Source organism: Coturnix japonica, chromosome 2 (genome assembly GCF_054131305.1).
Source record: "Coturnix japonica strain WE chromosome 2, WE-NBRP24, whole genome shotgun sequence".
In the NCBI taxonomy this organism is placed as follows: Eukaryota; Metazoa; Chordata; class Aves; order Galliformes; family Phasianidae; genus Coturnix; species Coturnix japonica.
Window position 1 is genome coordinate 79,321,225 of NC_140664.1, and position 72,089 is coordinate 79,393,313.

A 72,089-nucleotide genomic window follows, 5' to 3' on the forward strand; every position below is an offset into this window, starting at 1 on the left:
GGAATGGGATATACAGTTGCTTCCAAAACCTTTAATGAATGGGATTTGAGTTGACAACAAACAAACAAACAAACAAACAAACAAACAAACAAATAAATAAATAAATAACCTGAGTTCTATTTGTATTTTCCTACTGGTTTTCTGTTTTTACCTAGTTAACATTAATAACAGCAAACTTAGTGGGAAAACAACAACAACAGCAACAGAAACAGGAGATGATATTCCTGTGAGTCAAATCAACCTCTACCAAAGCAGTAACTATTACCTCCCCCAGTCCCTGGCACAATATCAGTTCAAGTAGATGACCAGTCCAGGGTATGTTGCATATCCAAAAGTTTAGGCTCCTCTGTTGCTGAAGCATGAGTAACACCCTAGGCTCAGAGCAACTTTCATAAACATGAGTTCTATTATTTTTGAGTTTCTTTCCTTAGAGGTTGTCTTCAACCCAATCTTTGGACGTTAGAGCTTTTAAAATAACTGAAGAGTTCTCAAAATCCTTTCAAACAAAAGAATCATAACACCCTCAACAGTTCAATCAGTTTCTTCAGTGATTCCTGTGGAGCAAAAGTCCCCTGTGGTTTTCATTTGAAATCTGGTATAATAGGTATCAGTTTTGGAATATGAGATTGGTGGTAAATTTGAGGTTTTATCAAGCAGAGAAAGAACAAAAGAAAAAATAAAAAAACTGTCATTTATCATTTTAACACAGAGAACAGTTTATCATTTTACCTTTGTGTTAACAGTAACAAGGAGAAAATGTATCATTTCCTAGCAAAATTCCAAGCAGGTGCAGAAAAGGAGAGGAAAATAAATAAATAAATAAATAATTAGAATTACAGGGACAAGAAGTGCATACACAAAACACTGGTAAGTGAGGGTGACTAAAGATCTTGGGAGGATACATTTTCTCTTCCCTGGAGAAATGAAGTCTTGGCAAGGATAAACTGAGCTAGCATTTGCTAAACATCCTCTTTTGTTTAGACTACAAGATCCAAAGAGAAAGATTCTTTTCTCTCACATGCACAAGTGAATCATAGAATCATAGAATTACCCAGGTTGGAAAAGACCTTAAAGATCAAGTCCAACTGCAGCTTAACCATAGTACCCTAACTCTAACAACCCTCTGCAAAATTATATCCCTGAGTAACACATCCAAACAGCTCTTAAACACAGCCAGGGATGGCGATTCAACCACTTCTTCCAGTACTTGACTACCCTTTCTGTAAAGAAGTGTTTCCTAACATCCAACCTAAACTTACCCTGGCGCAACTTGAGGCCATTTCCCCTCGTCCTGTCACTTGTCACCACTGAGAAGAGACTTGCCCCACTCTAACTGTAAGCACCTTTCAGATACTGGAAGAAGGTGATAAGGTCTCCCCTCAGCCTCCTTTTCCCTGGACTGAACAGCCCCAGCTTCCTTAGCCTCTCCTCATAGGGTTGATTCTCCAAGCCCCTCAAGAGCCTCGTTGCCCTTCTTGGACCTGCTCCACATCTTTCCTGTGCTGAGGTGACCAAAACTGAACACAGTACTCAAGGTGAGGACTCACCCATGCTGAGTACAGGGGCAGGATGACTTCCCTAGTCCTGCTCACCACACCATTCCTGATACAAGCCAGGATGCCATTGGCCCTCTTGGCCATCTGGGCACACTGCTGGCTCACATTCAGCTTACTGTCCATCAGCACAGCAAGGTCCCTTTCTGTCAGGCAGCTTTCCAGCCACACCTCCCCAAGCCTGTAGAGTTGCCTGGGGTTGTTGTGACCAAAATGCAGGACCCGACATTTGGTCCTATTGAAACTCATGCCATTAACCTTGGCCCATCAATCCAGTCTATCCGGGTCCCTCTGTAGTGCCCTTCTCCCCTCAGACAGATCAACACTCCCTCCCAACATAGTGCCATCTGCAAACTTACTGAGGGTGCTCTCAATCCCCTCATCCAGATCATTAATGAAGATGTTAAACAGAAGCGGCCCAAGCACCAACCCCTGGGGGATGCTGCTCGTGACCGGTCGCCAACTGGATTCCACTCCATTGACCACAACTCTCTGGGCTCAGCCATCCAGCCAGCACTTCACCCAGCGGAGCATACACCCATCCAAACCACGGGCAGCCAACTTCTCCACCAGAATGTTATGGGGGACAGTATCAAAGGCCTTAAAGTACAAACAAGTATGGATTTTATGGAATTTAGAATTGAATTCTGCATCTGAATTCAGATTAATATATTTAGATACAAGGAAAAAAAGGAAGAAATCTTATATATTGTGTGGAACTGCTAATCAACAATAGCAATAAGTTATTATCTGACTGCTTCTTTCTTTAATTCCGTTTATTTTTATTTATTTATTTATTTATTTCCCCTTATAAAATGGCATGATTTATTGATCTTATTTGGATGTTCAGAAAGGATATTTGAGCTAAAGCCACTATTGATTTGAATCTAACTTTTGAAAACTGCATGGAGCTAATGAGTGCAGCTTCTTAGAGAAAAACACCTAAAGAAGAAACCAGGAATTCTCCATATATCCATGACTAGGACCCCGCAGCAAATTATCAGTAGATAACATTAATGACGTTAAATAAGATGACTAGATATTGACTCATCCTCGCTAAAACAATCTTCTTACTTCTGGTTGGTTTGATCCTGTTAGACACTACTTATTGCATTACCTTCGGCTTCTATAGTGAAGTTAATTATGGCGTCAATATCTTCATTTCTCCCTCCAATAAACTTATCTAGCCTGCTATTTGTCCTTTAAATGGGATCCACTAGATAACATCCGCATCCAGTTTCAGCTGCTTTTTAGTAATGCTTCCACTGCTTTGGTGAAGTCTTCCATGTTGGTAATGTACTTCAGACAAGGTATTTTAAGAAACTTAAGCCAAAAAATAGTCGTGCCTAAAAATGTGGTTATAACTACTTCTTTCTCATTTAGAATGAAAAAGTCTGTTAAAGAGTGCAGCTAATAGCCTTAAGCACCTCTGCACATCTGTGAAAAAGAAATAAAAATCTATTCACTGGAAAAATAAAAAGAATGCAACAACACTAGCTTGCATATTATTGTAGATTGTATCATAATGTATACACATAATAGGAGAGAATTATGGTTATGTGCATAACATAACATCACTTTTTAAAATTTGCTGGCCTTTTACTTCTTGACTTAGCAACATTACTGTTGTTTTCCAAACTGTTTATTTCTGGTAATTACCCTTCACTACGAAAACATTACGTTTCTGGGTTGGCTCCATGTGGACTAGAAATGTGGGTTGCCGGGGGGGGGGGGGGGGGGGGGGAAGTAATACATCAGCAGGGCTATTCTCAGAATAATTCATTTATTTATGGACACACAGCCAAAGTCTCATTTCTCTCGACAGCTATATAAGCATGCAGAACAAATATGCTCACAAGGCTCCTATGCCAGTCTTTTTCTGCTTCAACTTAGAATGCAGTTTGTCCCTTTGTCCCTATTTCTTTAAAGTAAATTTAAAACCCTGTAACATGAAGTGGCTGTTCTTTGGTCACTTTATGCTACATATACACCAAATCCCTGAAACTTGGAACACAGAATTTGAAGTTATTGCTTTATGAAAACAATTTTAAAACTATCTGATAATTCTAATCCATTTTTCACAAATAAGAAATCCCCATTTGAAAAAAATCAGGTCTTCTAAGATGCCTCAGTCTGAGCCTTTAAATTTATCTGAGATTTGAAGGGGTGTTGGAGGGAGGGAACTTCATATTTTGAAGTCTGTTACAGTCCTAAAGTTAACACCGCTTCAGAAATTTAGAATGAGGTGAGTAGGAGCAGTTAAAGACCCAGAAATACTCATTATGAAGACAAAAAATTTCTCATGCAGCAGGTGCTTCCATTTTGTGGGAAGCATATATGAAAATTAGCAAGAAAAGATTATTTTCCATCTCAGACAGCTGCAGGGAGCAGAATAATGGTGAAAGTGAGCCTCAGATGCATTTTTGAAAGGAAAGATGAGAACTGATTGGGTACTTCAAGAAGAAAAAGCAAGAGATTTACAGACTAGTTAGAGTTTCTCAAATTCTGTTCATTCCCCTGCCCAAAGAATAAAATGAGAAATAACATTTAAGCTATTTGAAAAATTCTATCTTCCCTGATAAATCACATGTGGACAAATGCCCAATTAAACAATTCATTGAAATAAAGTATGTTCCTCTCTTCTTTCATATTGCTCTAATTTTTCATTTTATAGTCTTGGTAACATTTTCAGGTGTGTAGTTACTGAAGAAGAATTACACATTTCATCTAAAAGCAATCATGAATACTCATCATTGGTAACCAAGGCTGGGAGCTGCCAGGGAGCAGGACAGAAATTGGATACCTGGGAGCCTCCAACAGCACGTACAGAAGAGTGATACCTCTGTAAAGGGGGTAGTGGATGAAAGCTTACAACTAGCACCATCTCAGCAATGAACTTCTCAGTTCATACTTTCTTCTATCTTTCTGAATTACATAAATCACACAAGTTATACACTTGATATCACTTTTCTCTGTTCACCTCAGTGATAAAGCCAAAACAGTTAAATAGACTAAAAGCATGGAAGGTTCAAAAATAGTTTGATAGGTACCAGCTCATACCTGCATTTATGTACCTAAATTACCCAGGTTTCACTGGTGCATTACATGCAGTTATGCAGGCAGCTGGAACTTAAGCACCACTGGTACCCTTGCTGTTGCTGCTCATGATGTCAGTCCCTTTAAAAGGACTTGTCTGAACTGCACAACTATCTGTACAAGACACGGTGCCTGTCACTGCAGATACACCCGTACATCTAAGCCAGTTGCAAAGTGATCCAAAGCTACACTGTGGCACAAAACAAACTCAGGCTTTCTCCTCAGCTTGTTTCTTGCATTCAAACCAATGGATGCAGGCTGAATGCCATATGAGGTTCAGCCAATGTGCAAGTTGTACTGGAAATCAGCATAGTGAAAACAAGAGAAGGGAGAGATGGAAGTAAATATATGTATCTTCAGATATTCAGGAATAGAAAATAATGAATTGTTCAGAATACACCTTTGAGTTATAACTAGACTAAGGGTAATAGTGTGTAGAACTTAAAGTGACTATTTGCACAGAACTGAGGTAGAACAGAAGTCTGTAGTTAGATTTTAGCACCAGTCATCTGCTCTGTTAAGGTTAGTTAAAGAAACCAACATGTTTGCAGGAGGGAGCATTTGACAAGAGGAGAACATTAAATCCATGCTGAAATGATCATATATACAGATCTCTGTCAAATACTTCAAAGGCTTCTGCAGCACTACACAAATAAGCCTTGCCAAGGAACCACTACCCTAACTTGAGTGGAACAGCTGTGTTTTTGTTGTTACAGACAGATGTGAGTGAAAGCCTAGAAGCAGATTACCCATGTTACCTATCAATCAGTCACTTTCCATGAGTTTCAACAAAAGCTCCTGATCTTGTTGTTGTCACAGCATTATTCCACACTGTCAAACTGTGCTCTCATGGCTTCTTTCAGAGCTATGCAACAAGACAATATGGAACTGCAAGGATGAGACTATACTTTGCCAAAATTATTTGTGTGATGTAAACAAATCTGTAACTCAATTTATATACTGCTGTAGCTATTTCTTTCTCCTCCTCCCCTTCTGAATATATAAAACTTTACTGGATTTTTAAATTACAGAAATACAAAAATTAAGTATCATTCCACACACACTCAGTATGGGATATTAGGATCATGGAGAGGTTTTCTGAACTTCTAAAATAAATAAAAAAATAAAAAATCCAAATTCAATTCCTTTATGTTATGACTATTTTAATTATGAACTACTTATTTTCCACAAGATCACTGTTTAAATGAGAAACTCAGAATGGATAACAATTGCTTCTTGGTTGACTACTCAATATCTTGTTTCTTATTCATTGCTCATTTTATGACCTCAAACTTTATTTATTACCTCTTGTTCATGCTTTGCTACAAAGAGAATTATTAATTCCCTTAATACTTCTTTCTATAGCTCTCATTATTTAAGCATGCAAGTATTTTACAAACAATAATGGCTACAAAAATCTCAAGAGAAGTAGTATTAATGTCCTTTTATGAACATGAAAAAAGAGAAGAAAAAGATAAGTAGGATTTTGGAAACCCAGAACCGGATTTATTAGAGTAAAAAAATTCATTTAAATACTCATCTTTAGAGAGCACTGCTCTTTGTGCCTCCTAACAGCTACTTTAAACAGTATTTCCTCTAGCCCTTGCAACTGTCCTGCCATTACATGAAGATCAGTTTTATTATTCCAACAGACTTCTTGTACAACGAAGTAATCAAACTGGAACTATTCCTGCATGATTCTTAAAGCTATCTTTTCTGTGGGCTTTCAAATGATTAATAAATTTTTGAGCTTATAGAAAAGCTTCTTACTGGATGCACTGGTTTATGATTCTGAACCTGAACTGCACTAGCCACTTATCTCCCCACACGCTGCAAGCATTGTTTCCTAATTACAGCACATTTTACTAGTGCTAAACCTTTTCCAAAATGCTTTAAAAAATCAGTTTTTAAAACTGACTTAAGTGTCGTAAGAAAGAAAAAGAAACTAATTTGGTTGATTTGAAGTATTTCCCCTTTCTCTCAACCCCATAGAGAAAGACATACAAGATGGTAGATGAACAAACATAATCACAGCTCAGGACAAACCAATCTCTTCTACAAAGCAACAGGAAAAAATAAATGCATGAATCATTCACTTATTGATGTTACTGAAGGAGCCCTTTTAGTCTCTCAAAAGAATAGCCAAATACAATTCTGTATTTTTTTTTCAAATTATTATTATTTATTTATTAAAAAAAATATATCTGAAGGACGAGGAGTTAAATCAAGCATGTTACTACTTTACTGAAAAGACAGATGCTATCCACTGTGCTCTTTCACCAGCTAGAAGCACTATTCCTTCTCTCATTTGTTTTTATATCCAGTAGTTGTTCTCCAGTTTCCGGTTGCATGTAGATTCCTTACTCCAGGCTCACCAGACCTCCCTATCTACAGATAAAGTATCTCTCTTCATTTTGCATCTAGCTCTTATCTATCCAACTCAAATACTTTAATCAAGTCTGGAAAAGTCAAAAACTAGAGTGAACATTCATTGACTACTTAGCTTAAACACCCTGGCTAAAAACCATGACATCCGCTAAAAAAAAAGTGAATCCTTTTTTTTAGTGAAATATGCCTACTTGCTTGAAAAGCACAAACAGATCACAAGCAAGCCTAAATTATTAGGCAACTCTATTCCAAGCCAAAGCACAACTGAAAACTGCAGGTCCATTCTGTACTATAGAATGAAACTGTCCTCTTTAATCTAGGCAACATAAAAAAATAATAATAAATAAAAATAAAATCCTATTTAAGCTACTGTAAAACCTCTGTAAGAGTTACTTATTTTAAAATGAATGGCTGTTCTTGAACATTAACCCCATGACAAGCAACTCACTTCTACTTTATTAGTTCAACAACAATTTTCACATATTCATCAGGTTCAACCCCTTTAGTCTCTTTTACTAAAGTATCAACAGTAACAGAGAAAACCTTCAGCCATCACAGCAAAAACAAATACAGTGCTTTCCAGAAAGCTGAGCAAAGGCCTGTTAAACACCATAGAACAGCACAGGTGTGCCAGTAGCAGAGCTAATGAGCAGCACATGTTCTCACTTAAAACCCTTAATTTAAAGAGTTTCCTAAGCCAAAAAAATCTTTGGAAAGGAGATAATGAGAGACTGGTGATTCTATCAACCTAAAAAATTAAGACTTGAGTTCAGTATTATTGTCAGTATAATACCAAGTCAGTACTTACTGGATGTTTTTTGTGAATTCTGTAAAGGGAGGAAAAAAAAAAAAAAAAAAAAAAAGGGATACTTTTATAGCTGCATCATCTAGTAATGGGTTCTGAGAATAATATCAGAAAGAAGAAAGGCTTTGAACAGTTGCATACAGTCACACTGTTTATCTTATACTTGTCTCATTACTTTGCTTTACCTAGAGACTGAGATGGAAGGAAGGAATCAAGGCTGAATAAAGTTACTCTTTCATGTATTCATTAATTGCCACATCTTGAACTTGAATTATGTTACTAAGTTCCATTCCAAGGAATTTACAAGCGTGTTTAGGTGATCAGAAAAGATCTGATTTTGTCTCAGTAGCATGCAGAGAACTAGAGGTCTGGCAGTACTCTTCACTTTTAGCTCCTCACTCAGCATCTATGATGCAACTTCTGATATGGAAGGGAAATCATGATGACAGCCTGTGACGGGACACCTCAAAAAGTAATTTACAGGTAACAGCCTCCAGCCCTCTCCTCAGCTTTGTCATTTTAGAGCTGAGGAGAAAAAGATGGAAAACAGATGATGAAGAAACAGGAAAACATGGAGACACAACAAAATAAAAACAACAAATAATAGCTGAGAGGTCTCACAATGCAGGAGGAAGAAGTATCCATCCACATCATTTCTGCTCCCTTTTCTGGAAAAAGTTTTCAAATATGTTAAGCAACTCTGACTTTCCTTAAGAGCTTTGACAGGTTAGAGTTAAAGCCCCTTTCAAAAGACAGACTTACTTCCATCAAGAAACAAAAAATTTGGAAAGACAACATCCACACAGTAGAAGGCACACTGCAGTTCTGGAAGCACCTGTATGCTTTCTTACTCTTTGCATTCCTCTCCATTGCCAAACAGAAAGAAGTGTAATAGCTCTCTTACAACAAAAAGCAGTCTCCTGGGTGCACATACAACCTTTACCTGATTTGAAGAGAGGCCTCTAGAAAATTCAATTAAATTGCCCATTGCAGGGGTTTCTCGCTAGTAACAAACATGGAGTTGCAGGCATTTGCTGCCTCCTTCTGGTCAATGTTTGGGATGGCTTGCTAATTGACAAGGGCGGCTGACTTCCAAGGAATGCAAGAATGAATTTAGCATCTAAGGTCAAAGAGAACAACAAATTCCAGGAATTAACGCTGATTCCAAGTGTATGGAAAATTGGTAATCACAGCCTGAACTTCTGATTAATCAGCTGAGGCAAATGTTGAGTCAGCTGTGGGAGCACAGGTGAGAGTAATTTAGCTGTGCTCCCAGAAAGGGTGGAGCTTGACTCCACCTCCTCTAAACCTCATTTAAAGGCTTACCACCACTAAGGCAGCATCTCTTGGAGATTGCTCCTCTGTGGAGATTGCCTCAGCATTTCTCAGCAGACTGAAGGCTTCCATATGGGTGAGTTTTTCCTGTAAATAACCTTTGGATATTTACTACCATCTTTTCATTATTGTCATTCTATGACAGAAAGTAACATATTAATACCATGTGCTCAAATATTTAATATAAAAGATGAGGAGGTCAAATTGCTGCCTGAATAGATTTCTGGAACCCAAACTCCTCAAGGGTAGAGTCTGTAAATGAAGTTTATGAGAAAGTGTGTGGTTGGTAGATACTCAAGAAATTCTGTGATGTGCTTTGGTGCTTCTCTGATCGTGTTAAGTTTCTAAAAAGCATGGTGCTCTAACTGGGCAGAGATGTTGCCATCGGTACAGTTATTTCACCAGTATTATCTTTCTTCTTTGCCTAAAGTGAACAACAACAAAAATATTCCTTCTATCCTTGTGCCACAGAAATGCAGATAGAATGCTGTTAATAAACTTATATGCCTCACAGAAATATCTGTCCACTGTTCTGAACAGTCTAGTAGATTTTAAAGGTCCTCGTTAAGTGAAGACTTAATTCACTAACTACAATTAATGAATATGTTGTTCCTTAATTGCTGCTTGAATTCTTTTTCTCTTTTGCTAATATTCTTATTAGATAAACACTTCTGAGTTTCCCTTGAAGCCCTTTCCTAAAAAAACCAAACAAATAAACAAAACACAACATCAAAAAACACATACTAACTCTAGCAAAAGCAATTCATCTGAACTTGTTTATTTTTATCCATAGAAACAGATTGCTTTCATAAAATGCGGCAGCTATGGCTGTGGATTGAAAATTTGGCAAATTCTTTGTCTAAAATTAATTTTTACATAAACATTTATGTAGAAAGATGGATTACTCTCTACAGAATTTATTGAAAATATATTAAATGCCATAGATCTTTGACTGTAGAGATTATATTAAGAAGAGATAGATTCTAAATGAATAGGTTTTGTTAGTATTAGGAAGTTTAAATAATGAAGAAGAGTGTAATGGAAGTTGCTGTAAATGAAATATTTTTCATAACCCCATTTCCGATATTCCTCCAATTAAATCAAAACTGAAAGAAGGTTTACCTTATTCAAACCAGAGTATTTTCAGGTATTAAACATTCTTGTAGAGTAGTAGATTTCTTGTTATCTCATCTGGAGATTTATCAGAATGTTTAGCACACATGTTGCTCTAGATAGATAAATGAATAATGACTAATGACCTTAGACCTCAGTGTGAATATCAGCGACTTAAAAATAAAACCAAAATAAAAAAAAAAAAACCTTCAGATGAAGGAAGAAACTTGCTGCTGGAAAACACAAGCAAATGTCTTCAGGAAAATGGGACTCTGACATTAATCACCTGTGCAAAATAAATAAATGAATCAGATGACTTTCCTTATTCTAATGATTAAAGATAGTTCAACACATCTCTGACCTATTTCTTTTGTCCTCTTACAGTTTACCTTACTCAAACGATGTTCTTCTACTCTCATTCCTTGAGGAACTGTCATAGAGAAATAATGTGCAGTTCTGTTTGCTGCAATGCCCGACTCACAATATAGCAAAATAATGTTTGTGGCTTCAGATAGAAGTAGCGTTTGAAAAAAGTATTCCCTTGATTTTCTGGCATAATAATATTCAAAGAACTACAAAATTATTAAGATTGGAAGTCATCTGGCCCAATCCCAGGCTCAAGCAAGGCCATCTAGAGCAGGTTTCTCAGGACTATATCCATACAGATTTCAAAAGTTGTCTTCAAATAGATAAATAATGTGCACAGTGTACACAAGAAAAGTTACATACATATAGGTTATAGTAAAAATAAAATCCATCTGTCACGAATAGTAAGCTATTGTCTTCTTGGTTGAATAAACCCTAAAGGATTTAAAGTCTTCTTTGAACAGACTACTGACTTCTGTGAGAGTAGGAGCAGAAACCAATGTAAGTTTATTCAAAGTCAAAAACAGCAATGACTTCTGAATACTAGAAAATTAATAAACTTCTCTTGCAAATGCAATAAGGGATATAAAAATCTTCTTCCACTTTTTTAATAGCTTCTTCAGTGTAATCAAAACATTTTCTTAGTTTTTTGTTGTGTTTTGTTTTTTTTTTAAGCATGATGTCTACTACAGTGTGCTATTTTTACTGATATGTTTTTATTTGTTTACTAGTGAATAATTCCTAGTTTATTCATTTCTGATTGAAAAATTTTGAAGCAATATTATGGGTTAGCTGTGATGGGATAAACTGCTTAATTTCTCCTAATTAACTATTATCCAGAACATTGTGCAAATATATGCACTTCAGAATAAGTTTTGCTTTCCTCTAAGAACATCTTCAACATTACCTTTATATCAGCTTCCTACCCATATATATATAATTTCCCCCCCCCCCACTGCTACTATTTAAAGCCCACAATATTTGAATTAATTTGACCATGCAGACTTTCAGGACTCATCTGGACTTTTCCTGACATTGCTGGTTCCTGGTGTTGCTTGTGATAGCTGCCTAAGCATTAAGTCAAGTGCCTAACCTTTCTCAGCTTTGCTCTGTGGAACTCATTCATGATTAAGAAGCAATGAATGTTGTGAGTCACTGTGTGACAAACTTGAGACTGTTCTTTTAATAAGTGATGGAAAAGGCTGCAGTGCAAATCACAAACTTTAGAAGGAAACTAATGAAAATTAAGCAGGCTTTGATATGAAGAAATATAAGAATAACTACAGAGATCCATCACCAGTTAACTCTCCTTACTGAAGGGCCAGTAAGGTGGCTCGCTCACTCACTGTGTCCAACTCAGCTTTCTGAGTGAGAAGGACGGACACTATAGAATTTTGGACCTAAAAAGAGTTAGTACAGTGCCAGAGGAAAGTTTTAGATACTAGGAAGACTTAAATCTAAAGTGTGTCACCAGGTGTGAATGAGGCAGTCGCTTATGTGCTGCTCACCAATGCAGGGAAGATCATAAAAGAAGTTAAGACAGAAGGCAGTCTGGGCTGCAAGAACCACACTTTCTTTAGGTACACTGGGCAGAAGAGAGAGGCAAAGGAGAGTGTACCCTCTCTGATAAGAAAAAAGGCAGAGCTGACTTCCTCAGATACAAAGAAGGCTGATGTACTTAAGGAGCTCTTTGCCTCATTCTTTGCGACCCATCAGGCTTCTCATGTTTCTCATGTCCCTGCACTTCTAAATGAGAGTCAAGTGCAAAATCCCACACATGCAAGGGTAGAGCAAGTCCCAGATCACCTCATGAGACTGAATATGTACAGGACTGTGGGGCTATCAGATGAAATTCCCAGTGACTAGAAAAAAAAAAAGAAGCAAACATTCATATTTTTGAGGAAAGGGAGAAACTAAGACCCAGGTTGCTACACATTGGTGAACATTACCTCTGTGCCTGGGAAGATTGTGGAGTGGATATTCCTGGAAGGGATGTTAAAGCACTTGTGAAACAAGAGGTAATGTGGGACACCCAACACAGCTTCACTAAGGGAAGGCAGTGCCTGACCGATCCAACAGACTTCTGAGACAGAGTGACCACATTAGTGGAAGAAGGAAGGGCAACTTACATTGTCTACCTGTACAAGGCCTCTGATATGGTCCTGAACTGTATTCTTACCTCTAATTTGGAGGACTATGGATTGGCTGAACTATTAGATGGATGAAGAATTCGTTGGAAGATATGGCCAGAGGGTTAATGTCAGTGGCTTTATAACAAAGTAGAAGTCACTCATGAGTGATGTCCCAAAGTGGGACATCTTTGGATAGTGATCTTCAACACTTTTATCAATGACATAGATAGAAGGGCACGGTACACCCTCAGCAAGTTTGCTGATAACACTAAGCTGAGTGGTACAGTTGACACAATAGAAGGGAGGAACACAATCCAGGGGAACTGAATGCACTCAAATAATAGGTACATGAGAATCTGATGAGGTTAACAAGGTCAAGTGCAAGGTGTTGCACTTGAGTCAATGCAGTCCCAGATATGAAAATAGACAGGGAGAAGAACACACTGAGAGCAGCACTGTGAAGAAGGATCTGGGAGTCCTGAAGTGCAAAAGGCTGGATATGAGCCAACAATATGCTCTTTCAGCCTGGAAGGCCAACAGTATCCTAATCTGCATCAAAAGAGAGGTGGTCAGCAGGGTAAAGGAGGGTGAAGGAGGTCATCGTCCTCCTCTGGAGCACTGTGTCCAGACCTGGAGACCCCAGTACAAGAAGGCTGTAGAGCTGTTGGAGCAGGTCCAGAGGAAGGTCACAAAGATGATCAAAGGGCTAGAGAACATCTTCTATGAAGATAGGTTGAGAGAGTTGGGCTTCTTTATTTTATGAAAGAATAAACTCCAAGGAAACCTCAGTGTGGCCTTCTAGTACTTAAAGAGAGTTAACAAGCAGGAGGGGAACTGACATTTTACGTGGTCTGAAAGGGATATGGCAAGAGAGAATGTTTTTAAATCAAGAAAGGGTAGATTAAGATTAAATGTTAGGATTACTTTTTTCACTCTGAGGCTGGTGAGGTACTGGAACAAGTTATGCAGAGTGCTTGTAAATTCCCCATCTCTGGATGCATTCAAGGCCAGGTCACGTGGGATCCTGGGCAGCCTTGTTGGTGGCAACACTGCCCATAGTGGGGAGGGTGAAGTGCTCAATAGTCTTTAAGATCTCCCACCTACGTCATTCTAAAATTCAGTGGTTCAATTATTTTAACTGGACAACAGTAATAAATTGGATTTATTTGTCTGTTAAAAATGATTAGACAAACATTATATCCTTAGCTCTACATATATAGCATGTCTGAAGTACCACTGTTTGTGGCATCATGTCTCACTCCAATTTATAGGAGGGAGGCAAGATTCTTATTCTAGCCGGTGTGAGATTAAGAAACTATGGTTCAAATGTTGGTCTGATCAGTTTATTACAAATAATAATCAGACGAGAAGATGGGGAAGGGAGAGCGGCAACTACCGAGAATTAGGGTGATGGGGACAGGAAAGTAGGCAATAGAAGAGGTAGAAAAAAAGCAAGAATTGCGTGAAGCGGGGATGCAGCAACGTCCCATCACACGGCATTCCATTGGTCCAAGGCAAAAGCGCAGGGGAGAGCAGCAGCAGAGTGGCTGGCCACAGCAAGCTGATGCAGTGCAGAGCAGGTGGTGGAAGAAACAAAAGGGTCACACAGAGCAAGGTCTCACACAGCAGGCCCGGTAGAGTCCATTGGCAACAGCAGGGTGGCAGTAGAGCAGCAGCAAGGAATCTGAAGCCAGATACCTATCTTGTTCTTCAGCATGCAGGTGTCATGTTATGAGGCAGCTGATGTCAGAAAACCTTCTCGTTCACACTGTGAGGCATCTGATGTCAGAAAACCTAACTTCATAGTTTGTCCATCCCCTTTTATCCTACTTCTTTCCTAGCTACTTGACATTCTTGGGGGCTTGGGTAAGAGTCATGTGAGTACCCCTGAGATAGCCATCTTCCTCAAGGTAAGCCCACACAAAAGACCACTTCACGGCCATTCATCTGCCTTTTATCTCTCTTGTTGCCCCTGGCTTTGTCCATCTGTGTCCCTCAGACAAAGGATTTCTCAACCCTTGCCCAGGACTTGCTTGGACTTGTCCATCCTCAGCAAACTTTGAGACAATAGTGTAAAAAGCATGGCCTCTTACATATCACCAAGTGGTTTTCTGTAAAGAGAACATTTTTTAGGAAGAGTCACAAAAGTTCAAGGTATATTTTACTTATATCAGGATGATATTCACAGCTAAATGAAATCGGAAGAGATCTTTCACAGACCAGTTTTGTGTCGGTATTTGTAATTTCTGTTCCTTTTACCTTGGCTGAATAATAAAAATCTTAGAAAAGACAGAGGTACATTCTTTAATTATTTTAACCACAACTGTTAATTTCATAAGAAGAAAGTGGTTTATGCGCAAAAGCTTTATGTATAAAACTAACAATATTGTCAATTATCACAATTCAGTGGGTGAATAACAGCAAAGCATAAGAACTTCATTTACAAAGAAGTACCTAGTTTCTTCTAGTAATCCACAAAAATTATTGTTAATAGGAACACTAGTTACTCTTCACAAATCTCTTTATTCTTTATTTCTTTAGTTCAGAAAAAGTATTCCATTTGGTTGTTTCTACTAGATTTCCCTAACACAAGTCCCTCGGAAGTAAGCAGCATGAATACTTGCATGTTCTGGAAACCATGAAGAAGGGCACAGACTAGTTGAAGAGCAAGAGAGTAGATAATATGCTGGAGATGTACAGAAACACACAGGACCACACAGATTCTGTGACATACTGTTAAGGGCTTCTGTAGCACACTGTCTGATTTGGAAATCCATGTGCAATTTAAGTAGGCCTGACTTAAGGAGTCACTTAAATGTTTCACTGTATGTTAAAGACATAATTACCAGTTCTGACCTCAAATTAAAGGAGTTGATAGTCAGAAGTGTTAAAAGACTGCTAGTTCTTGCTGCTGAAGAAGAAAACAAAAATTAGAGTTATTTCCCAAATTTTTCCAGAAACAGACAAATAGAGCATCTATGCCACTAATGCTGGGCTCGGTAAAGCTAGCGTCAGACATTCAATTCACTGTCATAACTACATTCCAGAAAACCAGATCTGATTCAGTCATTATACCAAACATTATTGGTAAAATTGGCACAGATGTTTGGAAGCATTTAGAAAGAACATTAACGATACTATTACAATTCCTTTGGGAAGTTTGTTTATTCTTTCATCTGATTGTTGACAACTTCAGTTCCATGTATACAAAGCAGTGAAAAGATAGCAAACAATGTGTTACATTATCTGTTATTTGTTATCATTGACCAAAGAGACAGACACTACTTTTTTCAAGAAAATAATCAATTGCCTTAAATAACAGTATGACTAACAGCTATTCAAAAGAACCAGTCAAAACAAGAACTTTCTGGATTATTTTTCTTTGAAATACAGAACAATGCAAGCTAGAAAATTGAGATTTTGTACTGTAGACAAAAGTAAGAAATCATCTTTTATTATCTGACCACCTGAATAGCATACTTGCTAAGTAGTACCATAATTATGATTCTGGGATGCAAGTCGTACAATGCCACAAACTAGTGTTTCTGCTACTGAAAAAGTTTATGTAGATAAAGACATCTTTAATAACAAACGCAATTATAAATTGTTCACAAGTGATGAATACTTTAGAAATAGTTATCCAGTAAGTATATAAAAATATATAGAATGTTATGACAATGAAAATAATTGCTGGTAAAAAAAAAAAAAAAAAGAAAAACATATAGAAAAAAGTTATCATTCTGCTTCCTGTTTTGTTCAAACTGGTTTAGTTTTAATTTGTGTTTCTTCTCAGAAACACAGCTAAAAGTCTGTCTTACAAGAGAAATAGATTTTCAATATTCCCCATATAAGTAATGAAACATTTCTCCATGATGTTTTGTGATTTCCAGAAATCAGTTCTAGAGTTAGATATTTTAAACGAAACCCTACCTCTTTGATGTGTTCTAGTTCTTAAAAAGAAAAATTTTCCAAGTTACTCACAAGCCTATTATACAAGCAAATACAGAAACGCAAAGCCAGGAAACCACAATAAAGCAACCCGGGATCCTGCTTTTAAAGAATTCTGTTTATCCTTACACTTTTGTGTTAGTGCTTGCTAAGTAAGCTGTCAGTTAGAAAGATAATTATTGCATTATAGCTTAGAAATATTTACCTCATAGAATGCTGTTTGCTATGGAACCATTGCATTAAAATTACAAAGAGAAAGATTTAAGAGAATGGCATTATAGGTATGTCCCTCCCAGCAATCAGAGCTAAGAAGTTGCATTTAAAAAAATAAAAATAAAAAAAAAAGTTTCAGCCTTCATTGTACATGTTTCCAGGCATTACCCACTATATGTGAAGATGAAACCACAAACTCTTGGTCATTTTAAGAGAAATTAGATATTTTCAATCTGAAATATAAGAATCAAATCATGCATGACTGTTATAAGTCAATAAACATATCTTTGGGTAAACTTCATAATAATTGCTTAGAAGTAACATTTATTTGTTTTCATTATGACATCATTTGCACTTCTTGGTTTTAGTTCTTTAGTGCTTTAAAACATTGGTCACTTATAGTTGCATCACCTGCACAGAATATACTACAGTACTGGAGACTCACTTTTAGCTGAACTGTAACACATCCTGAGGAGACTCCTCTTTTCAGGTCACTTGCAGAAACTTTCTTAGAAAAGTCAACTCACTTAATCTTACTTAGCTATTTAGTCTAATGTGAAATATCTTATAATCCCTCTTTACATATACATACATCATTTTCATGATACTGGAATCAAAAGGACATAGCAAAAAGCATATGTAGACACAAATGATTAGTAAGCAGTTAATAATCAACATTGAAATTGACATACTGAGTATTTCCATTTTGAGACCATTGCAGTCCTCTGGCAATCTTATTGACTGAGAGGTGATCATTTTTTGGATTAAAAAAAAAGAAAAAGAAAAAGAAAGAAAGAAAAAAAAGCCTTACAAAATAGCAGGGAACACAGACACATTTCTTTGATGCAAAATATTACCTCCCAAAAGCACTCAACAATAAGAGACTATAATGCAGAGGAAAGAAGTGCAATAACAAGAAAGCAGCAACATCACAGGCTGCAGCAAGTATGTATTGGCTCCAATGCAATAGCAGAGGGCATAAAAAATAAAGAAGCTATTTACCTTTAAAGGGCCTCAGGTTCACAATGATCTCCTGCAAGGTACTCTTACCTCCACTGCCATCACTTACATGAGGTCTGGGAAGGGGTGTATCCAGGATCCCTTCCAGTCATGCAGGCTCATTGCATGCACCTGAGCTCTGTAGGGTTGGCCTTGTCTTCCCAACAGGTCCTCAATTATTGGCTCAAGTCATGACTCATCATTTCTGCTTGAGAGCCATAAAAGATTAGGCACTTGCAAACACCTTACCAGTTGCTTAGTCTGCAAGGTACAAAGATGAAACCTGAAGATATGTGTGTGGGCTCACTTTTGAGTGCATGTAAGGAACTGGGAACCTTTGCAAAGCAGTCTCAAAACCACGTTCACACTGAACTCAGAGCAACCAGTTAGATAATTCTGTGAGAGTTTAGGTATCTAGTTCAGGATTGCAGAGAGACAAGTTTTTTGTATCTCAGAGTCTCAATGGACAGAGCATAAGGTTCAGTGTTAATGGCACAGCCCAGTGCTTTTCTGTAGATTTTCATAAATTAAAGGTATTATGGCCAGCATTTTAGCTGATCTATTCAGAATTTAACTGATATAACTTTAATGAAGTTTAACTCTACTGTCCTAACAGGAAATAAAAATGTGCATGTATATAATTTAAGATTTCTTAAATCACTGCAGGAAATAGAAATATTTCAACCATTATCAACAACTTGAACCTTCCAGGACCTGACCAGGCCTGTTCCAGGACCTAACCACTCTCCTAGTAAAGAACTTCCCCCTAACATCCAACCTAAATCTCCCCTCTTTTAACTTAAAACCATTTCCTCTAGTCCTGCTATTGTCAGCCCTTTCGAAGAGTTTACTCCCCTCCTGGGAGTAAGTTCCCTTCAGGTATTGAAAGGCTGCAATGAGGTCACCCCGCAACCTTCTCTTCTCTAGACTGAACAAACCCAACTCCCTCAGCCTGTCCTCATAGGGGAGGTGCTCCAGACCCCTGATCATCTTCATGGCCCTCCTCTGAACCCTTTCCAAAATCTTCATGTCTTTTTTGTACCGAGGGCTCCACACCTGGACACAGTACTCCAGATGGGGCCTCACAAGAGCAGAGTAGAGAGGGACAATCACCTCCCTATCCCTGCTGACCACCCCTCTCCTGATGGAGCCCAGGATCCCATTTGCTTTCCGGGCTGCCAGAGTGCACTGCTGCCTCATGTTAATTTTCGCATCTATCAGGACCCCTAGGTCTTTCTCTGCCGAGCTGCTCTCAAGGACCACTCCTCCCAGCCTGTACAGGTGCCTGGGGTTCTTCTGTCCCAAGTGCAAAACCTTGCACTTTGCCGTGTTGAACCTCATTAGGTTCACCTGAGCCCCATGAAGCAGACATTCTGGGCTAGAGTTGAGCTGTGCATTCAGAATGAGGGCCTTCCATTCAGTATAAAACTCTTGGTGCACTGGAAAGTTTCACAGAGATGTTCCAAAGAAGAATATGTTTATTTACAACGTTTTCTAGCTAGAGCTTCAAAAGCGTACTTAAGCATGTAAATGACTTTACTGCTTTTATCTTTACAGTAACTGTATTGAGCCTAGTTACCTCATGTAATTATTTCTGCATATCAGGAACGAGGATACAAAGAATGTGATCCCAGACTAATCTTGTATGCAGGCTGGTTGAATCTAGATTAGGATGGTCAACTCTCAGCCAGTTCACAAGATTATCCTGAATATCCTCTCTGTTTAGACAGAAGTTTAAGAGGTTATCGGATGTTTCAGAGCAGACCAAATCATGTCTGCAGATGAATGGAAATAGACTTATGGCTGCACATCTCTTGCAGAATGCACTGTGATATCCCTCAAAAGAAAAACTGGAAGAAGCAGATATATACTAAGAGATATTATATGTGGTGGAACCTCACCACATGAAGTAGGCCTATGGAGAATTTATGCTATATATACAGAATGGGGGACAAGAGGCTGAGAGCAGCTCTCCAGAAAGGGATCAGGGAGTTCTTGACAGCAAGCTGAATATGATCCATCAGTATGTCTTTGCAGCCCCAAAGGCCAACAGTATCTGAAACAAAACTGCCTGCTGGGCAAAGGGAGGGGTTATCTTGTGCTCTGTGCTGTGCAGTCTCACTTTCAACACTGGGTACAGGTTTGGATGCCGCAGTGTAAGAAGGGCATAAAACTATTAGAGAATATCCAAAAGACAGGCAATGAAGATGGTAAAACTTATAGAGGGCAAAAGTGTATGAGGGGAGGCTGTGGTCCTTTGGTTAGTTTAGTCCATAAAGAGAAGTCTGAGGGGAGGCTTCATGGTGGCCTACAGCTCTTCATGAGGGGAGCAGTGCTGATCTTTGCTCTCTGGTGAAAGCAATAGGATCAAAGGGAATGGCATAGAGATACAGCAGTGGAGATATCTTGAGGATGCCTTCAGGGTGTTGGTATGCTTTGTCCCCTCATCACTATTGTTAGGCACCAGAGCAGCTGCACTCACAGTTAGCTGGGCACCTGGGAGAAGTGGAGAGCCTCCAGTTCTCCTGAGACACTATTGGCATCAAAAGGACCACAGAAAGAGGGATCTGGACACCCCATATGTCTCTCAGCTTGGCCAAGGGAAAGTCATTCAAGAAGAATGTCACTACGGACAGTGGAAGTACTTATCCAGCAATAGATCTGCAAGACTTTACTAGATAATCTGAAATATGTACTAGATTTACTAAGTATATGCCTAAATTGTTGATTAATAATTTGGAGATAAAATCTTAGGAAATTCATAGTTATGAATCTTTTGTTTTTCATTTGCACTAATCTAAGTGTCTAATATACTGTGTTCTGAACTACGTAGAAGATTTGGCCCTACTGTCTGAATAGAAAATGCTGAGTTTCACATTCTTATAAGCAGTTGTGGGAAATCTAATCTTTTTCTGTGAAGGTACTGGAGTTCTGTGGAAAACTGTATATAGTAATAATAAAACTGCTGAAGTCAATCCCTGCCTCAAATGAAAAATGCTGTGTGGTGCCACCTACAGAGGAAAAAAAAAATGTTCAGAGGAAAAACTAATTTCTCTTCTGTCATTGCAAACATAGCATTACATATTACAGACCAAGTACCTCAGCAGAATCTAATCCAAAAACTTCAGCAATCTTTCTGCTCCTTGCTCTGGGTTTTGGATTGGGACCCTAGAAATGTTCATCCTAGTGTGGATACTCTACTGTGGTCTACAGATCACGGTGACAGATTTATCCATACAATTTCAGGCTACTCAGTGGTAGTACAAGGAAAGGCACTACAAAATAAAAATGGAAAACAATTCTATAATTGACTGAGTACATTATGTGGTCAAAGCCATAGTGATTTCAGACTTTACATTTCTTCTTCACTAGTCTCCACATTATCTTTTACTTTTAAGAAGATATATTAATTTCAGTAAACTATTGAAATTTAAATGACTTTTTTTAACTATTCAGTTTATGCGTTTTGATTTTAATGATGTGCTACTATGCCTTGAGTTTTACAGTAAATGGGTACTTTACATACAGATCATCATAATAGCTTCTATTTAACCATTGTAATTACCTGTTAAATCAATTTTGATTTCATAGTCACATAGGAAAAATCTAAAGGTGCTGAATTACCAATATTTGTGTAATATTTTAAAATCAAGACCTTTCATGCATCCCTCAAAACAATTCCATCCAGCCTCAGCTGTATAATTAGGAATTCTAAATACAATATTGGACAACAAATCAGCCACACACAACCATTCTCACAGACATTCAAAACCCACACGTATGTGATCCTGAGCAACTTGTTCCAGTTGAGCTCAAGTGGGAGAATTGCACTACACAATCTCCAGAGAAGATTAACTTCAACCATCCTTTCATTCTGTGAAGCTATAAAAATCAGGCATTGGTTGAAGTTTCAGTACTGCAGGCATTAGGGATTTGTATTTGGGTTCATGAACCAAGAACTGGCTGGAATAATGAATTTGATTTTTATATAGTGTAATTTTCTCATGGTTTCAGATTCTTAACTGGGTTAAACAACACATTGACAGTTCTTTTGAAAAGAATGCTAAAGGAGGAAAGGCTTAAATATTCTTGTGTCTGAACTACAATTTTGAGCCTAGAACTATCATGAAATTTACTTAGTAATTCACACAGATTGTTAGATTCTTGAATTTTAAACGAAGAAATTTTTCTCTTAGCCCAACTCTTTGTAAGGAATGGAAAACACAGAAGAGATTACAGTTTTTAAAATTACTATTTCTTCTATTTTCTTATGAAATTTAAGTTCTATATACTGCCTTTTCATCACTTAGTGGCTGAAAATTCTAAACTTGCATGACAGGCAATCATTTTTGTTAATTGATTACATGAAATGAAACATTGCAAGTTTAAATTTAGGTGTTTCAAAACTGTCTTTACAGATATAGCAGGTTACACAGCTATCGCAAGAATCTGAAAGTTAATTCAATTTTTGTTCTTTCATCATCAGATGAAGTAAAAAGTAATCTTTCTATTTCTCTCTCTGCTCAGGAAATGATCCTGTGGAAATTAAGAAAATAGCAGTCCCATGTCATTTTACAGCACTTTGCCTGAGAGGGTAATCTTTTTACCCCTGAGAATTTTTCAGTCAGGATCACATATGTGTGAGCCAATCCTTATCTCTACAACAGGACAATATATATATCTTAGCTTAGTCTGACAAAGCACCTCAAGAGCACATGTACTTTGCAGACTCCAGCAAAAATAGCAAACTTACAAAAGGAGTGTATGAAGGAAACAAAACAAACAAACAAAAAGCAACTCCTTAAATCAGTTCCAATAATTCAGTAAGACTCGTCTCTCAGATAAAGCTTCCTCATCTCATTAAAAACATAGAAGTTACACTTAAACTTCTGGTACTGATTTTCAAAGAAAAAAAATAAAACCTTCTGAAAGAGGGCATAGAATAAAAAATAGCTGGTAAATATTTGTTGTATAGCATAAAGTGGAAGTAGGAAAAATCTGATACTTTGAAAAGGTACTTGTTGAAATAGGGGACACAAAGTTGTGAACTGAGGGAAAAAAAAAAAAAAAGAAAGAAAGAAAGAAAGAAAGAGGGAGAGAGAGAGAGAGGAAGGGAAATTAAAACTAACAAAAGATATTGTTTAAAATTTGAGACATTTATGCTTTTGTTCCATATCTTCTCCATTCCCTCAGTTTAACATTTCCTAGGTCCTGAGAAGTCATGCAAAAATCTTCTCCTACTTTCAGAGTTTTCTTTCTCTATGATTAAGAGATCTATTAACCCAAATATGCTACACTGATATGTTATGAGCAATTTAGCCTTTCACCGACCTTAGCTACAGTTGTTCCCTGAGAACTGTTGATTGAATTTCATTTGTGCCAAGTGAAAGGATCTTCTATAGTAGAAACCTTCATAATGTTCATAGACATGTAAACAAATAAGCAAATAATGGTTTTGATTTTGATTTTCTCAAACGTGCTTATATTCTGTGTAGAAAGGAAATATTTGATGGTCTCCATAGTAACATTTTGGAGCAGTAGGCCAAGCAGGAAAGCCATCTTCATCCACCTATGCTTTTAATACAGTTTCACATCCCATGTCACTGGCATGTATTATGTATATGGAACACAGAGGTTTGAAATCAAGTTGCAGGTAAGTTCATTTGGAAACCAAAATAGGACAAAGCAAAACAAAACAAAATAAAACTACAACAACAACAACAACAACAAAACAAACAAAAAAACAACACAATCTAGAACCACTCAGGTAGATGATAAATATCCCATCAAGGCAAACAATGAAATAAGATGATTTAATTTGGAATGATATGTACTCAACAGTCATTTAACAATAACTGGGAAGTTTTCTCTTTATCTATTCCTTAGCACTAGGTAACATATCAAGTGAACCTATACACCTTCAGAGAAAGAACTGAAGCAAAGATAATGCTAATTCCAATCAGCTTCTAAGTCTTCTCTTTTGCTTTACAACGTTATGCTGACAGTGGGCAGAATTTATCTAGAGCTTCTATGCTTGAAAGGGGTTTTGCAAAGTCACACTTTCAAATGCCAGTTCCTACATGGAGCTAATGCTTAGATAATCCCTGAGAAAGAAGATTTATCTTCCTACCCTGGCTGCTAAAGGTTCATACAGAACCTTTAATCCTAAGAGCAAATTTACCTCAGAGATTCCAAAATTTATCTTTGATTGCAGACATGCAAGGGTTTGGGATTGTTTTTTTTTGGATTGATTACGTCTGCAGAAACAAAAGCGTCAGCAATTATTTCATTTACAATGCTTTGAATGCTAAACCCGCCTACAAATAAAAGTGGTCAACTCATTATGGAAGAGGTTAAACCGTTGTTTAGAAAGCAAGGTTGTTCATAAAGCTACAGACTAAAATAAATAAATAAATAAATAAATAATGGAAAAAAAAATTAGCAGGGATAGCTGACATCAGCACCTTCTCATTGTCACCTAAGGATCTCTGAGGTATTTCACAGAAAAGTCACCAGTGCTGCCTTTTGAAGGATATCCTAGAGGAATCCTTTGTTGTGGGAAATGTTGAATGCAACTTAAAGCAACTTTGCTTCTCATCTTGACTTACACTGGAAAAAATGGAAGAGCTAGATTGCAATCTTATAGCAAAATCTAGACCTGCTTGTCTGAAAGACCTCTTCAAAATCAGTACCTTCTCTTCTTCAGGATGAAAACTCCTTTTGTAAAAGCATGCATCCTAGGTTTCATATCTAATAAAACCTAAGTTTTGGCAGGCACAGCCTTAAGGATTCACATTGTGAATGTGCAAAAGCCAATGAAAACATACATACAACCACCTTATCTTCCCCTCACCCCTCCTCTGTTGCTCATTTCCTTTCTGAACACGTTGGCTTATGATGTCACAACTCTGAATATGTGTTCACTATATACTCATTTACTTAAATATGCAATCTTTGAATCATGCTGAGTATTTCAGAGTCTGCTTACATTATGATACTAATGGAGGTGACAGATCTGTTACCAACTTGTTTCTTCCCACGTGCTAATATTAGGAGCGTTTGCTATTATACATTCTTCTTCTATAACAAATAGACTATCACAACACTCATACTGTAAAAGCAATATTAATGAAGCCATAAATTCCCATGGTTATTTTTATTTAAGAATGTGTCACAATAAGACATGGTTTATATTGTACTAACTCAAAAATGAAGCATTTAAAGGCTTTTTTTTTTTTTTTTCAAATATATTACACAAGACCTAATTTTCTTTAGCATACAAATATCTTATATGCTCTATAAAATAACAATACAATAAATTCATAAATGGTGATATACTGCATTTGTACATCTTTGTCATGGTTTCTTGGTTATCGGTAATCCACATCATAACATCATGTAGGGCACTGGAGTTAAAGTGTTAATGCTTCAGTTCCTGGTACCTGTCTGAAAGAGAAGAACTACATTCTCCAGGGGGCTTTGTGGTCAGAGAAAAGATAGAACTCCTGGAAAGGTCTCCTGATTGTTTTTTTTCTCTTAGTTGCTCTTTTCCTTTTCCTTCACTTCGCCTCGCTACTGCCCGTCCCAACTGTGCACATCAGTACTACTGTAAGGCCTACTTCTTTCAGTCACTCTCTCATTATATTTGATTTATTAGCTTCAATTCTAAATATATTGTATTATAGTGTGTTATCTTGCATTATGATACCATATTTAGTAATTTAGTTTGTTTCTCCTCAGATCGTTGCCGCTTTTTTTTAATTATTTTGGGGTCCCGTTTCCCTTTCCTGTACGCATGGATTTTGCGAAATCCTTCCACCTCACTAGTCAAAAAACTGGGCCAAACCAGCCCATAAACTGTTCACAATCTTCAAGTAATCAAATATTTAAAACCTTACCTGTTTTGAGGGTTGTTTTTTTGTTGTTGTTGTTTGGTTTTTTTTCCTTCTAGTTTAGTGCTAAATTATGCTTCTGTTGTTATCTTTAACAACTTGTTCAAATCAATTTCATTACTTTTTCTAATTCAGAAAAGATAATAATAAGCTCAGGTAATAAATTTGAAACAAGAATTAATATTGGACAAAAAGAATTTGAGATATGGATAAATATTACTTTATTTCTTTGATGTATGTGTAAATGTGCATATCACAGAAACTATCAGAGAGACAAAGACGCAAAAGGGAACTTGTATTCCTTGCATACACTGCTGATGATAGTCATAATTTCTAAAGTTATATTTCCTTTAGAGTGATTTTTCATTTGAGAAAGAAGAGACCATGTTTTAAAATCGTATATGATGTGCCTTTTTGTTCTTTTTTGTTTCACAAGATTTTATTCGGTTCTAGTTTTTATTCTACTTTATAGACCTATGTCATCACTGTCAATATGATCGCATCCCACCTTCTGAACTGTTGATTTCTATTGCTGCACTGGATTCCTGGATTCCTCTACAGGGTATAAAAAGCAGATAATATTTAATTTCTTCTTTCATACCATTAGTGCAGAGAAAAGACAATATATGTTCCAAAGTGATGGAATTTATTCATTTAATTGTAATTAACATTACTTTTCCAACTCACATACACATAATGCACCACACTGAAATCTGTGTAGACATCACTGATTTAAACAAGGTATTTTAAAAGAGCTGTATTCCCACATAAAATGTATCTCAGCACATTGATATAGAACATGAAGAGTGCTTGATAACCTCTACAAACTCATATTTATACTGAGCGCAGACTAAACAGTTCTCTCAGCAGCTCTTTAATCACAGTTTCGCTCAGATCAACAAAACTAAAAGCACAGTGTGGTTAAAAGTCATTAATTTCCATCTTAGAATTGATTATTTTAATCAAAAATAATAATGCAAAAAAGCTCATTCTTCAGCCTCAATATTTTTATAAAATGTTGAGTTTGCACTCATTTTTCATGTGAAAATAGTCAAGATTTGAATAGCTCTGGCCAAGAAATATCCATTGAACTTTCTGGAGACAGTTCAAAACTACGCATGGAAGTAATATCTCTAAGATGATTTTCCTTCATAAATCCCAACATTGTGTCCATGCAGTAAGTTAGTTGTTTAGTTTTTCCTTTTGAGAATATTTATGGTTTTAAAGTGGGAAGTTCCATGGACAGTGGCTGTATTTGTCACTATTCAAATTTCCAGTTTCCAATAAATATCTATATAAAAATGCTTTTTTTGTTGTTTTTTTTTTAATATTTTATCTTTTAATTTATTTTTTATTCAAACAGTATTCTTGTAGACAGCACAATGTACTATATGATTATTATACAATAAGCATTATATTCCTTCTCTCATTATAAGCAGATAAAGAGGTAGACGTATTTTCAGACACACAAAAACCTATAATGATTAACAGTCAAGATTCATTACCCATTGCTGATAAAGTCCAGACTTCACAGGAGAACTGAATGCCTGTTTCACTGCTCCATTATTGCATATCTCAGAACAATCAAACAGCTTTTCACAACCGAAAATGCTCAAAACCAAAATCACAATTAACTATCAGCCCAGGAATAACATGTCTAGTCAGAACATTAAATAAAAATAAAAGTTTATATTATTTGTTATAAAATTCCTGTTTTATTCTAATAACAGTTTTCATAAACTACCACAATACATATTTTTTCATCAATTGGAGTGAGCATTTAGCTGGTAGTCTTTTCAGCGTAGTTCTTTGACTTCAGACCAATACAAAAACACTTTGCATTCATAAACGATAGGCTTTTCATAGAAGTATTAGAAATTAAATTAAATTAGTGAAAGAGTTCAAATCTTTCTTCAAAAGTACTTAACCCGAGTAAATACAGAAAATATAACATCAGGAAAAAGCCTATTACATTCCAGAGAATATAGCTGCAAGGGACATTAGTACCTTCTGTCATGTGCTAGAAGCACTGAGATAAAGACTAATGCTGTCCAACCTGACTTTAGAAAGAATTATTTTGCTTATTTCAGCAAATGAGAAAGAGAGATTGACAGCATACTCCTACGAAAATATTTATCATCTCAAAAATAAATAAATTAAATAAATCAAAAACTATTTACAGTTATCCTTTTCCCACATTGTTCTTCAATAACGGAACACCTTGATGTTTAAAACACATGCTTTGACACTTCATGCACTTAAAGTGGTTGAAGTCGCTTTGACTTATCTGAGAAAACCCTTCTGTTCAAAAACTTTTTTGAATTTTAGGTGACATCCATTTATGGCTTCTTTCTAAGACAAACTGAGAAGAGTTTCATCTGGACTTGCACCAAGCCCCTAGTTATGGAGCTTTTCTCTTTTGACTAAGAACTTTATAGCTACACTTATGTTGGAGAGAAAGGATATCTTTCAGTATGCCTGAAAAGAAATCTTTACTCCTCACACAACACAGGCAATTACATTTACATTACTGTAGCAAAATGCTACCAGTGGTTTCCCCCGGGGGTCTGTGCTGGGTCTCGTCTTGTTCAACGTCTTCATCAATGACCTTGATGAGGGAATAGTGGCCACCCTCAGCAAGTTTACTGATTATATGAAGTTGGGAGGATTGGCTGACATGCCTGAAGGCTCTGCTGCCATTCAGCGAGACCTAGACAGGCTGGAGAGCTGGGCAGTAAGAAACCAGATGAGGTTCAACAAAGGCAAGTGTAGAGTCTTACATCTAGGGAGGAAGAATTGCATGTACCAGTACAGGCTGTGGGATGGCCTGCTGGAGAGGAGCTCTGCAGAGAGGGACCTGGGTGTCCTGGTGGACGACAGGTTGGCCATGAGCCAGCAGTGTGCCCTTGTAGCCAAAAAGGCCAATGGCATACTGGGGTGCAATAAAAGAGTGTGTCCAGCAGGTCGAGGGAGGTGGTCCTCCCCTCTACTCTGCCCTGGTGAGGCCTCATCTGGAGTAATGTGTCCAGTTCTGGGATCCCCAGTACAAAAAAGACAGGGACCTCTTGGAAAGAGTCCAGCGGAGGGCCACAAAGATGGTGAAGGGACTGGAGCATCACCCCTATGAGGAAAGGCTAGGCAAACTGGGTCTGTTTAGCCTTGAGAAAAGACGAGAGAGGGAATCTAATCCAAGTTTATAAATATCTGAGATGTGGGAGCCATAATGGCAAGGCCAGTCTCTTTTCAGTGGTATGTGGAGAAAGGACAAGGGGAAATGGACATAAGCTGGAACATAGGAAGTTCTGTGCAAATGTGCACAAGAACTTCTTTACAGTGAGGATGACGGAGCACTGGAATAGGCTGCCCACGGGGGTTGTAGAGTCTCCTCTGGAGATATTCAAGTCCCACTTGTGTGCCTACCTGTGTGACCTGCTGTTGGGAACCTGCTTTGGCAGGGGGTTGGACTCAATGATCTCTAGAGGTCCCTTCCAACCCCTACAATTCTGTGATATTCTTTTCAAAGTAGGAGGTAATATTTATGTTCATACTGTAAACTTTTTTGTCTTCTCCATGATATCCTTATGGTTACGATCCTCCTCTGGGCTTCAAAGGATGCAGTTTGAATACACCCAGTGAAGTGCATTCAATTCTAAATACTGCTTTTATTTCCTTAAAATAATCTGTAAGACTATTAAAGAAAAGCTACAAATCATGTGTTTCTCTGACACTGTTTGAAAGTCTAGACACATCTAAATTTCTCTAAAAAGAAATCAGTCCTGTCATTCTGTGTATTATTTATTTATTTATCATTATTTATCATTTAAATATTTTATTGTTTATTTTTATTTGCTATCCCTTCTAAAAATGATTGAAGGATAAAATTAAATACTTTTTTTTGTTTCCCGTGATGTGCAAGACTTGAGTGGGTGCCAGGCTACTTAGTACTCTTGAAGCTGGGACTGTTTTGAGTATGTTCTGTAAAATATCATTAAGATAAAATAAAACAGTTTATATATGAGATTCAAGTTTATTACAGTTGTGTCTAAATAAAGTGATTTTTAAGGTCATAGTTTAATTAAATAACAGGTACTTGAATCATGTTTCAGTCTTATTTAGGTGTTAAAAATCTCTACAAGACTGATAAATTATCCCAGTAAATAAATTATTCATAGCATGGATGTTGTCTTGGATTTTTTGTTGTTGTTGTTGTTTTGATTTGTTTTGTTTTGTTTTTTTCCCTGTGTTCTTAGGAATCTTTCTCAGATTTGACTTTTGGCTACTGTCATATTCCTGGTCTTCTAACTGTGGCATATTTTCTGAAGAGAGGAATGAAAATCTTGTTTAATTAAATTGAAAAGAAGTCTATAAAAACTCTGATACACTGTTCATAGTAAACACATTGAGAACCTAATTAACATGAAAAATAATGTGTTTTCAGGATAAAATAGAGAATATCTTGTGAACGAAAACCATTATTTAGTTAAAATGCTGATTAAAAGGGCATGATTTTTAAGATATCACACTTTTTATTTCCAGAGACCAGGAGTGGAGATTAGATCATATTAAATTGCATGAAATTGCTACAGTGTTCAGTGCTTTCTCCTGTGTTCGGAGTCTTTTAATCTGTGCTTATCCTTAAAGATAGTAATAATGAGAAATGTGATAATCATAAAACTCACTGTTTAAAGATGACACCTTCTTATTCAGTGCACTACTTCGGGGATTACATTTGCTCATTTAAATAACAAAAATATAAGTCTTTTGCTTCTTTTCATTCCTTTTGGAATTAAACCTTTAGAACAGGAAAAAAGATATGTAATTTTATTATATTTATCATAAAATAATTTAACCAAATTTTAGTTACAGAACTAGTTTTACTAGTTACCATGCTTGCATCAGGAATAAACAATTTATCTTTAAAGTTGAATAAAGTTCCTTCATAAAACTAATGATATCAGTGCAAATCTTTCTTTTTAAAACAATGATATTTTTTCATTGGAGTCAAACAAAGTATTAACATCTTTAAGCACTCATTCCCTGCCAAGCATCAGTTTTGCAATTAGCCTTCTCTTTGGAAGAGCTGTTGTAAGGAGAATTTCTTGTCTACCTTCTATTCATTAAGCAACTTTAGTTCACTGAAACTTGACACTATTTAATATTCATGAAAACAAGATTCTGTTTCGACATTGCTTTCATTTTTTTCATTTATATGGGTAAAGAAAACATGTTACATTATTAAAACAAGTTATATATGGCTGCAGAAGAGAGAAAGTGTTTCCTATCTGTACATATTCTTCTGCTTCTACATTTGGATATTTACCACATTGTTATCTGAATGCTAAGAAGCATTTCAGAAACATATCAGACCAATTCAATTTGTTTGTGTCTTGTCTCACAGTAAAGGGTTAAATACATCAATCTTACTTAGGTATCAAGAATGTCTGTTGTTATTTTTTTATTCTGTTATTATTTATGTTCTGTGAGATATAAGGAGTGAATTACTGGGGAACACTGATTCCCTTCTCTCATTTAATCAGTTTGTTAATAATAGTTAAGCACAACTGTACTTCACAAGAGCCATTTCCGCATATAGTCTTTGAGGGAAAAAGACTGAATTTGAAATAATATTTTGAAGACTGTGAGAAACAAAAGATATCCAGCATCTCAGTAAGAGGTCCTTTGAAATGTAGAATAAATGTAGCCGAAGGCCCTGAGTAAGCTGGTCAGAAAAACACTGAAGTGAAACAAGAATTTTGTAAAGTAGGTAATAGAAACATTCCTTTCTTTTCTCAACAGTTCTATTTAGAATTAGCATTTATAAATAGAATAAATTATTACATATTGTATACATATACTACATGTGTCAATATATATTAATGCAAGTGTATATATGTATGTGTATATATAATCACTTTATATTAGCAGAGTAATCTAAGGACAGAGCATTGAGACATTGTGAAATTTGTTATGGTTCTTTCTATCTTCTGCCATGGTGCATGAACTGAAATGAGATCTGCTGCAGGGCTGAGGGGATTAAATGCTTTCTGCCACCAGTCTAAAACAGAAAGCACTCTAGCATGTTTCAGGAGAGTACAGAGCATTTCTAGAAAAACAAGAATTCCCAAGGAAATGTATGATATATTCTTTACAAGTATATAAGGAATTTTATTTTCTTTAAAAGATCTGAAGTCTTGAAAACAAAATTTCTGGAGAGACAGCAGACCATACTTTAGTACTTTCAGGCTTCTAAAATGAGAATACTTTTACCTTTCTAGCTGAAAAAGTGGTGAGTACTAATCGCAGTCGCAAACTGTAGAATCACTCTTCCTGACTTTTTTCCTTCGTGCAGATCATCCAGTGCTATCATGGCCCAATTACGCTTTACTTGAGAGATCTGACAGAATTACAGAACTTGATGACAAGATTACATCTTGAATTTTTTTCTCTAATTAAAATGTATCAAAGTATCCAGAGTCTTTTTGATTTCATAATTTGACTGATTATAAGTCCATATTTCTCCCTTACATCCCTTGTAGAGAATGAGTATGTCTCAGCCAGGATGTCAGGTTTGTAACCACAAGGTAAGTGATTTCTACTGTAATGTTCACTGGCTTTTATTTTCTTCAGTTTTTATTTATGGCTAGACTGAGCATTTTCAAAACTTCAGTTACAGTGAGTAGCTGAGCAATGTGACTTTCTATTCAAAAATTGTGGGCGAACACTTTCTTCGGATAGGACTGGATAATAGCTTCTTATTTTTGTATTATATTGAGATTTAAAGCAAAGAAAAACAAAATAGGACAAATCATCAAATTTTTGCTGCACTTGAAATTTCACAGACATCACTGAGATATCTTCTGATATTTTAACTTTTTAAACCAAACGGAAAAACAAACACATGCAAACAAAAAGCCTTTCATCACTTTGTACATTCTTGATTTTACCTATACCCTTGCATTTTAACGGGTCGCTGGGGAAGATGATTGAGTCACCATCCCTGGATACATTTAAGAAACATTTTGATGTTGTACCAATGGATGTGGTTAAGTGGAGAAATACTGGTGGCAGGTGGATGCTTGGGGTAGATGATCTTAGAGGTCTTTTCCAACCTTGGTGATTCAATGATTGCTTTGAAGAATCCTCCTCCTGTTCTTGCCTGTGCCAAAATAAATGTAACTGAGTCTTCTTTGAATTAAAGTAAATGTTTAGTTTCTGTCACTCCTTTATTTAACTTTTATTTCAATTCATAAAATATCACTAATGAAAAGCTAAAAAATAGATTTTGAAAACAGAAAAAGCAGCACATTTCCAGATAAATTCTGAAGTATATTTTGCAGCATATCTGATATTTTAAAATTTCTAGATTTAATAGATAAATGGTAAGACAGTATTAATGGTGAAACTGATTACTAATTGCTACACCAAGATGAAAAAAAAAAAATAAAAAAATAGTGGATTAGGCTTTTTAAAACTAACAGAACCAAGAATAAAATTGAAATAACAGGACAAGCAAAGGAACATGTAGAATATCCAGGAGTTCACTGGAATATGCTTGGAACAGCTTTTCCTTCTTGTTAGCTTTGAAATGTGATTCAGTCTTTTTTAGTCTTTTTCAGTATTTTTTATTTTTTTTCCTATTGATTAGAGAAGTGTTAGCTCTTTCTTGACTCTGAACATCTGTAACAAGGCACATAAGAAAGAAAAAAATAGCATGGGTTGCTAATGAATTAAAAACACGCTATGAACTCATAAGGATAAAATCAGAACAGATGAACATAGAGCTAAAAAACCAAAACAACAACAACGAAAATAAAACAACACATATTTAGTTGTAGCTGCTTTTTTGGTTGTTTGGTTGGTTTTGTTTGCTTGTTTTTAAAAGTACCTGAGTATTTTTCTGGATAACCAGAGAGAAGGAAATGCCCTTCTTTTAAAATAGAGAAGGAAGATGCTAGGAGAGAAAGAAAGATTCTGTAAAATTATAAGTTCTGAGAAACAAATTTGAATTTCTAGAAAAGCAGAATCTATTTCTTTAAATAGCTGTTAGATAAGAATGAGGCTAGTCAAAGTCACTATCGATGTCAAAAATAAATCAAGTCAGACCAGTCTGCCGTCTCTTTAAAGTACCATAGCATGAGGTCTTTCCTGGACAGGGAAGATAACGTATGTCTTGATTTTAGTAAGATTTTTGACACTGCCTCAGAGACATTCTCATAAACAATCATAAGGTGTTTTAAGAACAAGCTAGACAAACATCAATCAGCAGTGACAGAGGTATACATTTTACTTTGGACATGGGGCTGATATTCTAAAGCCACATACAGTTCTCTTTTAAGTAGAACTGCTCTCTCACAGTATTTGATATGTTACAATTCCACTATATTCTTATGACATTTATTCAGAAGTCATCTGTATTGAAAAATCACTACTTCAAGACTTAGAGATCAGTTGTTGAAAAAAATATATATATTTATATTTAAGTGGTCTTTTAGTTATTTAGTCATTCATGTATCCTTGCCACAGAAATCAGAAGGGTCAGGAATAGCTGCTGTTCTTTGAATTAAATAAATAAATAAATAAAATATAAAAAATGATAATCATGATTGCTTGAGGAGCATGTTTAAGCTGAAACTAGTCTCACATCATGGAAACAGAATCAAAAACTTTTGACTTTCATATTCCATTGCAAAGTAATAGTACAGGACTTCAAAAAGTCGTTCATATTAAAAACAGAACTCTAATGTTGTGAGAGAAAGGAAAAGGAGAAATGAGGCAGCTAGCTTGTAAATTAACATCCATGTCAGTGATAATTCTCACCAAGTTATATCTGGGGAAATAATAATAATAATAATAATAATAATAATAATAATAATAATAATAATAATAATAATAATATGTTAATTAGTTGGAATTACTTGTGGAAAAGGGTTAATGTCTTTTAAAGGGTTATACAATTAATGGTTGTCAGAACACAGAAAAAGAAAACTTAAAAATTTTTAAAATTTCTCATTTTGTCCTTTATTTAGAGTAAGTATTTGAGCTTGGAGAAAAATTCTGTTCTACAGAATGTGCTTTTTACTTTTCATCCTGATTTAATTTTCCAGTCTCAATTTTGCTGTTTCTTTTTTATCTCTCTTGGAAGCAATAGCTATTACTTCCATAGATAATCAAAGTAAACTTCTACAAGTCCTGTGTATTGCAGATATGTGCTTACTGTCATCTAATGTAGGAAGAGTAACAGTTAGAGACATTTGCTGAGCCAAGAGTCAAGACACTAATCTTGACCAATTATTTTTAATCTCCATAATGGTCAAAAATCTATGGATCATCATACTATACTCCTGCCAAAAAACAAAAACAAACAAACAAAAAACCCCCAACAGACAAAAAACCAAACCAAAGTATATTATTTATATGTTATTTTTTTTTATTCTTATTTTTGTGAGATTTATTTTTATATATATGAATACTAAATCTGGCCACACCTTTTATTTTACAAGTCCTATGCATATTTGTTTCTTTTACCTTCTATATTTGTCCATTCTTCTCATTACAAAATTTTATCACTGCACAGATATTTAAGAGTCTGTTCATTCTTTTGTAGGTTTTGTCTGTTTTGAGAAGAACCTTCCACCTAAATAGAAACTTGTAACAGAATTGGAACTAATGAACACTAAACATATGCTACTGGCATATGGAGAAACACAAAGAAGCTAAAAAGTTCTTCACTGGAAACTAAAAATGTCTGTTCTTCCTTCTCTGTTCCTAAGAAGGTAGCAAATGACTGAACAGAAAAATGTTATTGCACTGAATGGCAGGACAAGACAGCTTATGACTCCTGAAGAGCTGTCACTTTTTGTCTTGTTTACCTAAGAGAGAATTATTTCAGCTACAACTCAAAAAAAGTTTTCAAGGGAAAAAAAAAAAAAAAAAAAGTCCAAAAGCAAAGCAAGAAACCAGGGAGGTACCTAAATGTGAAGTTTCTTGACATGGCAACTGTGTTGCAGTCTCCGCACAAAATTATTGAGATTTACTTAGGAAATAAAAAGACAGTAGGTTTTTCATAACTTGAGTCATTCACAATATTAAGTTCTGAGCAGATCAAATGAAATAGAGAAATAGTAAGTTTGATCAATTAGCAGATCTGGATTTATTTTATTTTATTTTTTTTATTTTAGTGAGAAAATATATGCTTTCTAGAGAACAGATCAGAAATGTACTCAAATAGAAATCAACAGTGCTTTTCTGATGGTTGCTTCTTGAGCCCTATAATGGTAGAAGATTTGCAAACACTTATGGGTATAATCACTCCCCCAAATATTTGCAGTAGAAGTAACTGACATAGCTGACATAGTTGTTTAAAACATAGCAGCCAAGTGCTTCCTAAAGAGAAAGGATGAGAAATATATATATATATATTTTAATGTGTTTTCATAAGAATTGGACTCTGAACAATAGTAAAACTTCTTTCTTAAGAGTGCAGGTCAGAGAGATTAGGCAAGCACTAAACAGTTAATATTATTTGATAGCCAAGCAAACGTGATTGAACTCTGCAAATATCATCCACACTGAGAATGTCATCTGTTACAGAGTGGTAGGTCAGTGCCAGCATAAAGCAGGATGGAAGACACTGAATTTTAATCCAGACTTTTTGCAGAAGCATTACTGGAAACTGTATGGAGGACTACATGAATGCTAGAAAACTTCTAAGTGAATATACAGAAGCTGTGACATTCCACCAGAGCTCTGCTACTAATAGAACAATGTCAAAATATACTCTAGGTATCATGAAAGAACCATACTCTTTCATATAACCTTTTTTAATAACCTTTGTACCATAGTTTGAAATACCTTAGTGTAATCTAAATTTCTTCTCTCTCTCTTTTTTTTTTTTTTTTTTTGTATTTCATTTATTTCTGAATGCTAAAAAGCACCAGAAATACTGTCACTTATGCTTCCTACCTATGTTAAACTGAGAGATACAATCAAGAAACAGAAATGATACCAAACATTATACAATTGAGTTACCACATTCAAGCTATTAAATTTTGAAATGTAATTACTAAAAGGAAAAATTCAGGCAGTTTTCTACAAGCTAGGAAGTGTGTATTCATTGTTTGGGAAAACAAACAAAAATAAACAAAAACAAACAAACAAACAAAAAAACAAGAAATTTTTTTAAAACACAAGACAACTTGTTTAGAAACTGGTTTACAAATAAAGTCTTTGTAGATTCTCCTCAGTTTACTCACACAATTGTTTTTCAAGTCTAGGCATTGATGGTACTGTTAAACAGGTCCCAAACTATTGTATTCTGCTTCTACATACCGGCTTACCCAGGAAAGCCTGCAGACATATCTTCTATTTCCAGAGGACATTTTTTAGGTCTTTTTCCAAGACACATACAACAGTGAAAAGAGAAACCGTCCACCATTCCTTATGTGCTTTGAAAAAGATGCTGAAAACAATCAACACCCAAATGACTCCTTCTGTTCAGTGATAACTGGGTCATTATAAGCATAAGTGCAGATTTTAAGAAGCTGAACAAGGACCCGTAACTCCAGGTAAATATTTGTCATTCCACAGAAAGAGAGGAAGAGTGAAGAATAAAATCAGGTAAAAGAAATACAGAGCTGAACAAAATGGGCAAAGAAAATCATCAAAGAAAACTGTTTACATTTTACCCATTTGTATGTGCAGAAAACAGATGCTCTTTCAAAAGTTGTACTTGTATTTTTACTTGTTTTATGTCCTGCTAAAGCAAAATTTGGAGAAAGGACACTGTAGAGTGTGCAAAAACCAAAGGCCTTAATGTAATGGTGAAGGCAAAATGGCTAGGGAGCATGCATAACGCAGAGATGAGTAGCAAGGGGAAAGGGAAAGGGGACTTCTCATGACCTGCAAACAGTTTTACCTTTCCCTCTGAAAACAGAAATGGAGCAGTGAAAAGTCCTCTGGGTTGTGTAGTTCTTATTCTCTTCTGAGAACTGGGTACATGTTCCAGGTACCTGGAAAAGCAGCAGTCCTTGGAACTGCAGTATTAACTCTTTAATTCCCAGTGCTTTACATGATGTTATGATCTAGAATACTGGTAACAAAAATCATAAAACCATGCCACTAAATTGAACAACTTTCTATTCAAAACTAAAAAAATGTTATTATGTCCTTTATAAGATATTTTAAGATCTTCTCAGGAAATTAGTAATATATGAAACAGGTACTGCTAACAGATAAGAAATGTCATCAGACTGACACTGTTGTTACCTTTTCTAATCACAATGAACTCAAGTAGGAAAAAAAAATATCCACTTATCAGGAACATGAGACAACAGCATTCATTTATTGTTTGTTATCAGAAAGTTCAAAGAAAATATCATATATTTAATTAATATAATATTTTACTAAAAGAGAAGGAATTTCCAGCAAGAAAGCTGTCTCTCTCCTTCTTACAGATAGCTGCACAGAAGATAATTCAAAGAAATGGAGTTTGAAATAGTAGTAATCCATAATGGAATGTTTAAAGAACAGCAAGAAGGGAAACAGTAAAAGCATCAGCAGAGATTTAAGCACAAGTTTATGAACCTGACTTACACTTACCCAACTGTATCATTGTTGCTACTCAAAATAAAAGAGTGAAAAGAACAAAATGAAAGAAAAAATCTTAATACATAACTTTTTATAATATGTCATTTCTTTGAGCAAATCAAGTGACAGCTTGTTAAACCACTGACTGTAAATTGGTCAAGATTTTGCAAAAGTCAGTGAGGCACAGCTTGGTTTTTTTTCAATCAAAGAGCATATTTTTGTTGAAATATAGCATTTCATTCAATTAATAACCATATTTTTTTCTCATTAATGTAAAGAGGTTTTATTTTGGAGAAAATTTGCATGAAATTATAAAATAAATTTCTAAGCAGAAATGTCACCAGAGTGCCACAACCTTTCAAATATGATCAATAGGTGATTCACAACTTCATCATCTCGTTTCCTTGTTTTATATCTTGATAATCAATTTTACACTACTGTCAAGTTATTGAAAGTGATATCAAGGTACATTTTCTAACTCTGGTACAGGACAGTGATTAAAATCTATACAATTGTTTATTTATGTTTATTTCAAAGTCAAACTCTTTGTTTCAGGTTTTTACAACATACAAATAAAGAAATTTTCCCTTCTGTGAAAAACTTACACTGAGGAAGAAAACAGTTTGAGGCAAAAACTCTATTTGCAGTGTTTCACGGACATTTTAGACACAACAGAAACTACAGGTGTCTTAGAGTCCCTGGGGATTCTCTTTCCACACCTATGGAAAGCTGAAATAGTAATGTATGTTCTCTTTGTACTATAATCTTACCTGGAAACCCATAGAGAAGACAAGATTTTTTCTTTTTCTACTACAGAGGCCCTTAAAAAACAAATAGTTCAGGCATTTTCTTCCTATTTAGACAGTAAACCTAACAAAGTTTCCTACAGCTCTTCTAAAAGCAAAGAAAAAAATCCAAGAACATCAAAAAGAAAAAAATCATACAGAAGTATTTCTGAAAGTATGTGGCATGATTCTTCGATTGCTTGTTTCCTATTTACTCTTTCCATTTCATTTTAAATATAGTATCTGTTATATAACTTAGTTTTATTTTCTTCAGCCCTGCTCTGTACCTGTGTATCATTTGGGAATTAAAAACTTGTGCTGTTTACTCCTGTGAGTACAAACAATGTTTTCTGAAGTTATAAAGCCCTATTGAAGGCCTAAGAAGTGCTTCCCCACTATTTCCTTTTATTTAACTGCTTTAATATCTGTATCACTCATTAATTAATTAATAAAACTATCTCATTTCTTTAGCCCTATGAAGTCTCATATAAAATAATGTTAGCAATGTAATTCTTTATTTACGTGTGTATTATTGGCATATCAATTTTAAACACATTTATATTTCCTATAAAGATAAAGACACGTGGTTTCCTCACTGATGCAAGTAGTTGGATTTTCTTGTTGAAATCTGTGGAAAAATGAATGACTTAGGCAAGACTTCCAAAATAAAAGTACACAGTAAATTGTGCTATGGCAGTGTTCATATCAGTCTTTCATGCATTCACTCAAACCAGTAATTATAGAAACAGCAATTTTATTTCAAAATAATATTAATGTATCTTTTTAATGAAAAAATGCTGAAAAGCTCTTATTATCAACTCTGCTTTCCCAACAGACCATTTCTTTACAGATAATGGTATTCCACTCAGTAGCTATATCCAAGCCAGAAGTCTCTCTCCTCCCTGTCTGGTCAGAGTACTACAGCAAACTCAACCTTAGGTTCCATATCCTGATCTGAATTTACAGTTACAGTAGCATATGGAATAGTATATCAGTGCTAGTACTCTCCAAAAAATACAAACCACTTACTGATGCAATAAATGTACAGCATTCAGCAATTTCTGAATCATCTACAAAAAGTATGCAAGCTCTGTTGTGTTTATTCATTTATTTATTACAACAAATGATATTTTTGTTACTGGTAAATGACACATCCATGAAAGTGATGTTATACAGTTGGGATTATGTTGGGATTCTTGATTACAAAACAAAACAAAGCAAAGTAAATGCAGTCATATGCAGGACATAAAAGATGTTATTAGATGTTTTAAGTTCTAGGACTCATATAATAGTAATTTGTTCTAAATCAATCTATCCAGTGGAAAATTATAAAATGCAATATGTTTCAAATTCCTAAAAATTAAATGAGCAACTGTTTCTGAGACTTTAAAATTAGTGTGCCTGTCACAGGAGAATTTGTCAATGTACTTCTAGTGACAAGCAAAAAACTTCATATTGAAAGAATTGAGTATTAGAGAGAAATGACTTTACATGCATTGGTTTGAAATAGAAAATTAATTGATACAGAGCAAGTGCTCCTAGGATTAGACTCATATGGCATAACCAAGCTTCCATTAGTTCAGGTGTGATGAATTAGACATCATACAGAACATACCTCAATGTTTTTTTGATAGAAGAGCAAGGGATATACTTATTACTTGAAATGACTACCTCTTTCTTCTCTCTCTCTCTCTCTCTTTCTTTCTCTCTCTCTCTCTCTCTCTTTCAAAAAAAAAAAAAAAAAAAAAAGAGAGAGAGAGAAAGAGAGAGAGAGAGCACTACTACCTTGGACAGCTATGTATAAAATGTATTTCTTTGCAGTTGAATATGCACTCTTACAATCAGAATTAAAGCCAATTCAAGATATATGTTGAGTATCAAACAAAGTTTAATAATATTGATATCAACAGCACATCTAGACAATGTTCTACTCAACAGTTATCTATGAATACCTAAGACTAAATAATTATTTATAATCTATACTCTTCAGAGAACATTGCATAACTAGGGAGAATGCAGTCTGAGCTCCCTATGGGAACTTCTCCATTGACTACATAGCTTATTGGAGATGTCATCCTTAATATCATCTACTCTATGCTGTTATCCTCTCTGTGTTGTACATTGCCAACTCTTGCAATATTATCAGAAGTCCTATGATAATATAAATTTTCTTTTTCAAACAGCATCTGGACTCAAGGGATACAAGAGAATATAAAGTTTTATTTATTAGTGGAAAAATGAGAGGCAGGAATGTCATGTTTTTTATTTGCAGAGTTGTGCAGTAGCACACTCAAAATATCAGCTGCCTACTGATCCAAAAACCTCTGAATATATAGGTCTATCAAAAATGCAACACAGATGCATTATTTGAAAAATAACAATAAAACCTGTAAAGAATTCTGTAATTTTGTGTGGATAAACATTTGGCTTTTATTATGTTTTGATACATGATGTGCAGATGGATGGAGAGTGATAAGAAAATAAGTAGATCACCTGAGATATCTTCAGATTTGAAGAGGGAGCATTGTATTGTCAGAAGAGCTGATTAAATACAATTTCCCTTCAAGCACACTTGGATAAGACTAAGCCTCTTGTTGGGTATGAATAAAACACAACCATGTTTAGAAGGGGGGTCTTCTCCTCTTCCTCTGAAAATGGTACAGGCCCTACAGTGAAGTGGATTCTGTTCCTTCTATGCAGCTGTCAAACAAGAGGTCTATAAAGACACAGAAGTGCAAATGGCCAATGGTTTACTTGTCAAAAAAACCTCAGCACTGCCAGAAAAGAATAACACAGCTGTGGTCTGGGTTCAAACTACATGAGGAAATCAGGCACCAGACAGGTAAAAGCCTTGACAGGAGGGTGGCTGGGAGTTACCTCAGCCACTGCCATGGCTGCATTCCGTCCTGGGGGAAGTAATGGCCTTTGATGGAATTGCTCGTTGTCTACCAGTCACCATGCTTCATGCACAGGCCTAAAGGCAGCCTTACAAGGACATCTGAGGTGGGAACACATTGGCCAAAAGGCCAAGACTGGGTGGCCAGGATACCTTACTGGGGGGTGGACAGAACAAAACAGATGGATTAGTCCTTTTTAAGCTGTGGTACAGCCAAAATGAACACAAGAAGTAGATATTTTGTGAGGTGAAGACTTGACACTGTCTAATCTCTGTGATTGCAATTGCAGTTTTACTCTTGTGACTGCATGGAGCATCTGTCTTTTATATCCAAATGTAAAAGGTCTCAGTAGATGGCAGGCTCCAATGTTACTTTTATCTTTTTCAAAGTTCTCACAATTAGTTCAAGTTGAAACCAGTCATGTTCAACTTCCATTAAAATTCTACAGACATCAAAAGGTGACACAAGTCTTCATATAAAATTTTTCATACAAATGAAGAATCTTCATGGATATACTGAATTCTTAGGCATTACTGGCTAAGTTCTGACTTCTTCCTCATTCAAGTAGTTTCAGAAAAAACAAACAAACAAACAAAAAAACATCACTTACATTTGTGAACAAATCCCATGCTTAAAATGATATTTTCTTAGCCATCCTAATCTCTAAAAAGGAATGAGACACAGTCCTGTCCTTTTATGAGTACTTAGAGACATAAAATCCATATGCTTTTCACTCTCTCCACTGTCATACATCACAAGCTTTTACATTTCTTTTTTTTTTTTTACAGTTCCTTTTATACCCAGAACAGCCATTTCACTGTGTGTAAAAGCTTGTGGTGTATGTCATGGTAGGATAGTCAATTATAGGCTAAAGATGACATGTTGTACAAATGAAGGGAGGAAGTACAGCCTGAATGACTACACAGAATAAAGGGGATAATAGCACAGGGGCACAGAGAAGACAAACAAGGAAGACAGAGACAGGTATTAGATTTTGTTTGGCAGACTGTTTCCTAAATCTTAACAATAGAATAAACTGACAACAAGGTTTTCCCTACATTTAAAGTCCTGGTTAATTATAGTCAGAGAGAATGGGAAGTTTATCAGGAACAGGTTTAAATTTGTTATGTAAACCAAGCTTCTCAAACGAAAACACATCTAATTCCCTGTGGAAATAGTTTTTTGGGTGTGAAACCTGTGAAACAGCGAAGAAATTATGAGGTTAATAAATTTCTATGAACAACTACTGCAATAGGCAAACTGAAAATTTATGCTAATGGATAGTGATTACAGAGGGTGGTCTCTGTAGACCCAGTAGGGGGCAATTCCTACAAATAGAACTGTCAGGATTGGTCAGAAACTAGCTGATGGGATACACTCATGTCAATCAACACAATATTCCCTCCAGCTTCAGTTTCTGCTTTTTGGGAGTACAAGACACAGGGTTATAGTAGAAAATTATGTTAGCAGAAGAATAGGATCATTTTGCCACATAATTGTTTCCCTCTTCTTCACTTTTTATATTCCAGGCTTGACTACTCTCCTGTGAAGGAGAATTTAGATGAATGTCTTCCAGTCTTACTTAAATTTTATTTTCTTGGTGATAAGGAGAAAAACAAAACAAAACAAAACAAAACAAACAAACAAACAAACAAAAAATACCTACCATACAACCAAACAAAAACCTAGTCTTCTGTTTCTCTGAGCACTGGAAGCAGGATATGTATTTATATTTTAATTATTATTGTATATTTTTTTATTCTTATTATACTATGTTTAATAAAATATGCAGCCTGGTCTCCCAACAAAATAACACTTCGTTCATTTTATTTCTCCCTTAAATTCTGTGATCTTGCTGGTCAATTTCAATCATATATAATAGAGGTCTCAGTGATGGAAATATCTGATAGGCATTGTAAAAATAAGCTGTGTTGAGACAGACTTTATTAAAGTCTTCACTGCAGGGAAAAAGAATGAGCTTTAGTTTTTTTAAACAATAGAGACCAACATAGAAGGAAGCTATTATTACAAATGTCCTAACCACAGGAAAAATTCAATTTAAGTTCACTGTATTATATACAGCAGTGAATGTAACCATGGGACATGAATATTTATGGAATCAGGCTTCATTACTTCTGCTCAGAATGGAATTGCTTGCTTGTTTGAATCTCACAGCCATTTGGTAGCCATCATCATATCATCATGAGCTGGATATTGTACAAGATAATGTATAAACACAAAACAAGAATTCTTTCCCATGCTATAAAACTAATGATTCTGAGTAATTACTCAGTCTTATATGAAGACCACAGGAAGAGGAGTGAAGAAAAGAGAGAGTAAAGAGGACTGAGGGAGGGAGGGAAGAAGGGAGGGAGAGAGAAGACAGGAAGGAAGGCAGTAAGGAAGGGAGGGAGGGAGGGAGGGAGGAAGGGAGGAAGGAAGGAAGGAAGGAAGGAAGGAAGGAAGGAAGGAAGGAAGGAAGGAAGGAAGGAAGGAAGGAAGGAAGGAAGGAAGGAAGGAAGGAAGGAAGGAAGGAAGGAAGGAAGGAAGGAAGGAAGGAAGGAAGGAAGGAAGGAAGGAAGGAAGGAAGGAAGGAAGGAAGGAAGGAAGGAAGGAAGGAAGGAAGGAAGGAAGGAAGGGAGGGAGGGAGGAAGAGGGAGGAAGAGGGAGGAAGGAAGGAAGGAAGGAAGGAAGGAAGGAAGGAAGGAAGGAAGGAAGGAAGGAAGGAAGGAAGGAAGGAAGGAAGGAAGGAAGGAAGGAAGGAAGGAAGGAAGGAAGGAAGGAAGGAAGGAAGGAAGGAAGGAAGGAAGGAAGGAAGGAAGGAAGGAAGGAAGGAAGGAAGGAAGGGAGGGAGGGAGAGGGAGGAAGGAAAAGGAAAATGAGACCTATTATTGAGTTTCTTCAGTTTTGTGAATGATTTTTTTTTTTTTTTTTTTTTAAATGAGCTCCTCCTTTAACAGTCATAAGGCCACAAATAGATTTCTTTACATTCTGTTTATTTTCACCTAGTTGGACTGTGTCAGATATGAGCACTTTTTGACAGAACCTGACATAATGCTTTTCAGTTGAACAAAACTACAATATTCAAAATATTAACAGACTCATTCCTCGCAGGACTGTGTAAATTTTAGCCAAGTACAGAAGTTTGATTCCTTCTTGTGGAACACAAATCTATTCAGATTAAAAGACTCATATGTCAAAATAATATTTTAAACTGCATATTTTATTTGAGAATACTGCTTGTTGATCTAAACAACCTACTGAATAAACAGATAGGAGTTATCAGAACACAGAAATCACACCACTGAGTCTGAGAATAATCTAACTCATGTGAACAGGACTTACCTACACTGGGAGATATTGAATTACATACACACGCAGAAGGGAAAACTAAAATTTCAGCTGAAATTATGTGAATTATTTGATTAGTCCAACTTTTCAGCCTCAAAGCTAATGTCATTCTGACACTGCTGTTTCTCTCCATGTATTTTTTGTGATGCCCTAACGAGATTTCAATTAGTGATTCAAGCCCCAGCTACATTAACGATAACACAGAAGTATTTGAAACATTAAGACAGTTGCAGTCCTTTGGGATAGTAAATATTATAAAACTCAGGATGAAGAACTTGGCAGTTGGGAAAAGAAATATCAGTGGGCAAGAACATATCTGGCTATGCAGTGCCTTTCTAGAACCTGTTAAACAAATCCAGCTTGACCATTGTGGAGAAAAAAGAACTGCATGACTACAGTGGACTTTTCCAGCACTGTAGGTATGACCTTCAAAGCTCTCACCTACTTGTATTTCCCTGGTCACATTCTTTATTGCCTTAAATAAAAACAAATAAGAATCAAAGTAAAATAATGATAATAATAACAAAAACAAACAAACAAACAAAAACAGCAATAAAAGAAGCAAAAAATTCTTGTTGTTCTCTCACCTTAGCCTCTGGTAGAACAGCTCCATCTTAACATCTTATGAGGAAAAGTGCATTTCACCATGTCCCCTGTAATATACCAGTTATTTTTATTTCTATTTTCACATATTGTGGTGATTAAATTAATAGACAAACTCGTTCACTAACTATATGTTTTGACAAAAAATCTTTAAATTACTTGGACTAAAAATTAAAATGGAACAGTCCAGCTATTAATTAGGAGTATTATAACAAATTTTTCACTGAAAACTATTGAATCCCACACTCCCATTTACTTCTCTCATATGTAAGATTCCCTTATAATAAACACAACTCCATACAGATACATCACTTTAAATCAAGCAGCTCCTTCCATTGCAGTCTTTGCAAACATAGGTACACATATTCCTGTACTGATCCTATTGATAACAGGTATATTTCTAATCCACAGATGTGGCTCACATAAAATGTCAATTTGTACTTAAGTTTTACATTGAAGGATTTTGAGGCCTGGATCTTACATTACAACTGACAGAAAGTTGCTTCATCTAGAGAAATGAGTCCCCACAAGAGCTAGCAGGTGTAGATAAGAACTGCAACAATGAGACATTAGTTCTAAGCTTTTCCATTCTTCATATGGTCCCCTGTTATTCACTCTGATAACTCTGTTTTTTGGTATGATGCAGTTTCCTAAAGGGATTTTGAGATATAGGTGAAAATGAGAAAAATCTCTCAAGTGTTCAATTTATACAGATGAGCAATAGCCAACCAAGGTGATTCTCTGATGCTCTGTGTGTGGAATTCATCCTGAAATGCCAGGAAAATATGTGGGGGGAGGGATGGATAAACTATTCAACTGGCTTCTTGATAAAGAAATGCAGAGAAAAGGGAAAGAAAACATATTGTAATATATCACACTATATCCATATTCTCTTTAAAAACATTGCATTGATGCCAAAACCCTGTAATGGACTGTATTTATCTATGAAAATAATATTTTATTTTTATGATAAAACAAACCAAAATCAGCATGGAAGTGAAAACAAATAAATCAGTGATAAAAGTGAGTATATGAAATGTTCTAGCTGTTTTTCATCTGCTGCATCCTCGCTACTTTAGTGTAAGTGGAAACACCAAGAAACTGACTTGTGAAAATAACTCACACACCAAGAATAGTTTTTTTCTCCCCTCTTCTAAAACAAATTTGTATGCAGTTGTAATACCAGAATAGCACATGTTCATTTACCATGAAAAATTCTGGAGCAGCACTGAGGAAATGAAAACACCAATTGACCAGCAGCATAGATATGACTGCTCCATCAGAATCATAGAATGATGGATTTCTTTCAGTTGGAAGGTCATCTAGTCCAACTCACCTGCAGTGAACGGGGACATCTACAGCTGCATCAGGTTGCTCAGAGCCTGGTCCAGTCTGGTCTTGAAACCAGGGACAGGACTTCCATAACATCCCTAGGCAACCTGTTCCAGTGCCATGTAAAAGACTTTTTCTTTCTATCCAATGTAATTCTACCCTCATTTACCTGAAATAATTTCCCCTTGTCCTACCACAACAGACCCTACTAAAGAGTCTGTCCCTTTCTTTCTTATAGTCCTCCTTTAGATGTTGAAAGGCTGCTATCTGATCACCTTGGAGATTTGTCGTCTTCAGGATGAACAGTGCCAGTCCTCTCAGCCTGTCCTTGTAGGAGAAGTGTTCAACTTTATTTATTTATCTATCTCTATCTATCTATCTATCTATCTATCTATCTATCTATCTATCTATCTATCTATCTATCTATTTATTAAATCATTTCTGTGGTTCTCCTGTACTGAAGACTCCACATCTAGATGTAGTACTCCAGATGGGGCCTCACAAGTATAGAATATTGGGGATCACCTCCTTTGCCCTGTGGGTCACATTTATTTATTTATTTATTTATTTATTTTGATGTAGCACAGGTTACTGTTGGCTTTCTGGGCTGCGAGGGTACATTGCTGGCTCATGCCCAGCCTACCATCCACCAATACCCCCACGCTGATGAATGGCAAGTGTTCCTGATTCTCCTGTGGGAATCAGAAACCAAAACTGTTTTAAACAGTATGTTTTACTAACAAGAAAGAATCAAGAAGTAGTGTATTTAAATTTTTATATTAGACATGGATTTTAGAGATCATAATCCAGAAACACTGTTTCAGATATCTTTTCAATTACTGCTTCAATATGCTTGGTGATATCTAGTGACTCAGACACTAGGTTGTAACTGATTATGGTTAGGTGCCATTTTTGCAAGAATTATCCTTAGAAACTTCAGTCTGATTTTAAAGGGTTAGTGAATCACCCAGAGTTGCATTTTATATACAAGATACACTGTTCACTAGAGATGGAAATGACCATCTGAAGCTGAATATGTTGCAGATGGGAAGAATCTCTCCATAGCAGAACAAAGAAATATGTTTGCTTTGTGATTTTTTGTTTGTTTTCTTTTTGTTTGTTTTCTTGGTTTTTTGTTTGTTTGTTTGTTTTTGCAGTCAACCAAGCTCTGCTATGTAAACTACTCAACTGAGTCCTGAGTGCAATTCTGTTTTTGTCTGCTTGTGTGTTTGTTTAACAGGATGATGTTGAACTGCTTCTGATTTCTGCAGTTCCCTTCTAATGAAATCCAGTGAATAATGCCAATTTTTTTCTCAGCTCAGATGATGGGCATCTCTGTCTTTAAACTCTGATGTAAACCTTAAGTCATCAAGTATACAGGAAAAACAAACAAACAAGCAAACAAACAAAAAAAAAACAAAACAAAAAAACCCACCTGCAGTGTAGTTTAGATATGAACCTATCAAATAAAATAATCTTTTAAAATAGAATGCATTAATGCATTTTCATATATTTATGTTATAAACTTTTAAGATGACTTAAGAGAATAAAAGATTGTTCATAAAATAGTTTTCATGTGGTGCTAGTTTCCAATATCTATTTTCTTTCTGACAGTTTCCTAGATATTTATATTCAATATATTGATGTTACCTTTACACTGAAATTTGGCTATGAAAATATCAAAGACATCATAAATATAGTTATTAATGTCACTGCTAGTAATAAACAAAGAGAAACTTTGGCTGAATAAGTAACCATTCATTTAGAAATTAGTCAGAAAATGAGAAGGAAATGGAGAGGAGAACATACTCCTGGGGTGTTAAAGAAGAGACTATTCAACTTGATTTCATACTAAGATTTCAATGAAGAGGAAATAGACATATTGAAAGTATGTAACAATAAATATTAAGAAGCCTGGATTTGAATAAAAATGTCACTGGTGTAAGTAGCACATATTTTGTTTCAAGTAAAGATTTTCATCTCAGTTAACTGTGTCTTCTTTTCCAAAGCATTTAATTTAGATTCTTTTATTCGGCATCGCCTTCCACCCCCACCCTTTAACAGCAAATTCTTAGCAACTACAGAGATTCACTAATATCAAATATGTGCCGAAGCTATATCTCACATTCCCATACTCCTTATAAAATTTTGGTTCTTAGGTGTGTACCCCCTCCAGAACACAGTAAATGTGAAAGAAGGCGGAATCTGGCCCTGGAATTTATGGTTAGTTCTATGGAAAATACATTTGATGAAACAGAGAAATACTCCATTGCTCCACTTATTTTGCTGCCAAGGGAGAGGAATAAGTGGAACAATGCAGAGTAAGTAATGAAATAAAATTTATAACACTCCCCCTTTTTGTAATAAGAAACAAGCAAAGCCCTAAAATTAGACACATTGGAAGACTGGAACTCTCCAGAATTCACTTCTATGCTCCTTTTATTCAGCTTCTGGGAATATTCAAATCTTGAGCACTTCCTATATTTTGTAATTTCATAGCAATAGTAAAATCTGTAGGCTGATATTTTCTCATTTCTCTGATAATGCAAGATTTCTTAACCTATTGTCCCTCCAAATGCAGATCACTGTATATAAGGAGGTCATGAAAAGGCATTAATAAGCTAGTTGAAGATTTTGTCATTGAAAATCTCAGTATAGTGTGATGGGAAGAACCTGTCTTCTTCTTCAAAGTCAACCACTGTCAAGCCTTTGAACAAGACAAATGCTTGTATCCAGGTTATAAAAAGACTTCTGTGTAACACAAGACTAACATATTATCACTTTTACTCTAATTGAAAGTGTAAACAGTTTCAACTCAAGTAAGGGATTACTCGTTGATTAGTTCAGAACACTAATCTACTCATTTTGCTGAATATGTATACACACATATACATAAACATTAAAAAATTAAAATAAAGTGATTATACAAATAACTAATAGCATAGGATCTTTATTCAGACACATTAGCTTACAAGCTGATTCTTTAAATCTTGTATATGAAATATATTATTCTCAATTACAGAAGCTATTTGCTGTTTCTTTTCCAAAAGAATGCGGAGAGGAGAGTGAGATTTTCTCATTCAGCAGATCTTATTTGGTAATCTTCTTTATATTTAGTAATATCAATAATCTTAAGGAAAGGGATTTTTGTTTGTTTGTTTGTTTTTACTATGAACTTCTTTATCATGTATTGTGATACATTTGAAATGTGTCTTTCATTTTCCTCTTCTCACATAGTAATAGTTGCATTGTTTTTCAAAAGTATTTTCCTTGAATCCATTACTGAATTTAAAAAAAAAAAAAAAAAAAAAAAAAAAAAAATTGTTAACAAAGTTTTTTTATCTCAGAATGTTTTGAATATATTTGGATTGATTCTGCTAGGAAAATTTCTGCTGCAATAAGCTTGGTCAATCATCTTAATCCCCCAAAAAGACAGAGGAGAGTGTTCAGCTTATTTTATTCAAATAAAGGGAGAGTCCACTTGGGCATACCCCTCTGGGGTCTCTCAAGGTTTTGGGGACAAAGCTCCTCTCTTATACCTGTACCCTAACATTAGTGAGCCCTTCCCTCCTTCCCCATTGGCTGACATACTTGGAGTTTGAAGTCTTTAGCAGTCATCCCACCCAGTAAGTACCACCTCTTTGTTTCCTTTGTTGATACATACTCTGTAATCTGTTTAGCCTGTAGAAGTTTAGCCTGTTTAACCATATCCTTGTGACTGAAATTATTATTCTCAGATTTTTCTTTATTTTCTTTTTCAGGGATCACCTATCTTTCATTTGTTCTTCCCAAATTTTATTTAGCAAGGACACCTTCTCCTTATTTTTCCTTCAGTGGCAACAGTCACCCCAGTTGCTGTTCAGAGATTTCAGTTTCATAGTTTCATAGTTTCATAGTTTCATAGTTTCGTGCGGGTTGGAAGGGACCTTAGAGATCATCGAGTCCAACCCCCCGGGATTCGAGCCTCTGTGTAGCAGAGCGGCACTTCTACCACTTGCGCCACAGGGGGGATTCGAACTCCAGGCCCCAGTGTTGCAAGGCGGTGTCTTTAACCACTGCGCCACCGGGGCACACAATTTCAGTGGGATGAAATAATCTGTGACAACATCTCACATTCTCAGTGCTATTTAACTTTTAGTCATTGGCCTACACACTGAAAAAACCAACAAAGCATACTTTTCACATCTATTGAACATCTGGTTAAGTATTTTTCACTAAGTAAATGCATATTTATTAGATGGAATTTATGTGGCTCTTGCCCTAAAACAACAGAAGACTACCATTCATTGTCACATAGCCAAATCACATTCTTAAAGAAAAGCTCTATAAAACAGATGTCCCAGCTCAACTTATCCTAATCAATTGGAGTTATCTTGTGACTTACACATTTGTCAACATTTGAGGAAATACTGCAACAAAAGAAAATAAAACAAAACTATAAAATTCAACAGTATCTTAAGCTATGTTAATTACATCTAGCAGCAACAAAGTCACCTTCAAATCCTTCCTCGGATACTCAAGAATTTATAAAATATTTTGTGGCATATCTTGCGTTCTCACACAAAGATGAAATCATTAGAGTTCTATAAAAGCAGACATGTAGGAGAAATTCTGAGTCTGAGAGAATTAATTCTCCTTACAAATATAAAAATATGAGAAAGCCATCACAAAAGATGATTAAATTGTTATTGTATACTGAGATAACAAAAGAAGATTCAAAACGTAAAATATTTCCTAGATTAATGCAATAACCTGGAATCACACAATTTTACTATGAAGTATAATCCAAAGCAGACCTCTATCTAAAGGTGAACATGATCTCCACATAAAACACCAAATCTTCTTACTAGTTGCAGATAAAAAGAGTGTTCTTGTCTTCAGATGCTAAGCGCATAACTAGAAACTCTCCAGAAAATCAACTTGAGAGATTAATTAATAGTTTGGATTTACTATTCACAACACTTTTGTGGGCAAATTGCTCTTGGAAGGTTGAATATTTTCTGCTCTTCACAGACCTTGCTATCTTATCTTGTCATCTATGGAGTGCTCATTGCCTCTTTTGCTGCTATCATTTTTACCCAACTGAAACCAATTTTGAGACCAACTGTATAATGTCCAAAATAAGAGTATTCAAATTCATATAAAATCATGTTATACCTGTGCTTGTTTAATTTGAAATTCTGGAATTTGAAACTGCTAATTAAAGACATCAGTGAATGTCAATACTGCATTATTTTAATGACTCCAAGATGATCCCACAGCAATCAATTTAGATCAGAATGAGTTTATTGTAAAGTGCCAAAGGTGAGGGAAAAATGCTTCCTTTGCACTACAAAGCAACGATTTCTCAAATGAATAATGCCTGTTCAGAATTAAATAGATAATTACTTCATTTGCATTTGTTAAGGTGATAAGAAGAATGGTAAAGACAATTCAGTGGGAAATGATATAAGTGTTAAAAGGTTACTTGTGAAAGACAATGTTACTCAAAAGTGCTGGATTACCAACAGGAGCAGAATTATTAACCTATGCATCCTGGTGGGAAAGTAGAACAAATATGTAACAGGCAAATACATTCCATCACAGTGCTTTGACATGCAGTTCAGAATGACTGGAGACTGGAACAATCAGATATATTTCTGTTCTTGTTTTTATATAATGATATTGAGGAAAGACTAGAAACCAGAGCACAAAACTGCTGGGGTCTATTCCCAGATCTGTTGCTGCAGTTTTTGCAGAAACAGAAACTGTGGTAAATTACAGGCCATTCATGGTCAGTCCTGCAGAAATCATATTCATTAAAAGCAATAAAACTAATCTCAGCCTTTTGTAGCACCCTGGAATTACCTTGTATTTTATCAAAGGTGACACTCTTTTTTCAGAACCAAGATATCACATTTAGTTTTTGCAAAGATCATTAAGCACCAACAGGTTCTTATGTATGGCACATAAGTACACTTTTGACATGCTTAAAAATATGTGATATGATCTGTTGCACCTCTAATACTTTCTAGCTTGTGGTGAAACTCCACAGGCAGATACAGTATACTTCTGCTGGTTGTATACATTTCAATGCTGATGTGGGGCTGGGCTCAGTGCTAATGTGTGCTGTGTCCTTGCTAACCATGAGAGGAAAAAGAGAATTCAGATTTCTTGGAGATCCAGAGATGTCTGGTGAATACAGATTATATTATTTTTATGATAAGAACTGCCCCTTGTTACAAGATTGTAAAACTGAGTCCCATATGCCAAGAATATAAATTAAACATTTTTATTTTTAATGTAGTTTTTGATTGATTTTCCAGTTCTTCATTTCAAAATGAAGAACTTTCAGTTTCAAAAGAGGAAAAAGTTTGCAGTGATGGTATATACATGCAGAAATGTAAAAACTCATCCAGTTGTAAAATGTGAAATATTCCAGATATAATAATCTTGTATTATATATATATGTATATATATATATATTCTTTTCAACTGAACCAATTTGCCACTAATGTTGGATTAAACTGTTTTGGTAGTAGCTCAGGTTTTTAGTCCTTTATAAAAAATGAGAAAAACAATCTTAAATGAAGGCTTTTGAAAATCTGGAGAGGAGTATGTAAGAAAATGAATACGACCTTGAGATTTCAAACAGACAAAGAAGAGCTCTAGAATTTCCCTCTGCCTGAAGTCCTCAACTGATGTCCATCTTTAAAATCAGTTAAATAATACCAATATGGTTAGATATATATATATTGCTTTTTTGCTTCTTCTACTTCTAATCCCAGTGTTCATGTGATAAACTCAGAAAAACTACACTATTTCTGCAGTTTACATTTTGCATTTATTTCCATCACAAATCCTATTGCTTCATATCCATTGGTCAAATCCTGAGCATTGTTTGCCATATATGAGAATAATCAGGACAAGATCCCAATTCTGAAATGTTAAAAATTCACTCACAGACAAATTAAGTCAAAGTATTTTCTTTTCTTTCTTTCTTTCTTTCTTTCTTTCTTTCTTTCTTTCTTTCTTCCTTCCTTCCTTCCTTCCTTCCTTCCTTCCTTCCTTCCTTCCTTCCTTCCTTCCTTCCTTCCTTCCTTCCTTCCTTCCTTCCTTCCTTCCTTCCTTCCTTCCTTCCTTCCTTCCTTCCTTCCTTCCTTCCTTCCTTCCTTCCTTCCTTCCTTCCTTCCTTCCTTCCTTCCTTCCTTCCTTCCTTCCTTCCTTCCTTCCTTCCTTCCTTCCTTCCTTCCTTCCTTCCTTCCTTCCTTCCTTCCTTCCTTCCTTCCTTCCTTCCTTCCTTCCTTCCTTCCTTCCTTCCTTCCTTCCTTCCTTCCTTCCTTCCTTCCTTCCTTCCTTCCTTCCTTCCTTCCTTCCTTCCTTCCTTTCTTTCTTTCTTTTTTTTTTTTCTTCAGACAGGGTAGGAAAAGGGAAATAATTTTATAAATAGGAGTAAATCATGTATGCTATTTGGTTGAGGAAGGTTCTGAAAACAGTGATAAAGATATATGTCTTAATACTTCATAATAATGATGAAAAACTACTTTCTCCTAGGTACATCCTTCAGAAAGTACTAGAGTTTCTGAGATTTATTCATTGTGTAATGAACAGTAGACACCTTTTATTTCCTTTTAGATGCTAAAGAGATACATCACAGACTAAAATAGTCTCTGACATTTTCATCATCTGTTTTATTTCCAAGTTAAATCTGTAAGCAGGGAAAACATGAACATTATTATGTACATGATGAGAAAAGCTCTCAAACTGTTATCCACATGGATGTGCCTACTCATTTTAATGAGACATGATTAGAAGGCTTATATGAAGAATAACTTGAAAGGTTGGCAAGGTCAGGTCATTTCTTCCTAATTCTTGAATTAGTTTCACATTATTATAATATTGCTCAAATTTATTGTTCTTTGTAGTTAGTCGAGAAGGCATAAGAACTTTTTTTGGGGGTAGTAAAAACAGTTAAAAGCCACTGCCATGATATTGCAGGGCAGGGGAGTGAAGCCAGGACAGCTGACCTGAATTAGAACAGCAATTTGACTGAGTATGTGTTTGCACTGCACTGAACCTTCCCTCCACCTCCTTTGTTACCTATGCCATCTGTGCTCAAGTTAGATTCAAGCAACTCATGAAAAATATTGCTAAAAATCACATAATAATGTTAAAAGTTTATGATCTTCTGGGGCTGCATTACAAGCTGTCCCGGGCTGCTTGTGACCACATAGGCCACAGACTGAAGACATCTGACATAAAGTAATAAAGAAACTGTGAGTGTGGATTGTGGTAGGGGTAGTAAAAGAAAAATAACAACATATTTGCTCCAGGATAAATATTCATGATTACACATCTCAGCATTTTTTGGCATTAATTTGCATAACTCTCAGAAGAAAACTTGGACGTTTTTCAGAATTAAGGCATTAATTAATTGAGGCTGTTACTAAGTCAGTCTTTTGTCTCTATTGATGCATTAGGTTGCTTTATCCTAGATGCAGGGGTTCCTGTGTATTTTTTTCCTGTTTGGCAACCCTGACATTCAGTTTGTAAGTCACCTCTCATGTCCCCATTTAAGTGTAATCCCCATATTTGTTCATTGAGTTCTCCATCCCATTAATCAGATTGTTGTAAACAGAAAACAATATTAGCTCTAGGTCAGACCCAGAAAAACACCAGTCATCTGACATCCAGTGGAACATAAGCCATTGACCATTCCCTTTTGGGTACAATAGTCCAACCACAGTTTTACTTTACTTAGGCTCTGGTCAATATATTTCTAGCACTGCTACAAGGATACTGCAGAAGACCTTGAGGAAGGACTAAGTGTGATCAGAGAGAAAAAAAAAATAAATAAATAAAAATGCACTGAGTGCCTTCAGTTGCATATTCTCCTGTTGTATTCATCAGAGTCCACATTTCCTCTGGTCTTTCTTTTGCACTCATAAAATCACTTAACTTTGTTAATCCTTTTCCAGTTCCAGTTCCAGAAGAGCTCTGGCCCTCTTAATTCTACTCTCCTACTCTCTATCTCTGATTAATAATACTATATTCCTCTTTCATTACCTACCTTTCTTCCTATCTCCAATAACTTTGCAATTTTGTATTTGAGCTTTGTCGGTTTCCCATTCAGCTATTGTGGCTCTAAGTTATTCTGAGATTCTAAATATTCCTCTAATATTCATCAAACATGAACCAGCTTAAAACCCAACTTGTTAGTGTCCTCAGTCTCACAAGATAATTTAGTTATTTATTTATTTATTTTCCAGTTGAAAATTAAGAGAATGAAAACATGTCCTAGTCCTTTTCCCCCGAACTGTTTCTCTTTAGTTCATGTTCTGCTCAGCTTAGCACTGGGCAATACAAGGTACTAGTACCTGATCTTAAGAAGCATCAGCAACACCTCTCATTGTGCTTTGACATTCTGATTGTGTTCTGTTACTATATTTGCCCTTCCACATATCAAATCAATTTGAAACTTCAGTGTTCTGACAGGTGCTGGGTTTCTGATACCAGAAACAGCATGATCTTTGTGTCGTTTTCTCATGGAGCCTGATGGTAAGGTTGTCCTAGCACAAGAAACAAGACTAAGTTTTTTGTTTGTTTGTTTGTTTTGTAGAATCACACTCATCTTGAAACTGTAGGAATACCTTGTGTCTTTTAAAAATGTGAAAGAAACTTGTCAATGTTTGTTTGACAATACAACTCATTCTTCTTAAGTACTTTGAGTAAGGCATTATATATTCATTGTGCAGTGACATCAGATGGTCTGCCTATCCCACTACTGCATTGTATTTTAATGCTTTGTCTCCCATTTTGTTGATTAATTGCAAGCCTTGAACAGTTAATTGTATGATAAAAGTTTTCTGTTTCACAGTGTTACAGTAGATTAAAATATATCCATGACATATCATAAGCAGAATCTTTTGAAATCAGGTGAAAGTACAACAGACTGAATTATGGTCAATGTTTTGTGCTGTTCAGAAGAAGGTTTACTGCATATGGGCTGCACAAATTTACTCTCTGTACATGAATCATCTTCTATTAATTAGTATTAATGGAAACAACTGCTTCCGCTGTTTGTCTAGGATCTGGAAGAAGTGCTTCTGAAAGGAAAATGAACAACAGCCAATTCTACTTCCTCTGCCCTTTTCAAAAAAAGCCTGAGTATGTCTTTCAGCATGCTCTAAATGTCAGTGGAATCTGATATCCTGTGCAAATCACAGTGCAATTTGCAAGGGAGAAATTCTATGCTCAGAGAGAAGAACAGAGAATTGGTAACATTGGTAACTTTTTCCTTACTTAACAAAATATAAAATAAGTACTGCTTTACTTTTATATCATCTCTGGCTCTGTAGCATCAGAAGCTTTCTCTCAGTGCATATTATCAAGATCATTCACAAGTGCATATATGAAAATGTAAATTAAACACAGAAGAAGACTGCACAGCTGCTTGTGCAGATTTCTTTGTGGACTTTTGTCAGTGGAATGTACTGAGAAGGTAAAAGATGGGTTAGTAAAAGAGTAATGGTCTAGACATCATAGTCATTCATCAGTGCTCTCTGCAGCCTCTGGCATAATCTTTTTAATATGTACTTTGATTCATCCTTGCAAACATAATATAGGAGTAAGGCAAATATATATACTTTGCACTTGCTTTGCACAAGTACTATAAAGCTACAATTCATTACTGATTGTGTGGTGCTTAGAGAACTGAAGTCATTTATTCAACATAAAGATTAAATACTATTTGAACTTTCAGACCACAAGCTGCAGGACAACTAGAAAAAATATACCTATTTATGATCTTATTGTTGTTAAATGGTTGCCATTTGTAGAAAATAAAAATCTAAGTGCACTTCACTAAACCACCTATATGAGTTCTCAAAAAAAAAAAAAAAAAAAAAAAAAGAAGGAATTATTTCAAAGCATAAAAAATTAGTTTGATTGGGAAGTATGTGTCATAAATGAGAGTGAAAATGATGTTGACAAAATCAGCCACAGCTGACCTATAAATAATTACCTGAGAAAAGAAGAGCACAATATGACTGACCCTCATCGTGGATTTTAATTATGGATTTTAATTAACTTTTGAATCTTAAAAAATCTAGTGCCCTACTTTTCTTTGCCTTTTTTTTAATGGTTTTTAATGGCTTGTTTATTTCTTATCTGTACAACTGTGCCAACATTTCTCTAATGATAAAAACATTCTTAAAACAGTAGAGGACACAGTAACTTTTAGTAAATGATGAAAAAAAAAAAAAGAGTATATAACAATACATATGGAACTCCCATTTTTGCAGTATTTATTTGTATGTGATGAAACAACAACAAAAAAGGAAACAAATCTTATTAGCTGTAAAGAAAAGCAGTTGGAGCAGTTTTTTATTATTATTATTTTTTTATTTTTTTTGCTTTATGGACATTTCAGTAGTACAAGCGTAATGGCCCTTCAAATTATTTCTAGTTATAAAGGAGATCTTTGATTTCCAAAAGCTCTAGGGAGTTAATTCTGTGATGTCAAGGGTACAGTTCAGCTGTGACAATTCAAAGATCCTCCAGGGTTCCACAGATTCACTGTGAAACTAATTTCTTATTCATTATATGAATGAAATGCAATAAGAATTTCTTGTGCTTTATAAAAATAAATGCATGTGCATGATTATCTTAGTATTTATAAAAATGCAGCTGTGTGTCTTAGATTAACTTCTGCAAAAGCTAATTAAAATGCTTGGAGGGGTTGTCAGGAATAAAATCAATACTTTAGAATTTAATTTATCAGAGTTGCTCCAAAAGAACTGACTCCTATATTATTATGTTGGCCACAGTTAGATGTTGGCACCCATTGACATTCACTGACTCTTGTTGAATGATTATGGAGACCAAACAGAGGATGTGTGCACAGTGAGGCAGTGGATGGAACATTTCAGCAGTGGTGACAATGACAGTGGTTCATCTCCTCTGGTGCTGTTTTTAACAAACATGGCACGTAGGCTCTTGTTCATCCCTGCTGAAAATGTATAACTAATGGTGATGACTGTATTGGAAAGTAGTGTTTTGTAGCTGAGAATTTGGTCTATCAAACATTGTTATTGTGGTCTCTGCATCTGTTATCCTATCCATGAAATAATAATAATAATAATAATAATAATAATAATAATAATAATAATAATAATAATAATAATAAATAAAAATAGGAGGCATTGCTTTTGGAACAACCAAGCAAGCAAGATATTAATTCTTCCATAATAAATTCTCACTCAGGTCAGAAGCTTGTCTGTTTCTCTTTTGCAGCTTGGTCAGAATAGATATTCTGTTCTGATCCTTGATGTTCTTTCTTTCCCCTCAGTTAATCAGTTGTGCTTCTTCTTTGCTCATGTCAAATATTCAGTCTACACTGCTGGAGTAGACATCCTTAGAAATAGTGTTGTAGGCCTCACTGATGAAAACTATCTTCAGGGGGTCCTTGAAACTACAAGAGGGGGATAAATGAAATAATTGAGGTATATGTATGGTTCAAGTATTATCAATAACCTAAAGCACATTTCAGTATCCAACTATTAAAAAAATTTGAAACTGATACCCCACAGTATGAAAATATAAAAAAAAAAAAAAATACTCCTTATCAGATTTTTTAAGGAAAAGAAAAAGAAATAAAAAGAAAAAAAGCTAACATGCCCATTTATTTATTTATTTATTTTTAAACAAATAGTGGGAGCGCACTTGAAATTCCCATTGAAGGAACGGAGAGGGGATTTCCTGTGCTTTATCAAACAGTGCAAAAAAAAGATTTTCCTTCCAGAAGTTCTTTACAAGGCAGTCCAGATTCTGTGAAGTTCATCCAGATCTAAGATCAAGGAATTAAAGGAAATTATGGAGCCAGGTAGAAGACCCCCTGTGGGTTAAAGCTGCAGATCACTCCAGATCTTCCTTTGGAGGAGATTTTGCTTTACTAGCTGCTGAGCCCAAACTAAAGACAAAATGCCTTAGATTTCTAGCCAACTTATCTCTCTTTGGAGGCTGTTATTTTTACTTACAATGTCTTTATCTTCTTCAACTCTGAAATGAATGAGCTGAGAAAATAGATATCACTTATACGTATCCTCTTTTCAGTTTAACAGAAACTAAAAGCATAACCTGCTCCCTTTCTCTTCCTTCCATGCTTACGTTGATAGTACAAAACTTACCACTATCTGCTGTATTGAGTTGATAGTTGACATTTAATTATTTTTTCATATTTTTTACCTTAATCATTTTTGCATATAAATATGAATTTTGCAGATACATAATATTATTGCAAACTATTTATTGACAGAATGATAGTTTTCTCGTGTGTGGATTATTTATTTATTTATTTATTTATTTACTCTTACCACTACAAACAAACCTAATCCAAAACTAGTAGTCAAACACTTTCTGAAAACTAACAGCTGCTCTTTCCTGATTCGGATAGCTATGTCTATCTGTATAACAGGATGTGTTTTAATTCTGTATCACCACTCAGTTTCTAGTGGCTATAACTGAGGTTCACACAACTATTAATTCATCTCTTCTGATAAGAAGCAGAGAGGGACTTCATTGTTTTAATAATACTCTTTCCATTTTTGCGTTTTACAGTTAGATTACTGTCAAAAATAAAAATAAAATTTAATTTATATCTTTCTCTGCCTAACTTCCTCCTTCTCTTGGGCAAAGCTATATCACTTTCCTCGATCTCTTCGAGGTAATGAAATAAGGCAACTCCTGCCTCCTACTAAGAGGGAGCATAGCAATTTATGTGTATACGTGGTATACCAATATGTTACTATGTTTCTGTATGAAGTTCGATACCAAGTAGAAAGTTGTAACACTACTGTTCTGCTCTAGCAGCAAAACTTGCCATTGAACTGTAAACTGTAGCACAAAACTTTGAAGTCTGGACACATTTCCAAGAGTATTCTCTTAAAATGAGAAAAATTCATAAGTATACCTTGAGTAGAAGTAAAGCTAATGTTACATAGAAATTGAATTTCCAAAAGTTTCCACTTAGTCAATATTTAATAAGTATAATAAAATCATTAATGGATTCTTTCCCCTCAAATTTGTGCTTTCATCTGTATTTGGAAGAAAAATGGATTTTGTAATAAGGTTTTGGTTTTTGGTTTTGGGCTTTTTGGTGTTGTTTTTTCCATTTAAGAAATTAAAATTCCCCTCAAAACTCATGAAACCAGTGATACTTTTGGGATTCTTTTGCTTATTCATGTGTGAACTTAGTTTTTTTTTTTTTTTTTTTTTTTTTTTTTTTTTTTCCCAAAATTTATCTCCCAATTTTTTTCCAATATATTAACACAGAGAGAAGGTAGGTAAAAAAATATTCTAAAACTGTAAAACAGTAAGTACAAGTGGGAGCACAAATAAAGAAGTAATAGAAGGGGAAAATGAAGCACCCATCAAGAATTCCATGAAGTTCTTTTTCAAGCAAGACTTTCTATTTATTTATTTATTTATTTATTTATTAGTCACTTTCAATCTAGGGACAGATATATTTCATTTATTTTACTGGAATAAAAATTTAAAAAAAAAATCCTTTTTCTCTGGATAAAATATGAAAAGCAGTGAAAGAACAGCAAAAAGTGGATACTCATAGTCTTCTGGCACTATCAAAACCTGATACAATAGCTTCAATGCTGAGACCTCCTTTTACATAGCATTAAACACTCATATATGATTTCATTTATAATGTAAGACATCGTCCTTTGCTGTTTATCTTTTTCTTTTTTCTTTTTTTTTTTCCCCCTTCATGCCCAAAGCCCCTAGCAGTAAGTACTGCTTTCTCATTACTTACATATCATATAAACACAAGTAACAGTTCTTTACAACAAAATGCTAATCCTAATATACATCCTGTGAATCAAAAAAGCTATGAACAGATAATTGGTGACAAAGATTTCTTATTGGGAGATACAGGAGCAAGAGCTGCCTCAGACAGTGAGCTGTATTTAGATCATTAATCCAGAAAGAGATTGTTAAAAAAAAAATAATAATAATAAATAAATAAATAAATAAAATGAACTTCTAAGAGCTTACATTCCAGCATTTGTCTTGAAAAAATAACCCAGTGCTTGAATATTTCCTGACCTTCACTTTATGCAAAGGGGAAAACAAATTCATAACCATAACCAAAACACTTATTTTTATTCACAGATGAGGTACTTGCAGACTGCTCATTAAAAGCAGACATTACTTGTTAGGTTGTGGTAACTGGCTCTGAGGTTGAAGGCTATGCGTATATCACAAGAAAACTAGGTCCCCCTATAGACCACAGACTTCAATACAAATTATGTGGAAGACCTTCTGCAAACAGAGATCTTAAAATCAGCATTAGATGTATTCACATAAAATGTTCTTGGACATACCAAAGCACACAGGAACAGTGTCAAAGGCCAGACTGTATTCATATTTAACACCTGTCCACTTAATTTATCTACTCTATCTTCAAGACTGTTTTTTTGTGAGGTCTGCTCCTTGGAAAATATATGAATACATGCTAAAGGGGTTGTGGTCTCTGATGTCAGTCTGGCCTGCCCTATCTCCCCTCAAAGCTTCATTCTGAGCAAGGAGCGGCAACCAGGACAGGTCCATATCCTCAGCTGGACCTTGATATAACTGGAGAAGATGGTATTTGTGGGTGGCCTGAATCACAACAAATTCAGGAAATTAGAAGAGACACAGGGCCAAAATGCATACTGGATAATGAGCACTCTAGGTCTGCCTTATCAGAGAATATGATATCAGTTAACCTCAGTGGTGTGTCACCTATGAGGAGTGAGACCATGGCAAGTAATGCACAGCTTATGGAATGAATGCAGAATCGATGAATTGTAGCTTAATAGATAGCTCTATTTGAAGATTTTAACACTGATTCTTTACTCCAAGGAAGAAATATGCACATCAGCAGTATTACTTGGCTTGATTGGGGAGGGCAAGAGCTAATTATCTGTATCTTAAACACCTGGTAGAACACAATATAGGAAGTTTGAAAAATGTGAGGTAACTGTAAATGAAGACAGCTTCTAACTTTCTCTTCAAAAATTTTGCTTCAATAATCTAGATGACTGATTCTCTGTCAAAGAAAATGTCTGACTGTACTCCCACTCACACTCAAAAGGTAAAAATCAGAAACAAATCCAACTGTTGCATGTATGTTAGTGTGGTACTGACCTCATCTTCCAGAAGAGCACACGGAGAAAAATGCAACAGTCCTGAATACTTATGGGAAACAATTAAATTGAAACACATCTCATGTTATGATATAATTTTTCTTTATTTCCATAATTTTTGACAGTTTTGAAAACATATAGAACAGTCATTTTTATATAGAGTTGAGAAGAGTTGGGAGTCCACACCAGAGATTAATTTGGAAAGCAGATATTATTTTATTTTTTCAGGAGTCTTAATGACAGCAGAAAGATACTACCTGAAATACTATTGAAAATATTCTATAATAAGAAAATGCAGATCTTTCTGTTCTTTGAATGTTTTATCTGTCTTCAGCTAATAGAAAATTGTGTTCTTAACAATGTATTTTCTGGTCCTTTAAACAGTATTTGGTATTTGCAAGTAATTTCCAATTCCTTTGTTTCAGGGATATATGCCAGATAAAAACCAAATGTTTTATTTTGCTTGCTCTATGATTTAATCTCTGTCTTATTTCCCCCCTCACTGTGCAGCACAAATACTAAATCACAAGAGACACTTCTTATTAGGTTACTTGTTTGTTTAGTCATTATTTATGCTAGCTAAAGGTGTTCCTGCTCTAGTACCAGCTAGAGCTGATTTTTATTTTTCATGTATGTCTATATGCATATCTGTCCCAGCACTCTCACTGTTTCCTTATCCAACAGAAATATTCAATGTAAAATTTGATAGGAAGGAAACATGATAGTGGAACATACTTATCACATGTCAAGAACATGTGCACATACTACAATTGAGGAGTGTTCATACACCACTTTCCAGAAAATGAAAAAAAAAAACACAAAAAACATCAGCAACAACAAAAAAATTGTTTTCTTATTTCCCAACATTCTCTTTTGTTTTATTTTTCTATTTTCAGTGAAAAATGAACTGACATTTTAAGAGAACAGTGAATCATAAACCCAAGATATGAGTTCAGACTGCTAACAGACAGTGCAGGGACATCCAAGCACATTTAATTTGACCTCATATTTCCATATGCATGGCTTACATTTGTCTACCTTGAATTTCATCTTCTGTTTTCTCATTCGGACTTTCAATAGATCTTCATATTTACCAACCTGTAGCAGCTGTTACCGAAAATAAGATTAGTCATGTGTATGTCCAGGACATACTCTCTCACTCTCCACTTTAAAAAAATAAATAAGACAAACCACTGCTTTGTTTCTTACCTTTTATGAATTTAGTTATCCATATGGAAGTTTGATCTCGTATCTTGTGGCAGCTTATTTTCCTTAAGAGCCCTTGCTGAGGGATGTTACTGACTGAATTTGGAAATCAAAGGTTGGAGTATCAACCACTGCACACATACTCATTGCTTCTTTCAAAGAACTCCTGTACTATGTTCATTCTAACTCCAAAGAAGACACCAGTTTTATTCTTTTCACTATTTTCTACCAGTTTTCACATAAGAAGCAAAGGTGAACATCGCTGATATGTTCTTCAGGTGGAAGCTGCCAAGATCTACCCTAGAAAGTTTTCAAACACTGGTAGTATATTTGCTATCTCCAAGAGGTTATAAGTCACCTGTCACCTGCTTGAGTTTCTTTAGGGCTGATAGGTGAATATTTGCTTGTCCTCAATTACTCATATTTAAAAGATGAATAGACGAGTGTCTATTTTCTATATATATTTCTTATGCCACTTCACAACAGACCAATACAAGACCTAACTGGTACAGATATTGATGACCGTGTTATGGGATTCTGAATAGTTTCTGGAAGAAATAAAACTCATGTTGACTTCAATTGTTTTTTAAGAGTTGATTTATACAGGTAACAGTTAGTATAATAGGCTTCTCTGGGACATTTGACTTAATCCTCCATAACAGCTTGAATGAAATTAGCATCATACAACATCAGCAGAAGCATTATTAATCCTCTTAAAAAACAGTTTAATGTTAAATCTCTATGGTAATTTTAACCAGAAACAAAAATAATGTTAATACAAATCCAAAGGAATCTATTCATATTTTCATGTTATTTTTCTTTACATTTTAACTAAAAACTTGTGGAAAAATACTAGAATTTTAATACTTCTAACTCCATAAATATCTTCAGGAATAAATCCATCTCCCAAAGATAAACCTGAAAGACAGCATCATACGAAATCAGACAAAGACTTACAATAACAAATGCTACCTAATAGCATTGTACTTCAGCTTAAAGTGTAAGTAGAGTAATACCAAATGGAAAGGAGGAGCTACTTTTTGTGGAAAAGGCTGTGACAAAACCTGTACTAATTAAATTATTTCAGATGTGACACAAATCACACGCGCACGCACACACACACAAACAAACAAACAAACAAAAAAAAGGTGGGAAGTTGCAGCTGAATAACTAGAAATTAGAAGAAAATAGAAGAAGAGTAACTTAGGTGAGAAAATTTGCCTTCTGGTGAAAAACTCAGAAATCTGTTGGCTTATTTTACCCATGAGAAGTTTGAGACATGATTTTACCTCAGCCTTCAATAGCTGTCCCATTTATGAAAGTAGTTGACTCTTCAGTTTTACTGAAGGAAAATACTGTAATGAAGCACAATAGCTGGAGGCTGAATGCAGTCAGACTAGAAACAATGTAGAAATTCTTACTGTACAAATAATTAACTGTTAAAAAACTGCCTATGCAAATGATTGGATTTTTCACAATTTGAAGTTAATGGAGCAAGATCAAATGTTAATAGGTCACTACAAAATTAATGTCTTCTATTTACTTCAATGAAAAATACAGGAGATATAAAAAGCACAGTAACACCATTTGATGGAGCAAGTTCTCAACTACAAAACACTGTTTTTCAACAGTGACTGCTATTACCTATACATTTTCTCCAGTGATGAACAAGAGCCTGCATAACTTGTTCATGAAAATCTGCACCAGTGGAAGTGACCCATTGTCTGTCCCACCACTGCTGAAACACACCACTCACAGCCTATCTGTCCTCACAGTGGGTGCCATTATTTCCTCTCAGAGGAATTCAGTGGCACGCATTTGCTTCATACACACTTCCATGTCAGATGCCATTCTGTCAGACTGCCCCACTGCTGCCATCTTTCACACATCACACAGCAACAAAATACAACATAGTATTGTTCGGAGGGTTCAACCTGTACTGGCATACCAGCAAAACTACCTCTTATGCTGTGGGTCAACATAATATGAAAAATTAATTTTGAAGCAAGCCCCACATTTTTGTAACTCAGAAGCTATGAACTCCAGATAATTTGGAGTTCTCTACAGACATTCACATGTCTAATTCTGCTTTTTTTTTTTTTTTGCTTTTTTTTTTTAACATTTCCTGACACATTGTGTGCATGAATGATCCATTTCAAGAAAAGTCTTTTTACTATGCCATGAATTTTTATACATATTATAAATTTCTCCAAGAGGCTGCGCAGAAGAAATTACATTGCATGCATAGATGAAAACAGTAAGCATTTGTAATAAATCTTTAGTTGTTCTTGCTTACATAAATATAAAAGCTTTTGCTAAATGCAAGCTGCACACATTGTGTGTATACATATTGTGTACATATATGTGTATGTATATGTATATATGTTTCATTATTAAGACTGAACTCATCTGTGTATCAATTAATACAATCCTTTACAAGTAATTTTACAATTTAAAGATGAGACAGGTTAGATACTCTGACATAAATAGATGGCCAACTCTAAAACTGTTGTTATACATTTGCTAATACAGAGTGCCATGATGTTATTCAAGCTAAGGAAGCAGAGTCATAATTATTTAGGCTGGAAAAGAAACCAAAAGACTTCAAGTCAATCAAGTCCAACCATTGACTTACAAATCCTCATCAGAAAACTGTGTCCTTTAGTCCTCCATCCACATATCTCCTAAATATATGCATCTACATGGCTCTTATTTTCCAGTGCAAGGCAAGAGAAAAAAAGGAGAAAGGAAGGGGAAGGGGAAGGGGAAAGGGAAAGGAAAGGAGAAGAAGGAAAGAAAATAATGAACTTGGCTGTAAAGAAGAACAAAAATGAGAAGCTTTGAAGGAAAAACTAAGAAAAGTTAAAGACCAGTCACATTTTGTTGTGGGGAAAAAAAAAGAAAAAGCAAAAAACAAACAAACAACAACAACAACTAAAAAAACCAAACACCAAAACCAAACAAAAAAAAAAAAAACCCAACCAAAAAAAACCAAAACCACAACATGAAAAGAAATCTGAAGAATCTTGAAATATGCTATTCATTATATGAATTTGATGGTCAGTAGTACAGAGATGTTTTTTGTCTGTGATCTGATAATTTTTAAATTATGATATCCTTTGGAGTTTTTATAAAAACTAGAGAAGAAACATTCTCTACTGAATTAAAGAAGATCCTTGAGAAAGGCATAAAAGGCGAGACTCATGATATCTCACTGTTATATCTATCTGTAGTACAGTTTCTATTTTCATGAAGTCTAAAACTTGTACTGCTTTTTCTAGTTTTATTACTTGGAAAGATGATAAGAAAATAACTGTAAGATTTATACTTAATGTGATAACCTTGGGTTTATATCATTCTCTCTTTAATCTGATATTGTTCTTTCTGTTCCTTGTGCTACAAAACCTTGTTCTAAGTACAGTACAAATATAATTTTGGTTTCCTACCAGGAGTCATGGCCTCTAACTTCTCTTAGAGGCTGCACTTACTTTCTGCAGAACAGTTTAATGCAGGGCAAATGCAGATCCTTTAAGGATCACTTCTTCTTCTGTTATATTCTAGAATAAGATTTTACTCAATACAAAAATGTATTTAACCAAATATAAATAGGAATCTGAATGACAGATAATTACTTCAGTACTGGTGAGAAGGTAAGAGGGCTTCTCTGAAAACAGTGATGTTGGCCCACAGCACTAGAAGATGTTGGTGGTATAGTAGCAGAGACTGAACCTTTCCACCAACATTCAATTACATTTTGTTTCTCTGTGACAGATAGGGCAGTCTGACAGAATGGTGTCTCTCATGGAAATATACATGAAGTTAAGGGGTATCTTTAAATACTTCCATGGGGGAAAAAAATGGCACCCACTGGCATTCATCGATGCTGGCTGAATGTTTATGGAGACCAAAGAGTGGATGTGAACACAGTGAGGAAGTGAGTGGTGTGTTACAGTAGTGGCAACAGTGACAGTGGATCACTTCTATTGGTGTCAATTTTCACAAGCATATCTGGTGGAAATGCATGTGTATGGTGTTGAAAAACTATGTTTTATAGCTGAGAACATGCTGTGTTAAATTGTGTTATTGTGCTCTTGGTATCTGTTCTAGTTTCCATGGAATTAAATAGGAGACATTTCATTCAGAGCAACCTAAATGGAATTAAAAGATATCTTGAGTGTTCCAAATCTGTAGGATAGAGGAAGAACTGATGGGAAAATGAAAGTTAATGGACAATACCTATATTCAACTTCACTTCTGAAACAGAAGAATCAAAGATGCAAAATTAAATATTAACATCCACCGCTTGGTGGATGATGGTAAGGCTGTTGATGTGGTCTACCTAAACTTCAGTAAGGCCTCTGACACTGTCCGCCATAACATTCTGGTGGAGAAGTTGGTTGCCTGTGGTTAGGATGGGCACAAGCTCCACTAGGTGAAGCACTGGCTGGATGGCCGGGCCCAGAGAGTTGTGGTCAGTGGAATGGAATCCAGTTGGTGTCTAGTCACGAGTGGTGTCCCCCAGGGCTCAGTGCTGGGGCCGCTTCTATTTAACTTCTTCACTGATGATCTTGATGAGAGGATTGAGTGCAGTAAGTTTGCAGATGACACTAAGTTGGGAGGGAGTGTTGATCTGTCTGAGGGGAGAAGGGCACTACAGAGGGACCTGGATAGACTGGATTAATGGCATTTTGGTCACAACAATCCCAGGCAACCCTACAGGCTTAGGGAGGTGTGGCTGGAAAGCTGCCTGGCAGAAAGGGACCTTGGTGTGCTGATGGACAGTAAGCTGAATGTGAGCCAGCAGTGTTCCCAGGCGGCCAAGAGGGACAATGGAGTCCTGGCTTGTATCAGGAATGGTGTGGTGAGCAGAACTAGGGAAGTCATCCTGCTCCTGTACTCAGCATTGGTGAGGCCTCACCTCGAGTACTGTGTTCAGTTTTGGGCACCTCAGCACAGGAAAGACACGGAGGTACTGGAGTGGGTCCAGAGAAGGGCAATGAGGCTCATGAAGGGCTTGGAGAATCAACCCTATGAAGAGAGGCTAAGGAAGCTGGGGCTGTTCAGTCTGGGGAAAAGGAGGCTGAGGGGACACCTTATCGCCCTCTTCCAGTATCTGAAAGGTGCATACAGTTAGAGTGGGGCAAGTCTCTTCTCACTGGTGACAAGTGACAGGACAAGGGAAATGGCCTCAAGTTGCACCAAGGTAAGTTTAGGTTGGATGTTAGGAGACACTTCTTTACAGAAAGGGTAGTCAAGTACTGGAATAGTCTCCTCAGGGAGGTGGTTGAGTGTAAGAGGCATTTGGATGTGGTGCTCAGGGATATAATTTAGCAGAGGGTTGTTAAAGTTAGAGTACTATGGTTAGGCTGCGGTTGGACTTGATGATCTTCAAGGTCTTTTCCAACCCGGGTAATTCTATGATTCTATGATATAAAGTGCTGTTTAGTTTAGCTTAGTTTTGTTTTTCCAGTCAAGATCAAGAGATCAAAATTTCTGGAAAAGCTTCCAAGCCAGTGAAATCAAAATTTCCATACAACATTCACACCTCTGCAAAACACCAGCTGAAGTGCCCAGAGCTAGTGTCATTCCTGCAACTATCTTGTGGTAGAATCTCCTTGGAAAATGCAGAGTCAAATGCGAAGTGCCCACAGATGATCTTTCACTTTGGCAACTAGGTCTGTCAGGAGGGAACAGCAAGTGGTCAGGCTGGCCTGCAGCAGTACACGTCAGCAGTCCTTCTAAAATCTTTCCACTCATGCCTATGTGAATGGCAATAGCCTGTGACAGTTTAAAGCACACATATTTCAAAAATGTTCACAAATACATGCCCTTTATAATGATCTTTCCAATGATATATTTTGAAGGGGAAAGAAAAGCCATCTAGAATAAGTCTGAATGAAAAAGTTGTCTCTCTAAGAATACATTGGTTTATGTCAGAGTACTGTTAACATTAGGATCTAGTATAAAGACTAGCATATTTTGGATGTGCTGATGTGTGGCAGTGCAAACACATACAATTCTATTGTAGTAGAGCTGTAGTATTGCAATCACCTCACATTAATTAATTTCCTATCACAGTTTTGGTTGTATATCCTGCTCCCAATGGATGCATAATATGTCTACTCTAGCATTGTTATAATGCACTGTGGTGCATAAACATTCAGACAGAATGGCAGCAGAGATCAGCTACAAGATCTTCATTAAGAAAAACACATGCCTTTGCTATATGAGAAAATAAATCTCCCAACTGTGAGGAATAAATAAAGAAATGAGCTGTTTACCCTGAGAGGTGAAGCAACAGAGATAAAAACTAAGTGTGAATACATTAAGATAGTGTTTGATAGTGTGCATACTTAGCAACTAATGCTATTTTAGTGTTATGCATATGCTGAATAAACTCGGCATACATCATAACTCCCACTGATTAAAGATTATTTATTTTGGTAGAAACAGCATAGGATGAAAAATGCCAGTACTTTTCAAAAGATCAATATTTTCTTATGAATTTTATGGTGAGCTAAGATGAGAAGGAAGGATCAGTAGAATACTGGATCAGTAAAACTTTGTGTTACAGCTTTGGAGGGACAGTACATCCACACAGCACCCACCGCAAGATGAAGTTGAACTCAGCTGAACTCTTTGAACACTTCTAGAGTACTGTTATTGTTATCTTAAAAAAAAAAAAAAAAGTGAGAGTTCCTTCACTGAATCTAAACTGAACTATCAGTAAATCACCAGACAAAGACTGAAACTACAGACATCAGAGCAGCTTCTGTCTCTCAGTTGCAGCATGTACAATTTAGGTATGCATGTTGCAATGTATCAGGGTATATAGGTTTAATAACGACTGATAATCTGCATAAAATACCTTGGAAAGATTAGTACTGAGTGGGGCATTTTCCTCTGTGTTTTACCTTGTTTTCAGCCATTTGCAATAATTAGTATGTGGACATCTGGAAAGTAGGACCTGATACTGACTGAAGTAATTTTAATGAACACATACATCACTTGCAGCTTAACTGAGCCCTGGCTACTGACCCCCTACATGACCTAGTGGCAGAACCTGGAAAACTGCTGTTGGTCATGCACCTGCCAGCTCCAAAAGGGAAATCTGCCAAGCATATCAGGCTCATGAGTGATTGCTTGCAAGCAAGTGATTAAAAGGCAGATTATTTTCATTTAGCAAGGAGTGGAATAACAAGTCAAAAGTGTTTCACAGGGTTGAGAGTAGTACAAACTAGCACATTGTGCCTGACGTAAGACAAAGTCACAGGAGCATGATTTGAAGGCAGAACAGACTGAAATAATTACT

The 72,089-nt window shown here is 35.7% G+C and overlaps 1 long non-coding RNA gene across 1 annotated transcript; it reads left to right on the forward strand.

Annotated features, from left to right (window-relative positions):
- The first annotated feature begins 9,102 nt into the window (after positions 1 to 9,102).
- Positions 9,103 to 41,615, forward strand: LOC146761999 (uncharacterized). Its single transcript, XR_014942803.1, has 3 exons — positions 9,103 to 9,253; positions 32,377 to 32,421; positions 35,445 to 41,615. It is a non-coding gene; the product is annotated as an uncharacterized LOC146761999 (long non-coding RNA).
- The last annotated feature ends 30,474 nt before the right edge of the window (positions 41,616 to 72,089 follow it).